The 72,089-nt window shown below is 40.1% G+C and overlaps 1 protein-coding gene across 2 annotated transcripts; it reads right to left on the bottom strand.

Moving 5' to 3' along the window:
* Positions 1–45,762: 45,762 nt before the first annotated feature.
* RND3 (Rho family GTPase 3) lies at positions 45,763–64,990 on the bottom strand. Of its 2 annotated transcripts, XM_002712156.6 has the most exons (5): positions 64,614–64,990; positions 64,070–64,157; positions 52,578–52,687; positions 49,164–49,298; positions 45,763–47,821 (listed from the first exon to the last, which is right to left on the bottom strand). In XM_002712156.6, the coding sequence occupies exons 1-5, from the start codon at positions 64,761–64,763 to the stop codon at positions 47,570–47,572; spliced, it is 735 nt and encodes a 244-aa protein (XP_002712202.1). In that variant the 5' UTR covers positions 64,764–64,990; the 3' UTR covers positions 45,763–47,569. The 2 variants fall into 2 exon arrangements, with proteins under 2 accessions (XP_002712202.1, XP_089185270.1); XM_089329144.1 differs by lacking the exon at positions 64,070–64,157.
* Between the last annotated feature and the right edge of the window lie 7,099 nt (positions 64,991–72,089).

Here is a 72,089-nt window from a genome sequence, read left to right as displayed (position 1 = left end):
GGAAACTTGAACTCTGCCTGGCTTAAAGGATGGAAATGACAAAAAATATTCAACTAACCTCTGTCACTTCTCAGTTTCTCGTGACTGTCAATTTAGCACTTTTTTATATTTTATTTATTTGAGAAGTAGAGTTACAGACAGTGAGAGGGACAGAGAGAAGGGTCTTCCTTCCGCTGGTTCACTCCCCAAATGGCCACAACAACTGGAGCTGCACCGACCTAAAGCCAGGAGCCAGGTGCTTCTCCCCAGACTCCCACATGGGTGCAGGGCCCCAAGAAGTTGGGCCATCCTCTGCTGCTTTCCCAGGCCATAGCAGAGAGCTGGATTGGAACAGGAGCAGCCAGGACTAGAACCAGCACCCATACGGAATGCCAGTGCCGCAGGCAGAGGATTAACCTACTTTGCCACAGCACTACCCCGCCCCCACTTCAGCACTTTAAAATGAACAATGCAGACTCTCATGACCTAGAAAAAAGGCAGAGTTCAGTGCTGAGAATCAAGGGAGTCTGTGAAATGCCTACTTCAAAACATGCCAACTCTTTGAGCTTTAATTCCCTCACTTGAAACTCAGCCTAAATGGTTGAAATAATGTATGTAACACACTTGACAACATGGTGGATGTTTACTGATGGTTAGACTTTTTTTAAAGATTTATTTATTTATTTGAAAGACAGAGTTACAGAGAGGCAGAGGCAGAAAGAGAAGTCTTCCATCCACTAGTTAATTCCCCAGATGGCCACAGTGGATGGTGCTGCACCGATCTGAAGCCAAGAGCCAGGAGCTTCTTCCAGGTTTCCCATGTGGGTGCACAGGCACAAGCACTTGGGCCATCTTCCACTGCCTTCCCAGGCCACAGCAGAGAGCTGGACTGGAAGCAGAGCAGCAGGGATTTGAAACGGCGCCCATATGGGTTGCAAGCACCAAAGGCAGAGGCTTTACCTGCTATGCCGGCCCCAGTTAGTCTTCATTTTCCTTTAGTTTTCCTTCCTTTGCTTCATTTATTTGAGAGGCAGGGGGAGAGAGAAAAGAGAGAGAGAGAGAGAGAGAGAGAGAGAGAGAGAGAGAGAGAGAATAACTGCTGATTCACTGCCCAAATGCTTCAATGGCCAGGGCTGAACCAGGCCAAAGCCAGGAGCTAGGAACTCAATATATGTCCCCCAAATGGGCGGCAGGGACCCAAGTGCTTGACCTATGGCCTGCTGCCTCCTAGGGTGTGCAATAGCAGAAAGCTAGAATGAGGAGCAAAATAAGGACTCAAAACCAATAAGATGAAGGTGTTTCAAGTGATATCTTTTTTTTTAACTTTTATTTAATGAATATAAATTTCCAAAGTATAGCTTATGGATTACAATGGCTTCCCCCCATAACGTCCCTCCCACCCGCAACCCTCCCCTTTCCCGCTCCCTCTCCCCTTCCATTCACATAAAGATTCATTTTCAATTCTCTTTATATACAGAAGATCAGTTTAGCATATATTAAGTAAAGATTTCAACAGTTTGCACATAGAAACACAAAGTGAAAAATACTGTTTGTGTACTAGTTATAGCATTAAATCACAATGTACAGCACATTAAGGACAGAGATCCTACATGAGGAGTAAGTGCACAGTGACTCCTGTTGTTGACTTAACAATTTGACACTCTTGTTTACGGCATCAGTAATCACCCTAGGCTCTTGTCATGAGCTGCCAAGGCTATGGAAGCCTTTTGAGTTCACCAACTCTGACCATATTTAGACAAGGTCGTAGTCAACGTGGAAGTTCTCTCCTCCCTTCAGAGAAAGGTACCTCCTTCTTTGATGACCTGTTCTTTCCACTGGGATCTCACTCGTGGAGATCTTTCATTTAGGTTTTTTTTTTTTTTTTTTTTTTTTGCCAGAGTGTCTTGGCTTTCCATGCCTGAAATACTCTCATGGGCTTTTCAGCAGGATCCGCATGCCTTAAGGGCTGATTATGAGGCCAGAGTGCTGTTTAGGACATCTGCCATTCTATGGGTCTGCTGTATATCTTGCTTCCCATGTTGGGGCGTTCTCTCCCTTTTTTATTCTATCGGTTAGTATTTGAAGACACTAGTCTTCTTTATGGGATCCCTTTGGCTCTAAGTCCTATCATTATGATCAATTGTGAACTGAAATTGATCACTTGGACTAGTGAGATGGCACTGGTGCATGCCACCTTGATGGGACTGAATTGGAATCCCCTGGGATGTTTCTAACTCTACCGTTTGGGGCAAATCAGCTTGAGCATGTCCCGAATTGCACATCTCTTCCCTCTCTTATTCCCACTCTTATATTTAACAGTAATCAATTTTCAGTTAAATTTCAACACTTAAGAATAACTGTGTATTGATTACAGTATTCAACCAAAAGTATCAAGTAGAACAAACAAAAAAATACTAAGAGGGATAATGTATTAAGTTGTTCATAAACAATCAGGGCAAGGGCTGATCAAGTCACTGTTTCTCATAGAGTTCATTTCACTTTAACAGGTCTCCTTTTTGGTGCTCGGTTAGTTGTCACCTATCAAGGAGAACAAGTGGTATTTGTCCCTTTGGGACTGGCTTATTTCACTCAGCATAATGTTTTGCAAATTCCTAACAGGGATCAATTTCAGTTAAAATTTAAACACCTAAGAATAATTGTGTGTTAATTACAGAGTTCAACCAATAGTACTAGAACAAAAAAAATACTAAAATGAATAAAGTATTATTGTACAGCAACAGTCAGGACAAGAGCTGATCAGGTCACTGTTTCTCATAGTGTCCTTTTCACTTAAACAGGTTTCCCCTTTGGTGCTCAGTTAGTTGTCGCCAATCAGGGAGAACATATGATATTTGTCCCTTTGGGACTGGCTGAATTCACTCAGCATGATGTTTTCCAGATTCCTCCATCTTGTTGCAAATGAGTGGGTTTCATTGTTTTTGACTGCTGTATAGTATTCTATAGAGTACATGTCCCATAATTTCTTTATCCAGTCTACTGTTGATGGGCATTTGGGTTGGTTCCAGGTCTTAGCTATTGTGAATTGAGCTGCAATAAACATTAATGTGCAGACAGCTTGTTTGTTTGCCAATTTCATTTCCTTTGGGTAAATTCCAAGGAGTGATGTGGCTGGGTTGTATGGTAGCGTTATATTCAGGTTTCTGAGGAATCTCCAGACTGACTTCCATAGTGGCTTAACCAGTTTGCATTCCCACCAACAGTGGGTTAGTGTTCCTTTTTCCTTACATCGTCTCCAGCATCTATTGTTGATAGATTTCTGAATGTGAGCCATTCTAACTGTGGTTTTGATTTGCATTTCCCCGATGGCTAGCGATCTTGAACATTGTTTCATGTGTCTGCTGGCCATTTGGATTTCCTCTTTTGTAAAATGTCTATTGAGGTCCTTGGCCCATCTCTTAAGTGGGTTGTTTGTTTTGATGTTGTGGAGTTTCTTGATTTCTTTGTAGATTCTGGTTATCAACCCTTTATCAGTTGCATAGTTTGTAAATATATTTTCCCATTCTGTCGGTTGCCTCTTCACTTTCCTGACTGTTTCTTTTGCAGTACAGAAACTTCTCAATTTGATGCAATCCCAAATGTTAATTTTGGCTTTGACTGCCTGTGCTTCTGGGGTGTTTTCCAAGAAGTCATTGCCGGTACCTATATCTTGCAGGGTTTTTCCAATGCTCTCTAATAACTTAATGGTGTCAGGTCATAGATTTAAGTCTTTAATCCATGTTGAGTGAATTTTTGTGTAAGGTGAAAGGTAGGGGTCTTGCTTCATGATTCTGCACGTGGAAATCCAATTTTCCCAGCACCATTTATTGAATAGACTGTCCTTACTCCAGGGATTGGTTTTGGATCCTTGATCAAATATAAGTTGGCTGTAGATGTTTGGGTTGATTTCTGGTGTTTCAATTCTGTTCCATTGGTCTATCCATCTGTTTCTGTACCAGTACCATGCTGTTTTGATAACAACTGCCCTGTAGTATGCCCTGAAATCTGGTATTGTGATGCCTCCAGCTTTGTTTTTGTTGTACAAGATTGCTTTAGCTATTCGAGGTCTCCTGTGTCTCCATATGAATTTCAGCATCATTTTTTCCAGATCTGAGAAGAAGGTCTTCGGTATCTTGATTGGTATTGCATTGAATGTATAAATTGCTTTTGGGAGAATGGACATTTTGATGATAATGGTTCTTCCAATCCATGAGCATGGAAGATTTTTCCATTTTTTGGTATCCTCTTCTATTTCTTTCTTTAAGGTTTTGTAATTTTCATTGTAGAGATCTTTAACATCCTTGGTTAAGTTTGTTCCAAGGTATTTAATTGTTTTTGTAGCTATTGTGAATGGGATTGATCTTAGAAGCTCTTTCTCAGCCATGGGATTGCCTGTGTATACAAAGGCTGTTGATTTTTGTGCATTGATTTTATATCCTGCTACTTTGCCAGACTCTTCTATGAGTTCCTATATTCTCTTAGTAGAGTTCTTTGGGTCCTCTAAATAAAAAATCATATCATCTTCAAAGAGGGATAGTTTGAGTTCTTCCTTCCCAATTTGTATCCCTTTAATTTCTTTTTCTTGCCTGATGGCACTGACTAAAACTTCCAGAACTATGTTGAAGAGCAGTGGTGAGAATGGGCATCCCTGTCTGGTACCAGACCTCAGTGGAAATGATTCCAACTTTTCCCCATTCAATAGGATGTTGGCTGTGGGTTTTTCATAGATTGCTTTGATTGTATTGAGGAATGTTCCTTCCATACCCAGTTTGCTTAGAGTTTTCATCATGAAAGGGTGTTGTATTTTATCAAATGCTTTCTCTGCATCATTGAGATAATCATATGGTTTTTGTTCTGCAGTCTGTTAATGTGGTGTATCACATTGATTGTTTTGCGCACATTAAACCATCCCTGCATACCAGGGATAAATCCCACTTGGTCTGGGTGGATGATCTTTCTGATGTGTTGTTACATTCTATTGGCGAGAATTTTATTGAGGATTTTTGCATCTATGTTCATCAGGGATATTGGTCTGTAATTCTCTTTCAATGCTGCATCTTTTTCTGGCTTAGGAATTAAGGTGATGCTGGCTTCATAGAAAGCATTTGGGAGGATTCCCTCTTTTTCAATTGTTCTGAATAGTTTGTGAAGAATTGGAGTTAGTTCTTCTTTAAATGTCTGGTAGAATTCAGCATTGAATCCATCTGGTCCTGGGCTTTTCTTTGATGGAAGGGCCTTTATTACTGTTTCAATTTCTGTCTCAGTTAAGGGTCTGTTGAGGTTTTCTATGTCTTCCTGGTTCAATTTAGGTAGGTTGCATGTGTCCAGGAATCTACCCATTTCTGACAGGTTTCCCTGGTTGCTGGCATACAAGTCCTTGCAGTAATTTCTGATGATTCTTTTTATTTCTGTGGTGTCTGTTGTTATGTTTCCTTTTTCATCTCTGATTTTCTTGATTTGGGTCTTTTCTCTTCTTTTTTTAGTTAGTTGTGCCAATGGGGTGTCAATTTTGTTTATTTTTTGCTTGGCTGATTTTTTGTAATGTTTTTTTGGATTCAATCCTGTTGATTTCTTCTCTGATTTTAATTATTTCTCTTCTCCTACTAGATTTGGGTCTGGTTTGCTGTAGGTTTTCTAGATCCTTGAGATGCAGTGAAAGCTCATCTGTTTGGTACCTTTCCAATTTCTTGATGTAGGCACCTATTGATAGAAACTTTGCTCTTAACACTGCTTTTGCTGTGTCCCATAAGTTTTGGTATGTTGCACTGTTATCCTCATTTACTTCCAGAAAATTTTTGATTTCTCTTTTAATTTCTTCTATGACCCATTGTTCATTCAGGAGCATGTTGTTCAATCTCCATGTGTTTGCATATTCTCTAGGGATTCCTGAGTTGCTAATTTCCAACTTCATTCCTTTATGGTCTGAGAAGCTGCATGGTATGATTCTAATTCTTTTGAATTTGCTGAGACTTGTTTTATGGCCTAGTATGTGGTCAATCCTAGAGAAGGTTCCATGTACTGCTGAGAAGAATGTAAATCTTTAAGTGTAGAATGAAAAGTTCTGTAGATATCTGTTAGATCCATTTGGGCTATAGTGTCATTTAAATCTACTGTCTCCTTGTTGATCTTCTGTCCTATTGATCTGTCTATTTCTGAGAGTGGAGTATTGAAGTCCCCCAGTACTATTGTATTGGGGTCTAAGTCTCCCTTTAAGTCCCATAACAAATCTTTTAAATAAACCAGTGCCCTGCAATTAGGTGCATATACATTGATAATCGTTATATCTTCCTGTTGAATTGATCCCTTAATCATTATATAGTGCCCCTCTTTGTCTCTCCTAACAGTTTTTGTGTTAAAGTTTATGTTGTCTGAAATTAAGATGGCTATGCCCGCTCCCTTTTCATTTCTGTTGGCATGGTATATCTTTTTCCAGCCTTTCACTTTCGGTCTGTATGCATCTTTGTTGGAAAGATGTGTTTCTTGTAAGCAGCAAATAGATGGGTTTTGTTCCTTAACCCGATCAGCCAATTGGTGTCTTTTAACTGGACAGTTCAGGCCATTAACGTTCAATGTGAGTATTGATAAGTAGTAACTTTGCCCTGCCATTTGCCAAAGATATTTTCTAATACATGTTTTGAACTTCCTGTGATCTTTTGCTGTGAGGTTTCCTTCCTTTACCTTCTTTCATATTGATGACCGTGTTTCTGTGTTTCTGTGTGTAACACATCTTTAAGCATCTTTTGCAGGGCTGGACGAGTGGCAACAAATTCTTTCAATTTCTGTTTGCTATGAAAGGTCTTTATTTCACTTTCATTCACAAATGAGAGCTTTGCAGGATATAATATTCTGGGCTTGCAGTTTTTCTCTCTTAGTACCTGGGCTATATCTCGCCATTCCATCCTAGCTTGTAGAGTTTCTGATGAGAAGTCAGCTGTGAGTCTGATTGGAGATCCTCTGAGAGTAATCTGACGTTTCTCTCTTGCACATTTTAGGATCTTTTCTTTATGTTTCACTGTGGTGAGTTTAATTACAATGTGTCATGGTGAGGATCTCTTTTGGTCATGTTTATTAGGGGTTCTATGAGCTTCCTGTACTAGGATGTCTCTGTCCTTCTCCAAACCCGGGAAATTTTCTGCTAGTATCTCACTAAAAAGGCCTTCTAATCCTTTCTCCCTCTCCATGCCTTAAGGAAATCCTAGAACCCAAATGTTCTGTTTTTAATTGTATCCTGTAGATTCTTGACAATATTTTTTAGATTTCTAATTTCCTCTTCTTTTCTTTGGTTTGACTGTATATTTCCTGTTCTCTTTCTTCTAAGTCCGATATTCTCTCTTCTGCTTCACCCATTCTGTTTTTAAGGCTCTCTAATGTGTTTTTCATTTGATCTATTGAATTCTTCATTTCATTATGATTTCTTATCACTATCACAGTTTCATGTTCTACTAGTTGTTTCATTTCATTTTGATTCCTTAATACTTCATTTTCACGAGAGACATGTTCTATCTTGTCCATTAAGGATTTCTGTAGTTCAAGAATTTGTTTTTGAGAATTTCTTAATGATCTTATCAATTTTTTGAGATCCGCTTCTTGCATTGTTATTTGGCATATTGGAGATTTCTTCGGTGTGGTGTTTTTTCTTGTTATGCTGTGACTCTAGATTAAGTGGACTGTCTGCTTTTGATGGATCCTTAGAGGCTGTGATAGGTGTGGCTGAGAGCTCTGTTTGGTTCTTCAGGGTTAACGGTGTCCCAAAGATGATTCACCCAGATTGTTCTCTCACTAGCTCATGCTCTCTCTCTCTCTCTCTTTTTTTTTTTTTTTTTTTGACTCAGTTGGGAAGTAATTCCACACAGCTGAGTGGAATTGAGGGTAGTTGATGTATGAAATCTGGCCCCTGTGGGTATTCGTCTGCTTACCCCTAGGACCACACAAAGAGTTTATGCATCCCTCAGTGTGGTCTCAAATTTCTCCACAGTCTCTCACCAGGTTGCCCAGGTTACCGAGTTTGTGTACTTGGTGAGTTCTCTCACCCCCCCCTCAGATTTTCACAGTCTCAGTTCGTTAGCTCCACACTTTCACTAGGTCTTAACCTCCTGTTATTTCTCCCCACCAGAGTCAGGTTTTTCTGCTTGGCTAATGGCGGGCGCCACTTTACATACATAAAATGGCGCCTGCTCTTTGTCTTGCTCGGCTTTGTAAGGTGAGTGGATGTCGCTCCCCCTCTTCGTGGAGGAACGACACTAAACCCTGCGCTGTTCTTTTGTCTGCTCGGCCCTCCCCGGGTTTGCTGCTGGTTCTTCCCGGGTTGGCTGCCGACCCTTCCACCTCCGTGGAAGGGCGGTGCCCCCTGCCACTTTCCCCACTTCCGCGGGGGAGCGGCACACCACCGGCCGGCTCTCTCGGGGGCTACTCAGATGTTCCTCAGGTGTTCCCCTTAGATGTTCCTGGTGCATGTTGTCTCTCTCCTCCTTTATAGTCCTCTTCCACCAATCCCAACTCTGCTACCCACACGCCGAGTACGCTGCTCTCCTCCAATCAGGAGTAGATCCTACAGTTTATTGGTTGAACTGGAGGCAGCTGTGTAGAAGCTGTTTCCTCCTCTCCCAGCGCCATATTGTGGGAGAGCAGATGCATAGAATAAGTCTTAATTCCAGTAACTTAGTCTAGTCCGAGTTGCTCCCCACAAGTGGAGAGAGAGGCTAATGTCCATGCTGGTTCCCCTTATTTATTCATTTTTTTCTTTCCTCTTGTCAGCCTGGTGAACTTTCCCCAGTGGGGCTTCAGGCCTCATTCCCTGTAGGCTCTTTCTGCTTTTTCCCGCAATGTCTCGGGTTATCGAGGTTTTTGTCTCACCTCCCCTTCCAGCGCTGGTGCGCAGACTCTGCGGCTTGGCTCCTGCAGCTCGGCTTCCACGTGGTGGGTGACCTTGCTCTCCTGGTAGGTCCTCCATGTCACATCCACTAGATTCGGATGAGTTTCCTCTGCAATTTCGCCTGAGCCTTTTCCTGAGGCTACAGTAACTCCACTTTTATTAAACTATCTTTTCCCGGACTATCAGTGCACGCCCTCACTATTTCGCCATCTTGTCTCCACCCCTCAAGTGATATCTTAACTGCTATGCCAAACACCTGCCTGCATATTTGATTTTTATTATATTGAAAAGTATCATGTAGATTGGAAACATAAAAGTTTTTTATAAATGTCAATAAACACTTTTCCTTTCCATGTGAGTGTGTTTGAGCAGGAAGCCATTTAGATCAATATTACACATTAAGTGGAAGCATTAACACATTTTCTCTCAGGCAGTTATAGTTGATTTGCAATGATTGGTTTAAACATTTTCCAAATACAATAATTTTTCAAAACTGTGTGTTGAAGATTTTGGAGACATTTTCACTCATTCTCATGTGAAAACTGGGAATATTTGCACCTGTAAAGGAGATCTAGTCTTGCATGCAGGTTTTCCATTTACCTGTCTCTATGATGAGGTAGATGACCAATCACACAGATACTTTTAGAATATCATTCATTTATTCATACATATATATAGACTTCAATTTAGACAACATTAATTCTTTCAGGTGAGAAAAGAACCTCAAATTGCCTGATCTAGAAGTATTCTAAAAATATTTTTTGAGAAAACTAATATTTAAAGGTTATTGTCAGTAAAACTACTATCCAAACAGTACTCTATACTTTATGTGTCTGTGTGGGTGCAATCTGTTGAAATTTTTACTTAGTATACACTAAGTTGATCTTCTGTATATAAAGATAATTGAAAATGAATTGTGACGAAAAATGAGATGGGAGAGTGAGTGAGAGATGGGATGGTTGCAGTGGGAGGGAGGTTATGGGGCTGAAAAGCCACTATAATTCAAAAGTTGTACTTTGGAAATTTATATTTATTTAATAAAAGTTAAAAAATAAAGGCTATTGTCTCAAAATTAATATTTATTTTCTCTTTGTTACACAATAAAGACATATTCTTTGAAGGAAGTATTAGAAATACAGATTTTAAAAAGTCACTCAATCTTACTATAGAAATATAATTGCTCTTAATAATGATTAGTATTAACTATAGTCTTTGGTGATTAAATATGTATGCACACATATATTGACTTTTAAAATGATATCGTGTAGTCTGTTAACTCATTTTTCTTTAAATATATGTTTCTATAGGAGTCCTCAAGTCACAAGTGATAGCTGATAGCAGATTTCTAAATCTCATGAATGATCATGGAACCTATTTAATTAGAATCTTTTATTTATTTATTTTTAATTTATTTATTTGACAGGTAGAGTTACAATGAGAGAGAGACAGAGAAAAAGGTCTTTCTTCAGTGGGTTCACTCTCCAAATGGCCGCTATGGCCGGTGCTACGCCAATCCGAAGCCAGGAGCCAGGTGCCCCCTCCTGGTCTCCGATGCGGGTTGAGGGCCCAAGCACTTGGGCCATCCTGGGCTGCCCTCCTGGGCCACAGCAGAGAGCTGGACTGGAAGAGGAGCAATGGGGACTAGAACCCGGCGCCCATATGGGATGCCAGTGCTGCGGGAGGATTAACCTAGTGCGCCACTGTGCCAGCCCTTTGAATCTTTTATGTTAGAATGAATTAATTCATGTAAACTATTCATGAAAGTTCTTAGCTTATAGTGAGCACTAAATCAAATGTGATATTATAATTGATACAATTAGGGGCTGGTGCTGTGGCACAGCAGGTTAACGCCCTGGCCTGAAGCGCTGGCATCCCAAATGTGCGCCTGTTCTAGTCCAGGCTGCTCCTCTTCCGATCCAGCTCTCTGTTATGGCCTGAGAAAGCAGTATAAGATGGCCCAATTCCTTGGAGCCCTGCACCACTGTGGGAGATCCAGAAGAAGCTCCTGGCTCCTGGCTTCGGATTGGCGCAGCTCTAGCCATTGCAGCCATATGAGGAGTGAATCAGAGGATGAAAGACCTCTCTCTCTGTCTCTACCTCTCTAACTCTATCTTTCAAATAAATAAAATAAATCTTTAAAAAATAATTGCTACAATTATAATTATTATATTATTCAAGGTCATAGTAAAGAATGTATTCCTATATATGAGGTGAAAAATCTAGCACTGTCCTCTAGTCTTATTCTATTCTTTTAAGCTTAGATTTAAAATCGGTTATTGTTGTTATGGTATTATCTTATATTTTACAACTTTTTATGAGAAAATTTTGACATTTAGTTTTTGTAACTAAATTGTAATGTTTAATATTGAGAACCAGCCTTTTTATAAAATGAACTTTCTAGTTCTTCATCTTGTCTTCTATGTCAAAATATGAATTTAATAAGTGTTTTTCAAGAGAATATATAAATGCTGTATTTTTTGTGCATACTCATATATGAATATTTGTTTCTGATTCCGTTACACATCAAGGACAAGTTGAGGAGTGGACACTGTGGGGTGGCCAGTGAAGCTGCTGCCTGAAGTGCTGGCTTCTCATCTGGGTGCTTGTTTGAGTCCTTGCTGTTCCACTTCCCTTCCAGCTCCCTGATGCAGTGCAAGATGGTCCAAGTCCCTGGGCCCCTACACCTGTGTGGGAGACCTGGAAGAAGCTCCTGGCTCCTGGTTCTGGACTGGCTCAGCTCTGTCCATTGCAGCCAATTGGAAATTGAACCAGCAAATGGAAAATCAGTCTCCCTCTAGCTTTCTCAACTTTGCCTTTCAAATAAATAAAATGTATCTTTTAAAAAAAAAAAAAAAAGGACAAATTGAGTATGAAATCCTTGACTTAAAATTGTCTCCTTTCAAAACACTGTAGATAATACTCTACTATTATTACTTCTTTTTGTTCAGGTATTGATATGGGTATTGAAACCATTTAAAATGTGCTCAAATTGTAAGTCAATTGTCTTCATTGAACCCTATATGATTTTATTTTGTACTTTCACCAATATTATTTAAGTGTAATTCTTTTTCATTAACATTGTGTAAAATGTGGTGATCCCATTCAGAATGTAACTTGGTAAGGAAAGTTTCCTTCTGTGAGATTTCTAACTAAGTATGTACTCTATTTCATTCATTCTTTTTTTTTAAATAATTAGATTCATTAATTGGGACATTTTATTTATTTATTTATTTATTTGTTATTTGACAGATAGAGTTAGGCAGTGAGAGGGAGAGATGGAGAGAAAGGTCTTCCTTCCATTGGTTCACCCCCCAAATGGCCGCTTCAGCCGGAGCTACGCAGATCCAAAGCCAGGAGCCAGGTGCTTCCTCCTGGTCTCCCATGCGGATGCAGGGACCCAAGCACTTGGGCCATCCTCCACTGCCCTCCCAGGCCACAGCAGAGAGCTGGACTGGAAGAGGGGCAACCAGGACTAGAACCCAGTGCCCATATGGGATGCCGGCGCTGGCACCTGCAGGCAGAGGATTAACCACGTGAGCCACGGCGCCAGCCCCATTCATTCTTTTGACACATGATTAGCTATATACTTGTTTTCTGTCCTTCTCCTTCCACCTCATGCAATGTGTTGAATATTCTCTATTTGCCCCACAGATCTCTTTTCCACTCTTCTCCTCTACGTCTTGAATGTGTGACCTTTATGATCATGTAACTGATTATCTTGGCCCTCTGTCTTTTAGTTGTGTATAGCTAGTGAAAAGCAACTACAGAAGACTGGAGGATGGGGAAAGTTAGGTGTATATTTGCTATTTCCTCCCTGCCGGAACAAGGCTTGTCAGTGCCTGAATTTTCCTACTTCCAGCCACAGCTCAGGAAAGCTTCTACTGCTTTTTCCTGGTTTGAGTACATGTTACCTCATCACTGCTTTTGACCTGGGGACAATAACTCATCTCCATTATTGCTAGCTGCATGTGCTTTGCCAACACATCCACTGTATCTTTCTTTAAACTCTCATTTGTTCTATTTTATTATCTATTTATTTCCTTTTCTACTAATGTAATCCATTATTTTCCTCATATTTTTATCTTTCTCTTCATTATAAGAAAATTTCTCAGTTCTGTCTGTGGATAGTGGGTTTTTAATATCTTCTGTTTGGGTACTAATTTTACTAGTTTTTTTTTTTTACTACCCTTGCATTGCCTACTTATTCCATTTATTTTTTCACTTTCATTAAATGTCTTTTATATCAACCTGTTATCTTTTAATAACTGTCAGTTCCTGCTTTGTAGAAGATGTTCCTTGCTATTTTGTTAAGTTGTCAAGTATTTAGTGAATATTTAGTGAATTTATCTTTCTTCTGTTCTTTTTTTTTAAAGATTGATGTGTTTATTTGACAGGCAGAGTTACAGAGAGAGAGACAGGGGGAGAAACCTTCCATCTGATGGCTCACTCCCCAAATGGCAGCAACAGCCAAGGCTATGCCAGGCAGAAAAAAGGAGCCCAGAGCTTCCTCATGGTCTCCCACAGGGGTGCAGAGGACCAAGCACTTGGGCATTCTTCTACTGCTTTCCCAGGCACATTAGCAAGGAGCTGGATTGGAAGTGGAGCAGCGGGACTTGAACTGGTGCCCATATAGGATACCTGCCCATCATGAGTTGGCTTAACTAGCTGCACCATGATACTGGCCCCAATTTTTCTTTCTTAAAGCTACAGGTGATCACTTTCAAAGGCAGGCTTTTATTTTAAATCATATTGCTCTTCCCGTCTTTTTTCTCAGTAGGAATTTTTTAATCTTGCCCAGGCTCAAGTTATTTCTCTATACATTGATATATCAAAAAGATTTAGTGGAAAATGGATTTCAAAAATAAGTGTATTTTGGTGCACAAAGCTTATGAAATCCATGCGTATAATGGGTATTCAAAAAGTTCATGAAAATTCATATTATGGAAGAAATTTCAAAATATGTTTAAGCCTCAATAAACTTAACTTTTAATTTAATCTTTCTGAATACTTTGTAATAACCTTATATTTCTCCCGGACCTTGGGGAAAGCTGAGTAGTCTCATTGTACCCAGGCATACTTCTTTCCTCTGTCTTCTAAGGATGATGTGTTCATTGCTGAAAGAGGCTGACGGTGAGAATGATAGAAAAGCAGCCAGGGATGAACAGCAAAGCCCACCTCGCTCTTCACTATCACACGTCCCAGGTCTTATTGTCATAGAAACATACAAGGGCACTTAAAAAAATTGTGGAAATTGTAATGAAAATAAAAGCGTATTTTAGTGCAAAAAGAAAATGAAATCCATGCATACAAAGAACTCTTCAAGTCCGTGGAAATGAGTATTGTGAAAATACTCTTCATGAAGTTCACATAGTAAACATTACAAAACTTTTTGACTCTATGACTGCGAGCTGCACCCTGGGGAAATTTTCCTTTAGTCTCACTTCCTTGTAATTAAAGTCAATTATCTAAGATCTTAGCAGTGAGTCTTTTTTCACTTATGGTTTTTGATGTTGTAAGTATTGAGTTTCTGCTTTGTCTTCCTACATACTTTCAGAAAGGCATTGAGAAGTTTGAGAATGATCTGCAGATCTTGGAATAAGCTGAACCAACAATAAGCCATGCACCTGAGCTGAACTCTTTGTATTACACTGAATTTTGGAACAACTCCTAGCCTTTTTAGATTGAGGCAGAAAAACCTGGTATTTGAAACTGAACATCACAACTTATAATTCTGGAGGTGCTTCATACTTGGGGGAAAAAAAAGTACCAGGTACATAGTTTGGAAAAAAATCAAAAGTATTCTTTTTACACCAAACATGTGGGGTTTCCACTTCAGGACTTCAACAAATAGTTCAGCCTTTTGTGGATACCAGCTGTTGTCCTACATTTTAATTCAGTTCTGACACTAACTGTCTAGACATAGCAGAGATCTCATAGACTAAGGATTCTGCCCACAAAGATTCTCCTACTTCAGACACCAGTCATAAATCCCAAGTTGTGCTCCATACTTGTGACCACCGACTATGTAAGAGGAGGCTTCAAAAAGTTTATGGAAAGCACACATTATCCTTTCACTCAGTTTTCTCACAGGCTTTCTGAAGTGCCCTCCCATTGAGGGTGCCCACTACTCCCCCCTCAGGCATGATCCTTTGCTACAGTGCCTCACAGAACTGGGGAAAGTGCTTCATCCGCTACTGCCAGATCACAACAAAAGATAGAACTCAGGAATGGCCAAACGGAAGAGAGGGATAGAGCCGGGGTGGGGATGAGGTCTGAGAAGCATTCATCAACCCAGAAGCTCTCCAAAATCTGCTGTTTGGGGTGTTCTGGAGGCTTCATTGCACAGACATGATTGATGAAATTCTTAGTTGGAGGAGACTGAAAGTCAAACCTCACTCCACTCCCCTCCCCAGAAGTCACTGAGGGTAGGGCTAGAAATCCAACAGTGTAATCACATGGCTGACTCCTTTGGAAACCAAATCCCCAGCCTTCCAGAGACACTTCATTAGCTTAAAATCAGGTATGACTGAAAAAAAGCTTATTACAGATCATGAAAGACGCTCCATTCACTTCTATTACTCTAACTATTCCAAGGATTCTGGAAGTTCTGTGCCAGGAACTCAGACAGACACCAAATGCACATTTCTTACTATGTTACATGAATATAGTTATCATGTTATTAGAGGAAGGCACACTATCAATATGTGCTTTGGCCAAACAGGTCCCTAGACAATGTGGAAACCAGGCTTCATATCCTACCAGGCTGTTTCATTCTGTTTAATACTGCTCCAATGAGACTCATGCTTTTCAGAGGAAATGATAACAGTGAAGGTTCTCCTTGCTTTGGAAACACTGAAATAAGTAAAACTTCCTTTGTCCTTTTATCCCTTTTAGTTTGCACACATATAAAATTATCAAATGAAAGGAATATAAATGAAAAGTGGGCTCTAACTAAAATTACTGATAGACATATTTTTAATTTATGTTTTTAATTTGGAACATCAAACATAGTTTTTGCTCATTTGAAGTTCCAGCATGCAGACATTAATTGTATAATAAGAAATGGAAAGTAATTTAGAGCAATATTAAAATATGAAGCAATTTAAATTAACAGTTTATCCACCAAGAATATTCACATCAATATTTATATTTGACTTTTTGAATTCAACTTTTAAATCATGACACTTCTATATATAGAGACGTTCAGTGTGAATTGGAACTCTAAAAAATTACTATCAGATGCAGCCATGTGCTGCATAGGGTTGAGCCACTGCTTGGATGCCCACACTCCACATCAGAGTGTCTGGTTCAAGTCCCAGCTCCTTCACTTCCCATTCAGCTTCCTGCTAATTGGTCTGGGAGGCAACAGATGATAGCTCAAGTTCTTGAGTCCCTGCTACGCATGTGGCAGACCCAAATAAAGTTTCTGTCTCCTGAGTTCAGCCTGATGCAGCCCTGGCTATTGCTGGCATTTGGGGAGTAAATTCACAGACATATGACCTCTCTTTCTCTGATTCTTCCTCTCTCTGTGAAACTCTCCCTTTCACATAAATAAATCTTCAAAATATATTGTATTAAGAAATGGTTAAACTATTCAATTAATATTTACTGCACTATACTAATGACTTGCATTATCATTACGGTTGTATTTTAAACAGTATAAACAATTTAAATAAGCAAAATAATTGTTCATTAATTATATAGGTTCAAAAACTACTAGGGAAATGAATTATATCTACAGTAGAAGTCCTTTATTTAAGTCATATGTTAATTATCTCATCTCTACACAAGCAGATGTGCTATCAAAAAAAAACTGATGCTAGGAAAGAGTTAGGAGGCAATGTATCTATACACCAAATCTGGCAGAACTGCCCAACGCAGAGGGTGATGTTTGGCTATAGTTTCAGTTTTATAACCTAATATGGACAACCACCCTGAGAAATACTCTTATTAGCCAGAAAATTAGCTAATCTTTGCTCCACTGTTGCTGCTGAAGTGAAAGCTCAGTGATCCTTCTCAGCCATACTTGGCTTTTAGTGATATATACCACTTGATTCTCTGCAAAGACTCAATCCAAAAGTGTACTTGGAATGTGGGTGTCTCTGTGTGTATTTTCTGTCAAGTGAAAAATATAAATATTACACTAATATTAAAGGAGGGAGAGGACCACACATGTGAATGAAAGAAACTTCAGAGGTTAAAATAAAGCTAATTGTGTATGTAGAATTATTTCTGGCAATATGCACTTTGAAGAAGATGACAGTAAAGTCAGGAACTTTCATGTGTGAGAAGCTACAAGAATTTGCATGTCTTCAGAAAAAAGTCATACATAAACCATGCTAGAAGTTCTGCCTTCAAATCAGTGGGAGAGCAGGGCTTTTTTTTTTTTTTTTTTTTTTTTGATCCGGAGGTTATCCATACAGGAAACAATAGCATTTCTGAAGATGAAAGTCTGTCAGAGGTCCTGGGAACCGGCCAAAACTCACTAACATCTCTGACAGGATGTGATGGATGATAAAAAGAAAATGTAGACTAGAGATACAATCTTCAGGGGAGTCAATTGATCTTTAAAAAAAAGATTTAAAATCTACATAAGCACATAAAAATGTGGGCATTCTAACATGTAAGAATAGAGAAATTTTTCCCATTGGTGTTCATTATTTACCTAATCAGAGAGCAATAGGAATCAATCAAAAATAATTATCTTTAAAGTGATGTGTTAAAATAAGAGGTGACAAATTGCAAGTACAATTCTAAAATATTCTGTAGTATTTTGTTAGAATAGAGTCCCATTTAGTCATTTATACTATTTTCAGATGTATTTTAGTAATTGAGTTGCATAACTTGTATAAAAACAGAAATTCCAGTTTTCTATCTGTTGTTATTTTACAAAAATCCTTCTCTATAAATTTTGTAAAAATAGAAATTCCTACTTTCTGTGTTTCATAATTTTGGAAATCATCTTTCTATAATTCAGTGTCAACAACTAAAAACACCAAGTAATAGACATTTACAATTTCTTCTCTTTCTCCATATTTACTATGTCTTTGAATACCCTAACACTGATAATTCATTGCTGTTTTAAAGTACTCATTTTATGCTGCCTCTAATCAAACTGTATTTCTCTTTTCCCACTGAAAACAACGTTACCTTTTCTTTTTATTGTGGCAAAATACACATAACATAAACTTTACCATTTCAACCATTTAAAAAAAAAGATTTTATTTATTTATTTGAGAGGTAGAGTTACAGACAGTGAGAAGGAGAGACAGAGAGAGGTCTTCCATCTGCTGGTTCACTCCCCAAATGGCTACAACAGCCAGAGCTGAGCCAATACGAAACCAGGAACCAGGAACTTCTTACAGGTCTCCCACGTGTGTGCAGGGACCCAATGCTTGGGCCATCTTCTACTGCTTTCCCATGCCATAGCACAGAGCTGGATCAGAAGAGCTGGGAATCAAACCAGTGCCCATAAAGGATGCTGGTGCTGCAAGCAGAGAATTAACCTACTGTGCCATGGCGCCAGCCCCCAACCATTTTTAAATGTACAATTCAGTGGTCAACAATGTGGTGCAACCATCATCACTATCCTAGAATTTTTTTCTATTCTAGAATTTCTACTATAATCTACTATAATTTCTTTTTATAATCCCAAACAGAAACTCTGCACCATTAAAAAAAAAAAAATAATTGGCCGGTGCCATGGCTCAATAGGCTAATCCTCGCCTGCAGCGCCAGCACCTGGGGTTCTAGTCCCGGTCGGGGCGCCGGATTCTGTCCTGGTTGCTCCTCTTCCTGTCCAGCTCTCTGCTGTGGCCTGGGAAGGCGGTGGAGGATGGCCCAAGTCCTTGGGCCCTGCACCCACATGGGAGACCAGGAGAAGCACCTGGCTCCTGGCTTCAGATCAGCGCGCTGCGCCGGCCGCAGTGGCCATTGGGGGGTGAACCAATGGAAAAGGAAGACCTTTCTCTCTGTCTCTCTCTCTCTCACTGTCCACTCTGTCTGTCAAAAAAAAAAAAAGTAAAATAAATTAAAAAATAATAATACTTTCCATGTCACCCAGTCACTTGGAAATTCCTAGTCTCCTTTCAGTCTCTCTGAATTTGACTAATCTAGATGCCTAATATAAGGAGAATCACAGGTTCTAGCACTGACTGCTCCTCTTCCAATCCAGCTCTCTGCTATGGCCTGGGAAAGCAGTAGAAGATGGCCCAAATGCTTGGACCTGCACCCACATGGGAGACCAGGAAGAAGCACCTACCTCCTGGCTTTGAATAGGCACAGCTCCGACCATTGCGGCCATTTGGGGGTGAACCAATGGAAGGAAGAACTTTCTCTCTATCTCTCTCTCTCACTGCCTAACTATCTGTCAAATTAAAAAAAAATAAAATCTCTCTCTCTCTCTCACTGTCTATAACTCTACCTTCCAAATAGATGAGTAAATAAAAGAAAAAAAGGAGAATCACACAATATCCTTGGCTTTGTATCTGGCTTACCTTAATTAGGAAGATTAAAATTTCATCATATTTTAACATATATCAGAACTTCTATTTTTTTCAAGTTTGAATAATATTCAATAGTATGTATACAATGTGTATAATATACAATAATACACTGTTTTTTGCTTACTCATTTATCATTTTATGGTCAATTAAGTTTTTTCCATCTTTTGATTATTGTGAATAATGTTGTTACAAACAATGATGTTCAAGTATCTGAGCAACTGCTGTAGGTGTATAACTATATGTGAATTGTTGATCATATAGTAATTCTATATTCTAATTCTATATTCTTAACATTTTGAGGAATCGCCAAAAAAATTTCCATAGAGGCTATATCCCTTTGCATTTTAACCAGCAAAGTGGCACAGGGTTCACATTTCTCTACATTCTTGTCAATACCTGCTCTGCTTCTTTTCCTTCTTCCCTCCCTTCCTTCCAACTTCATTCTTCCTTCCCTCCTTCCTTTTTGCCTTCCCTCTCTCCTATATGCTGCCCTCATTCTCTAGTTCTGAATTTTTAAAATAATAGCCATTGTAGTAAGTGTATAGTAGCATCTCATTATGGTTTTGACTCGCATTTTGCTAATGGGTAATATTATTGAACATGTTTTTATGTGCTGCTGACCATTTGTTATCCTCTTTGGGAAAATGTCTGTTCAAACGCTTTGCACATTTTTGAACTAGGCCATCTTATTTTGTTGTTGTATTCCAGGACTCTTGAAAAGTTCTGGATATTAATCTCTTACCACATATATATTTGCAAATATTTCCTCCCATTCCGTGGGTTGTCTCCTGACTCTCTTGATAATATTCTTTGATGCACAGAAATGTTAGCATTTGACTAAAATTAAATTGATCCATTTTTTTATTTGTTATTTGTGCTTCTGCTGTCATATACAAGCCATCACTGCCAAATTTAAGGTTATAAAGATTTCCTCCTATGTTATTTCTAAGAGTTTTAGCTTAACCTTTATGTTAAGTCTTGAGTAATTTTTCTATATGCTTCAAAGTAAAAATCCAACTTCGTTTTTTGCATGTGAATATACAGTTTTATGTTAAATGTATCCAGGTTTCTGTTCTCATCTTCGAGTTACTTTTTGTACATAGTATAAAGCTGGGACAGAAATTGGTGTCCATATGGGATGCCAGTGCTGCAGGTGGCAACTTTACCCCCTACACCATAACGCCAGCTCCAATTCATTGTCAATGAACAATGGAAAATGAAATAAAAATTCCATTTGCAATAGCATCAGAAAGATTAAAATTGTTTTTGTTGTTATAGCTATGTAGCGAATTTTGAAACTATAAATAAGGAGTCCTCCAACTGTCTTCTCCCCAACACTGTTTTGACTAGCTGTGGTCTAATGACATTCAGTATGAATTTTCAGATGAGTTTCCATATTTCTGCTGCTCCACTTGTGATTCAGCTCCCTGATAATGGCCTGGGAAAAGGAGCAGAATATGGCCCAAGTACTTGGGTCACTGCCACCAATGTGGAAGACCTGGAAGAAGACCCTGGTTCCTGACTGTGGCCTGATGCAGCACTGGCCACTGTCACTATCTGGGGAGTGAACCAGAGGGTGGAATATCTCTGTTTGTGTGTGTTTGTCTCACTCTGTGTAACTTTGATTTTCAAAGAAATAAATTTTTTATTAAAAAAAGAATGACCCAGCTGAGTTTTATGTATTTTGCATCTTAAAACTTTGCTGAATTTATGTATGAGCTCTAGGCATGTGTGTGTATTCATAATCTTTTGAGATGTTTTTACATATAATGAGTGAGCAAAGTGAAATGAGAAAAAGAGGCAAAACAAAATCTTGGACAAGGGTGGATGAGACTGTGTTACAGAGGATTTTTCTCCATATCTTAATTTCCTAAAAGAAGAATAAATTTAATAATAACCTATGTAGCTATTTCTATGGCAGATGCCTACAGAGCAAGCTCTGTGACTAGGATTTCTATGTCCCAAAAGTTCAAGTGTATCACTGTTGTTGCATAAATAGCACTCAACTAAGAGTCCAAAACTCATTTTCTCTAGGATTTCCAGGGAATTTTAAATCTTACACTAAGCATCATCCATTTTCAAAGCTATATTCATTTAAAATCTCCTAGTGAAGACACTAACTAGGTTTCCTGAAAAGAAATCTTGAAAAAAGTTGACCTAAGAAGTTTAGTGTTGGGTCCAGTGCTGTGACATAATGCATAAAGCCGTTGCCTGCAGTGCCAGCATCCCATATGTGTGCCCGTTCAGGTCACGCTGCTCCACTTCCAATCCAGCTCTCTGCTGTAGCCTGGGAAAGCAGTAGAAGATGGCCCACGTCCTTGGACCCCTGCACCCACATGGGAGACCCGAAAGAAGCTCCTGGCTTCGGATCAGCACAGCTCTGGCCATTGCTGCCAATTGGGAAGTGAACCAGTGGATGGAAGACCTCTCTCTCTCTCTCTCTCTCTTTCTGCCTCTCCTTCTTTTTCTGTGTAACTGACTTTCAAATAAATAAATAAATCTTTAAAAAATAAAGATTTTAGTTTTAAGTTTAAATTTTGACAGAATCTGTAATAACAGGAATATTGTTAAAGACCATGTGTTACTAACCCAAAAGAGTTCTTTCAAAATCAGAAAACAAGAGATTTTCTTACTAGTTTGAAACAAAGGAAACTTGAATTTCAAGCAAATACTGCTTATAGACTAATTTTATTGTTTAGTTTTATTCAAAGTCATGCATCATTTGTGAGCAGAGTTAATTTTACTTCTTCCTTTGCAATTTAGATGCATTTTATTTCTATTTCCTTGCACAATTATCCTAACTAGAACTTCCAATAGTATATTAGATAGAAATATTGAAAAAAAATGACAGTCTTTGTCATGTTTCTAATGTTAGGGGAAAATCTTTTACCATTGAGTATGATATTAATTGTGCCAATCCTACTTAATTAATAGGTTCTACTAAGGGACTGAGAAATCAATTTGATTTAAATCAAATATATAAGTATAGTTTCAGTTGTGGGTTTTTTAATGTACTTTTTTTCGGTGAAAGAAACAAAGTGGCCCATGACATCCAGCAGCTAGCCTGGTACTCAGTAAGGTCTTGATGTTCTGTTACAGAACGGCAACGTAAGACAAGGCCCTTCTGTGATATATCAAGATAAAAATAAGATTATTCTATAATCATGTCTGAACACGGAAAATACATGAACATTGTCCAGTCACAATATACCAAATACCCACTTTGGCCAACTAGTATGTATGAATATTTAGGCAAATATTTGCTCATCTACCTATATACCAATAACAACTTTAGTGTCCTTCCATTCTTCTTTTTAATTAATTAATTAATTAATTTTTAAGGAATACAAATTTCATAAGTACAACTTTAGGAATAAAGTTATTCTTCCCACCATACCTGCCCTCCCACCCATACTCCTACCCCCTCCTCCTCCTTCTCTGCTTGCCAGTCCCATTCTCCATTAAAATTCATTTTCAATTAACTTTGTACACAGAAGACCAACTCTATGCTAAGTAGATTTCAACAATTTGCACACACACACACAACTGTTCAAGAGCTAGTTTTTCAGTTAACTCTCTACACAACTCACTGAGGACATAGGTCCTGCATAGGGAGTTAGTGCACAGTGGCTTCTATTGTTAATTTAACAATTAACAATCTTATGTATGATGTTAGTGACCACATGAGGCTCTTGACATGAGCTGCCTAGGTTATAGAAGTCTTTTGAATCCACGAACTCTGTCAGTATTTAGACAAGGCCATAAGCAAAGTGGAAGTTCTCTCCTCCTTTTAGAGAAAAGTACATCCTTCTTTGGTGGTCACATCTTCCCACTGGGGTCTCACTCACAGATATCCTTCATTTAGAACAATTTTTACCACAGTGTCTTGTCTTTCCATGGCTGAAATGCTATCATGGGCTTTTCAGCCAGACCAGGAAGGAGACTTAAGGGCTGAATCTGAGGTCAGAGTGTTACTTAAAGCGATTGTCAATCTATGAGTTTGCTGTGTGCACTATTTCCCATGTTGAAACATTTTCTCTTTTTAATTCTATCTATTATTATTATCAGACACTTGATCCTATTTATATGATCAATTTAACACTTGATCATATCTATATGTTCACATTAACACTTAATATAATCACTTTAACACTTTATATGGCATTTTTACCACCCAACTTAAAGGGATTTGGGATCCCATGACAAGTTTTTAAGTTGTACCTTAGAAGTAAGTCTGTAGTGATGTATGCAGAACTATACAGAAATATAACTTTACATTTACAAACTTACTCCTCCCTCTCTTATTCCAACTCTTATCTTTAGTACAACCCATCTTCGATTGATTTTATTCACATATGATTAACTCTGTGTTAAGTAAAGAGTTCAATGGGGCCAGCGCTGTGGCACATCAGGTTAAAGACCTGGCCTGAAGAGCCAGCATCCCATATGGGCACCAATTCAAGACCTGGCTGCTCCACTTCCCATCTAGCACTCTGCTATGGCCTGGGAAAGCAGGCCCAAGTGCTTGGGCCCCTGCACCCGCATGGGAGACCTGGAAGAAGCTCCTGACTCCTGACTTTGGATCAGCACAGCTCTGGCCGTTGAGGCCAATTGGGGAGTGAACCATCGGATGATAGAACTCCCCCCCCCACCTCTCTCTCTCTGCCTCTCCTCTCTCTGTGTAATTCTGACTTTGGAGGTCAACAAATATATGAAGGAAACAATGAAAAAATTTAAAAAAACAAAACTGTTCCTCAACAGTCAAGTCAAGGGCAGCTCAAGTCAACTCTTCTTGGAGTGTCAATTTCACTTCTACAGATTTTGTTTTAGGTGCTCTATTAGTTCTCACAGATCAAGGAGAACATATGGTATTTGGCCCTTTGGGACTTGCTTACTTCACTAAGTATGATGTTTTCCAGATTCATCGATTTTGTTGCAAATGACTGGATTTCATATTTCTTTTTACTGCTGAGTAGCAGTTCATAGTGAAATATCCCATAATTTCTTTATCCAGTCTTTGGTTGATGGGCATATAGGTTGATTCCATGTCTTAGCTATCTTGAATTGAGCTTCAATAAACATGGAGGTGCAGATAACTCTTTATTTACTGATTTCATTTTCCTTGGTAAATTCCGAGGAGTGGGATGGCTGGGTCATTCGGTAGGACTATACTCACATTTTTGAGGTATCTCCATACTGTCTTCCATAGTGGCTTTACCAGATTACATTCCCACCAACAGTGGATCAGGGTTCACCTTTCCCTACATCCTCACCAACATTTGTTCTTTGTTGATTTCTGTATAAGAGCCATTCTAGCTGGGGTGAAGTGAAACTTCATTGTGGTTCTGATCTACATTTCTATAATGGCTACTGATCCTGAACACTTTTTTCATTATGTCTGTTGGCCATTTGGACTTCCTCTTTTGAAAAATGTCTGTTTAAGTCCTTGGTCCATCTCTTACCTGGGTTGTTTGCTTGTTGTGGGGTTTCTTGAGATCTTTGTATAGTCTTCTTATTAATCCTTTACCAGTTCCATAGTTTGCAAATAATTTCTCCCATTCTGTCCATTGCATCCTCATTTTCTTGAGTGTTTCTTTTGCAGTACAGGAACATCTCAATTTAATATAATCTCATTTGTTAATGTTGGCTTTGACTGCCTGTGCCCCTAGTGTCTATTCCAAGAACTCTTTTCTGGTGCCAATGTCTTGCAGGGTTTCTCCAATTCTCTAATAATTTGATAATGTTGGGTCATAGATTTAGATCTTTAATCCATTTTGAGTGGATTTTTGTGTAAGGTGTAAGGTAGGGGTCTTGTTTCATACTTCTACTTGTGGAAATCCAGTTTTCCCAGCACCATTTGTTGAAGAGACTGCCCTTGCTCCAGGGATTGGTTTTAGTTACTTGGTCAAATACAAGTTGCTTGTAGATGCTTGGATTGATTTCTGGAATTTCTGTTCTGTTCCACTTGTCTCTCCATCTGTCTTTGTACCAGTACCAGGCTGTCTTGACTATCATTGCCATGTAGGATGTCTTGAAATCTGGTATTATGAGGCTGCTAGTCCTGGCCTTGTTGTTTAAGATTGCTTCAGTTACTCGAGGTCTCCTGCTTTTCCACATGAATCTCAGCATTGTTTCTTCTGCATCTCAGAGGAATGTCCTTGGACTTCTGATTGGCATCAGATTGAATCTGCAAATTGCCTTTGGAAGAATGGACATTGTGATGGTATTGATTCTTCCAATCCATGAACAAGGAAGGTCCCTCCATTTTTGGTATCTGCTTTTATTTCTTTCTTCAGTATTCTGTAATTCTCATCATAGAGATCTTTGACATCCTTGGTACAATTTATTCCAATGCATTTGATTTTTTTTTTGTAGACATTGTGAATGGGATTTATCCAAGAAGCTCAATCTCAGCCTTGGCATTGTATGGATATACAAAGGCTTTCTACTGCATTTTTTATTTGTTTTATTGAATTCTTCATTTCATTTTGATTTCTTTTTAAGATCTCAATTTAGTAGGAGAAATTTTCTTTCTTTTCTTGTATGGATTTCAGTAGTTTGTGCATTTGCTTCTGATTACTTCTATGTAATCTTATCAATTTTTTGAATTGCATTTCTGGCATTTCTTCAATCTCATCATCTTCACAATCTAGTATCGAAGTATTGTGTTCTTTTGGGGGTGTCATGTTGTCTTCCTTATTGTTGTTTCTTAAATTGGTGCATTTGTTATTCATTATTTGTGGTAGCACTCATTGATTTCTTCTTTGCTTTTTTGTTGTGGTGAATTTATCTTTGCATCTCTGTAGATAAGTGGAGTGTCTGCTTTCAGTGAATATCTAGAAATATGTGATGGGTGTAGGAACTCTGTTCAGTTAGTTCTCCAGGATGGAGGGACTGTCTAAGGTGAGACACCCAGGTGTGGCCTGGTAAATCTCACCTGTTTTTATTTATTTATTATTTTATTACCAGAAGAGAGCTTTATTCTGCTCAACTGAGCTCTTTCCTCAAAGGAGACCAGCGCCTAAGTGGGTATATATTCATATATATATATATATATATATATATATATATATAGCCTGTGGGTATATATTCATCTGATCTGTCCCAAAGACCACACAAAGGATCTGTGCAGTCCTCAATCTAGGCTCAGATTCTCCAGCAATGTCCCTCACCAGGTAACTGGGAAGCCCTGATTGTGTGGAGTCTCCCACAGTGACTGCCCAAAGTCCCAGCCACACTGTGAGTCCTCCCTCATAGCCTGTTTTTTTTTTTTTTCACAGTTCCAGCACACAAGCCTCCCCCAGTCATGAGTACCCAGCCCCCGTTAGTTCTCCCCAGCAGAGTTAGGAGTCTCCACTCAGCTGGTTGCTACTCGCAGACAAGAACTGGCATGGCTCTTATATATGTTCAAAATGGCACCCACTCTATCAGCTTATTACAGGATGCCATTGTAAGATGACGGGGAGAGAGAAATATGTCCCTCCTTTTTTTTTCCTCCTCTAGTTTGGCAGGTACACTATCCCCCACTAGGCTCCAAGCTAGGTTCCCTCTAGGCTGTTTCTGCAGCTTTATCACCAGTGGCTTGGACTGCTGCAGTCTGGTCTCTCCTCACTCTCCAACACTGGTGCATAGGCTCTGAGCTGCTAGGATCCTGAGTTGTGGGTATCCATGCCCTCCATGTAGGTCCACTGTATCCCCTAATTTTGTAGAGTTTCCTCTGTTGTTTTCTTCCTAACTCTTCTCAGAGACTGCACTCTCTACACTTTTTAAAAACTATTTTCTCCTAAACTAGAGCAGTAAACTCCCTCACTTCTCTGCCATCTTGGAAATTCCTGGAGTATATACCCCATTCTTCCTTTTTTAAAAATTAAAATAATCCAAACATAGGATTAATCCTATTTTCCTGATAGCACTCAATCCAAAATGAATATCCCCTGATCTCTTCCTCAAAATGCCTAATGTGAACCCAAATCTTAAAATTAATCATTGCTAATGACACCTTTTGAGATACTTTATTATTCTTTCATTGCAATGAGAAATAAACTCATTTCTTTGATTATAGGTGTGTCCCTGATGGTATTTTTTGTGGAGAACATTAATACTAAATGATATAGTTTGGAAGTACAAAGCAAAGTTTAGTTGTAGAAGATCCAATGTAGACACAAACAATGACAACTTTAAAATAAGTGGGCAATGCTGAGACCCCTTGTTGAGGTCAGCTTTTCTCTCTAGATAGAGTTTTTCCAGGTTCATTTTGATTTATTCAGTTAGTCAATCAGTCATACACCCTTACATTTAATAAATATTTATAGAGTATACACAGTGTGTCAAGCATTATGTTGCTTTCATTGATTTTTCAGGTTAGGTTGGACATTAATTTGGTATTTATCTACCAATGTAAAGAAAAAAAATATGATTCTTGTCTTATGTCTTGGGACATTTCCTCTGTTAATGAAAAATAAAAATTGTTATAATCAGATGAGTATCTCTGTTTTGTGCCAATTACTCAGTGCATAGAGAATAAGAACTTTATATACACTTCTCCATTAAAGGATCTAAGAGAAAAGTTTTTCATCACTGCAACTGAGATTATGGAATAAACACTAAACATTGTAATTCAATATACAATCTATAAAGCCTCTGATTTAATTATCTATGTCTTACATAAGAGCTTAAGTTATTTTCCTCCTTAGAGAAAAGCAAAGTGGATCATACCTATATTTATTCTTTAAAAATTGGTCTGGATTAATGCCATAACACTCCTCTGAAGAGTGAATGATAATATTGTTTCTTTGTGAGAATGAGGGAGAATTTTCCTAGCCAATATTATAGATCACCAAGAGGTCAGGCTCTTAGTCATTTATGGGCCAAGTACATGATTTACATGATTTACTCGTGCATGTATTCCTTCAATCAATTATTCAGCCATTCAACCAAAGTTTATTGGGGATCTACTAGGTTTTTGGCCCTTTGACAAGTATCAGACATATACAGTAATTAAAGAACCACTGATTCAAATGTAAGGTTATGGAAGTAATAAGTGCTAAGAAGGAAGGGGAGGGTGCTATGAGAGTATCTGATGGGAAAAGTGACACTGTCAAATGAGTTAGGAAAAGTTTTCCTGAGATGGAGCTCACCATTCTAAGATCTAAAGGAATCTATGTTGCTGTTGGTAACAGATAGACTCTTAAAAAAGAGAATTCAGAATTTTCCTCTCTAGCAATGGAGAAGTAGATGAGTCAGGATTTGAACTTGCATCTATATGATTTTTACAATTCAATGTGTATTCATCACATTGAGTGACTCTTCTATTAACTTATTCTTTCTCTGCTGGCATTGTGTATAAATGTATCTCCAATTAAACTGAGATGTCCTAATGGGTAGGAGCTAAACACACAGGGGACACATTTCCAGGTATGAATATGTAAGTGTCACTCTTCAAAAGCTGGAGTGGGCATCTGGCCTGGTGGTTAAAAAGCCACTTAGAATACCCTGTACTGGAGTGCCTCAGCAGAATCTAGGCTAGGCTCCCAATTCCAGCTCCCTGCACATCCTGAAGGTCACAGTGATACCTCAAGTAGTCAGATCTTTGCCATGTATGTGCGAGATCTAGACTGAATTCTTGGCTCCTGGCTTCAGCCTGCTCAGCCCCAGTGATTGTGGGTATTTGCAAAATGAACCAGCAGACAGGAGATCAGTATGCCTGTCTATATGTTCCTTCTTCAAATAAATAAACCTTTTTTAAAAGTTGACTAGGTGATAAAACATCAACATATTTCTTGAAATCTTTTTAATTTCAAGAGACTTTTTTTTAGATGAAGGGAAATACAGAGTACTTTGTATCTTAAAGCAAAATGTTCCTGAAAGTTTGAACTGATGCCTTTTCTTCTCTTTTCATTCAAATTATAGAAGTATTTATATAGAAATCATTCAACTGAAACTAGAACACACTTATCATTGTATTATTCTTTTAAAATGCCTTTTGTGGTCCTAGCTACTTAAAGGCATCCATATTTGTTTGATTTACTAAGAAAATGAAGGGAACAATTTTGGTTTATCTTAAATAAATTGCAGTTTTGTGTGAAATAAGCCTTTATTGTATTGCCATTTTTCATTTTTCTTTGTATGTTTATTATCTTGTTTTGTACATGTCTTACCTCTAATCTTCCTTGGAATATAGCAAGATATAAATGAGTAACTGATATATTAGAAGGCCTACAAAAGAACTCAGATTTAAAAAAAATAATCTTCCATAAATCTTGGTCCATAAATACTCTTTTGTTTCTGTTGTAAGTTTAATAATCTTATTTGAGAAAATTAAGGAAAACTCTTCAACTGAAGATAATACAAAACTATACCAGAATGGCTGTAGAAACGGTTAAAGCATTGTATTTTGATGATGATGATGATGGTGGTGGTGGTGGTGGTGGTGATGATGAAGGTGGTTTATGGGGTAAGTGTGAAATTATATTCTACAAGACCTTTGTACCACCAGTAAATGGTTCTGTCATCTGTTTCTTGATTCACTGCCAACAACCAAAATTGAATGGGTAAAATAAGGTAATAAAAAATGAAGTATATTTGTATTAAGCCTGTTGAATGATCAAAGTAGGGAAAAGAAGCAAAGATGAAAGAGAAGATGGGCATTAGATAAGATAGGTGTTACAGAGGATGTGTTTTCTCTCTCTTATTTTCCAAAACATAGAAAACATTTATGGAGCCCCTATGTCATTAATTTATTTCTAGTTCAGATACCTACAGAGAAAAGATTGACCAGGATCTCTGCAACTCAAAACATACTCTGCATCATTCTTGTTATGTGACACAGTCTACTAAGAAGACAAGACTTATTTTCTCTAAACTTCCCCATAAATTTTAAAAATATTACAGTTTCCAAACTGTGCTAATTCACTGTCTCTTGGTAGAGTAGCATAACTCAATATTATAAAAGCAAATAAAACCTGGATAAAAAGTTGAACTCAGGTTGATTTTTAATGCAGTTACTGGATTTGTGCAGACTTCACCACATGGGAAGATTTTAATAGACTATGTACTGTTAACACAAAGGAATCCTCTTAGAATCAGCAAATGCTAGATAGAGATCTACTGATTTGAAGAGAGAAGAGAACTTGGGTTTCATGCAGATATTGCTTCTAGACTAATTTCACTGTCAGATATTATAAGAAGATAAAGATATATGAGAAGAAGAAAATGTCAAGACTTTCTTCAGTAGTATTTCACCTTACTGTAGGAGTGAAAAATCCCCATTCCATGGAAATTTGGTTTGAATTTTAACAAGACAAATCAGCCTATTCTTTTAACAGGGAAATGGGAGTCAACAATTTCTTCTACCAAATCAAATGGCTCATAAAAACAGAATTATCAAGGTGGTCAGAGAGAAAATTTGGTAAAATTTTTAAAGATGTATTTATTTACTTGAGAGGAAGAGTTAGAGAGAGAGAGACAGAGAAGTCCTTCATCTTCTGGTTTACTCCCCAGATGGCCACAACATCAGGAGCTGGGCCGATCCAAAGCCAGGACCAAGGAGCTTCTTCCAGGTCTCCCATGCAGATGCAGGGGCTCAAGCTCTTGGGCCATCTTCTGCTGCTTTCCCAGGCCATCAGCAGAGAGCTGGATAGGAAGTGACATAGCCAGGACTTGAATAGGCTCCCAAATGGGATGCTGGCACCATAGGCAGATGCTTAACCTACTTTGCCACAGCGCTGTCCCCAAGTTAGGTAAATTAAGTCAGGAAAATTCCTCTGCACCATTTATTCACTTAGGAGTAAACCGGTATTTATTGAACAGGCATAAATGATGCTGTGGAAGAACACAAAGTATCAGTCCCCACAATGTGAAGGAAGGGCACAGTCCTTGCTTTCAGGCTCTGCAATCAGCGCTTCAGGCACTGATTTTAGCAGTGACCTGAACATGTTTATTAATGATTTAAATCCCTTATGATTGCTACATATTTACTTATATTCTTAGGAAGCTTTTTTTTTTCTTATGTGGCTTTGTTTGTTTATTGTTTTTTGCCTATCTGGGCTACTGTTTACTTTGGACACCATGAGAAACTAGGACTTGAAATCTTCAGAATGCCTTTTCATCTCTAACATAATATATACATTATAGTTTATCATAGTATACCACAATATAATTCAATGATTCTTGTCTATACAGAGTACCAAGTTTAATTCTATCCAAGAATACTTTATTGCTAAAACATACTTTGTGTAAATATGGCCCTTGTATATAATAATATTTCATTGTTTCTTCAACAATTTCCTATTGGATAATCATTGCACCCTAGATCCTATTTAAGTGTTATGATATCACTAGGCTCATTGACCTTAGAATTCAGTGACCTCTATTACAGTAACATGCATAAGTTTTAGAAGATCTCACACAGGAATCCAGGCATCATCTATTTCCAGTCTTATTTTTAAAACAATTCACCTTTTTAATTTTTTTTAAAATGAACTCACGATTTTTTGCCCCAGAGTAACATGCTAAGGCACCATGAGACTCTTATGAGGATAAGTGAAACTCCGAAGCATCTTACATAGCAACAGAAGCAATTCCACTGGGTTAAAAAGAACAAGGGCCATGAGACAGTGAGAAAAAAAGCAAGGAGGATGAAAAATTATAGATAAGCTAGCCAGAGAAAAAAGTCACTACCGTGTAATTATCTGTTCCTAAGGATGTGGTCCCTGGGGTTTCGGAGAGACTTGTTTGAGGCATGTTTGTCTGCGGGATTGGCTGAAGTTGTAGGTGGGGATGGGAGGACAAAGAAAGATAAATCTCTTTTGGGAACAAACTCAGGGAAAACTGCTCTGTGAAATCTTCCAGCTCCTGAACACTTCTAATTGTCTACTGGCGTATATTGCTGGCAGCTAGAGAATTTACATACATCTTTGAAGAAGCAAGCAAGCAAATAAACCAACCAAGTCCTGTTGATATTTTCCCATGAGAACAATAGGAGAGGGTTATGGCCAAGATACAATTTCACCTATGAGCCGGAAGGGACCCTGCTTCAAGAAAGTTTCAAGGCCGGCGCCGCAGCTCACTAGGCTAATCCTCTGCCTTGTGGCGCCGGCACACCGGGTTCTAGTCCCAGTCAGGGCGCCGGATTCTGTCCCGGTTGCCCCTCTTCCAGGCCAGCTCTCTGCTGTGGCCAGGGAATGCAGTGGAGGATGGCCCAAGTCCTTGGGCCCTGCACCCCATGGGAGACCAGGAGAAATACCTGGCTCCTGCCATCGGATCAGCGCGCTGCGCCAGCCGCAGCGCGCTGGCCGCGGCGGCCATAGGAGGGTGAACCAACGGCAAAGGAAGACCTTTCTCTCTGTCTCTCTCTCTCACTGTTCACTCTGCCTGTCAAAAAAAAAAAAAAAAAAAAAAAAGTTTCATCAACCTCACCTCAAGACAAGTGGGAATCTATTCTTATACTCTAACATTTCCCTCCATGCCTTGCTCTTGCCCCTTGGCAAATTCTATACAGCCTGTTGTATTTTAATTACATTTTCTGTTAGTTTCCATTATTGATTTCCCAATAAGAAATGGAAAATGTTGACTATACTCTCATGGTTGAACAATGATAATAGAGAAATATAGCTAAATTCCTGAAAAACGAGTCCTGTTACTTTTTTTTCATTCTGAAGTTACCCAGATGATTTAAAGGCACTAATGAGACAACACCTTGTATTTAACCTAAACTATTTCTATAAAGAGGTTCAGTGAATTCTTCCAATCCCTTTTTGCTTGGAAGGCCTGAGTCAGGCTCTGAAAATTTAGTGGTTGGCCAAGTCCAGCTTTCCTGAAGACTTTCTTCCTTACTGCCACTCCCACTGCAAGACCAAGCATATTTTCTTTAAGGTAATTGCTTACTTTCCTCATGTATTCACTTGGGATCATATTAAAAATGCCCTAGATTCTTTCTTATTTTCTGAAATATATCTAATTATGCTCCATATTCTATTTTCGTGGTTTTCCATACCCTTCCCTCCCTCCCCAGTTCTGTATTTAACTAGCACAACTTGTTACTACATATCTTGGTTTTAGATGAACATAGTCATGGTTAGATTTCTTTCTTTCTGCTAGAGTGGACTGGTGTTGGTAGGGAGAATGAAAGAGAAATATTAACTTCAGTGCCTATTTAATAAGCACAAATTTATTGAAGGCCTAGTATGAGCCAGAGACCAGGCCAGTTACACAGTTATATGGCAAAGAAGGCAGATATGGACCCTTACATAACAGTGATATATCCCATCACATGGGAAGTCCTGTAGATTTAAATAACAGGAATACCTAACTCAACTTACAGGGTCAGAGGGAAAAAAATCTGGTTTGGTGAGATCTAAGTTGAAATCTGAAAGATTAGAATGAGTTTCCCAGGTAACTATGGCCGGCCATAGAAAGAGGAGTATTTATGGAAGAAGGAACAGCAGAAGTGCGAGTCAGGAGATTAGAACCCAGTGACATGGCTCCACTTTTTTTCTGCCTTATTTTTCATGCGAACTGAAGAATCTGGGAGAATATACGCCAATACCCATTATTTTATTAGGAAGGGAAATATCCTTCTATGTAATATATAAATGATGTCCCCAAGTTAGAGGATAATTCCCTGTGAATTTTGGGATCAAATTACAACCATTTTGGAGGGACTAATGGTCAAAGGACCACAACAACTATCGATTCAGGAAAATTCAACAAAGCTCCTAAGACAGAGACTGAAAAAGAGTAGGTGGGACCAGTGGGTGGGGAAAAAACTCAACTGGTGAGCAAGGGGTTGATCAGCTGGAATGTACAAACCATGTGAAGATATTTGAATATGATGTTAAGAAGAACAAGAAGGCAGAGTTTTATGGTGCCTTATGTTGCCTCATCTGGAAAAGTGCAAGAGTTGCTCTCCATCATCTCCCCCTCCTCCCTCCTCCTCTTTCTCCCCATTCTTCATCCTCCTACTCATCTTCCTCCTTTTTCTTCCTCCTCCTTCTCTTCTTCTGTAAAGATTTATTTGCTTGAAGAGCAGAGTGAAAGAAAGGAAAGGAGTGATACACACAAATATAGAGTTTTCCCACACACTGACTAACTACACAAATGCTGGCAGCAGCCAGAGCTGAGCTAAGACAAAGTCAGGAGCCAGGAACTCCACCCAAATCTCCCACACGGATGGCAGGAACTCAAGTACTTGAGCCATCATGTCCTGCCTTTTAGGCAGGTTAGCAGGAAGCTGGATTGAAAAGGTGGGACCCAGGCACTTTGGTATGGGATGCATGTATCCTAAACTGTTGCTTCACCTACTGCACAATACCCACTCCACCATACCTTTTGCTTTCCACTACATACTTTTGATCTCCACCACACTGAGAATAATAATAATAATAATAAAAAAACTCTATTGAAATGAAGTAGCACAATACTCTGCCTTAGTCCAGTATTTATTTGTTTGTTTGTTTATTTTTCCCAGAAAACTTTTATTTAAGTAATACAAAGTTCATGCATCTCCTAAGTACAATTTTAGCAACATAATGATTCTTCTCACTCTACCCTCCCTCTTATCCACACTCCCACCCTTCTTCCTCCTCCATCTCCTATTCCCATTCTTATTTTTCACTAAGACCTTTTTTTTCAATTAACTTTATACACATAAGATTAAACCTACACTAAGTACAGAGTTCAACAAATAGTATTATAAAAAACTCTAGCCCAGTTTTATGAGAAATAATCCCACGAACAATTCTAGCTTGCCTTGATTAGGACAAAAGCACATTTAAATTATCATCAAAATATTTTCTCAGCATGTAACTGTGGGCAGTGCTTAAGGGAGTATCACACAGGAAAAAAAAATAGTCCCCTGGGATCCACTGTGAAAACTTATTTCCTATTCTGCTCATGATCTTTTAGAAATTGCCTTAATTCCTCTGTCTTTTCCAACCTACGTTCTCTGCTTGGGAACTGGAAATCCAACTTAATTTCTCTTTTGAATGGTATCAAGAGATGCCAAAGGAAGGTGTTGCAACATCCCAGCTGAAAGCCATTTTCTTCTCACCTCAACAGGACCCCAGGGTATGAAGTAATTATGATCTGAAAGGGACAACTAGAGGACTTGGTTTCTCTTGGATAATAACTTCTTTTCAGGACTCTACTTTGCCAACCACATCCAGACTTATGCATCCAGAAGACTGCCTTAGATAAGTCTGGATATCTCTTTAAGAGACAATATAACCCTTTTTGTTGAGGCACCAATTTCTTTATAATTAAGTCAGCATTAAAGAGATTTCTCACCATTTTCCCTCTAAAGCTGCAGAGGGGATGACTAAGTTTTGCCTGAAGTAGGTTCAGCAGACTCAGGGGTGAGCATGAGGACAGTATCCCACAGAAAATGGTCTGGTATGAGAAGGAAAGAAAGACATCACTCCCACGGTCCCCCTTACAGAATTAAGGGCCTGGACTTGAATTTCTGAATTCTGTTCCTTAGGACAGCTCAGATGTTACTGTTATTTTGTCTTGGTTGCTAATTGGTCCTAAAATATGTATTGTCCTCTCTCCTCCTCCCCCAAGGCACTCTCAATGCAGTAGTGTTCATGTCTTGATTGACTCCTTTTCTTATTGATAAGATAAAGTAATCCTTATCTGTTCCTGTGCATGACAACAGCCTTTTCCCTTTTAGTCCCAGGAAAAATATGATTGAATTGAAGAAAAAAAGAAAGATTTTATTTCTAAGACAAATTAGGACTCTAATAGTCTCCTTTTATTTGTGCTTTAATTTTATGTGGTTTGGGTTGCTCATGGTCAAACAAAATAGAAACTATCAAATGAGGAGCCAGTATTGTGGTGTAGCTAATAAAGCCACTGCCTATGATGCTGGTATCCCATATGGGTACTTGTTCGTGTCCTGGCTGATCCACTTCTGATGCAGCTTCCTGCCAATTGCCTGGAAAAATAGCAGAAGATGGCTAAAGTGTTTGGGCCCCTGCCACTCATGTTGGAGACCTTAATGAAACTCCTGGCTCTGGGCTTCGGCCTGGCCCAGGGTTGGTCACTGTGGCCATCTGGGGAATGAACCAGCTAATAAAACACATCTCTGTCTCTTCCAATCTCTCCGTAACTCTGATTTTCTAAACAAATAAATAAATCTTCAAAAATATATTAAATAAAAATTGGAGAGATTAGCAATTCATAGGGTTTTTTAATTTTTTTTAACTTTTATTTAATGAATATACATACCTCTCTGAATAGTGTCATGACATTTGTGAGCATTCTGCTGTCTTATTCAGGACATGTATCCACCCTGCATATGCTGCCTATCTGCTAGTCAATGAGAAGACATCTCGGTTATCAGACTATCATAAAATTGCAATGGTTATGTCCAAGCAAGTCCTGTTTTACTTAATCATGGTCCCAAAGCAAAAGAGTAATGATAGTGGAAATTTTGTTACGATATATTGGGTTTTTTTCTTTTACTTTACTTTTTTTTTTTTTTTTATTTGACAGGTAGAGTTATAGACAGTTAGAGAGAGAGACAGAGAGAAAGGTCTTCCTTCTGTTGGTTCACTCCCCAAATGGCTACTACAAGCCGGCGCTGCGCCAATCCGAAGCCAGGAACCAGGTGCTTCTTCCTGGTCTCCCGTGTGGGTGCAGGGGCCCAAGCACCTGGGCCATCCTCCACTGCCTTCCCAGGCCACAGCAGAGAGCTGGACTAGAAGAGGAGCAAACGGGACTAGAACCTGGCACCCACGTGGGATGCTGGTGCTGCAGGCAGAGGATTAACCAAGTGAGCCACGGCACCGGCCCCACAATATATTGTTAAAACTGTTCTATTTTACATTTCTTGTTGTTAATTTCTTACTGTCCTTAATTTATAAGTTAAGCTTTTTCATATGTATATATTTATATATATCATTAATCATATCATATATATGAGAGAACATTATCTATATAGGGCTCAATACTATCCATAGTTTCAGAGATTCATTAGGAGGTCTTAGGACATATCCTTTACAGATAAGAACAATCATAATTTTTTATAGAACTATACAGATGGAAAATATATTAACTAAGTGCAATATGGTCTCATATTATCTGTCATCTAATCCTTCCAAAAATTTGTCTTTGAGATTTTGGACATGTGCAGAGACCATCAACAATCATAAAAACAAGACAGGAGAGGACTCCCTATCTGTATTTCTCCACCATGACTTGTCACTCTAAATTGTGATTTGCTTTGAATTTGTCTTTCTAACCCATTAGATAGGCTTCTATAAGGACAGAGCTGAGATCAAATTCTTGCCCTTTATACCCTGCACAAAATTCAGTGTCTGGCACATAGAAAGTACTCAAAAATATGTGTTGGATACACACATGACTGGATACCAAAAAACAAAAGGCATTACTCAAAACAACTGTTTTCAGTGTGTCATTTTCCATTTCAGAAAAGTTCCACTGCCTTTGCCTGCAGTGTCACAACTGAGCTTGGCAGAAACTATACACTCTAGTCCTAACAAATGGCAGAGACAGTGATGAAGAAGAGCCTCTTTATGCAACAGCCTGCTCACTGTCTGAGAGAACAGCTGTCCAGGAAAGGGCAGGATGAGATTTTGTCTCTATTACTAGCTTAGTGACCTTGGGCAAGTCCCTGAATATAACCATCTTCAATTGTCTTTTTGTAAGAGAAGAGCTGGACAAAGGGATTCCTAATCGGGGGATAATATATTCAGATTCACAGATGAATATCAAGGCAAGTTTGTGAACTTCCTGAAGTTGTATGAAAAAAAAGTTATGTTATGGCTGTAAGACTGTGTGTATTTATGCTTTTCTTTTGAGAATAAAAGGTTTGTCTCTTCCATTAAGTTCTTGGAAAGGGAAAGTTAAGAAATGCTTAAAAACATAAATTTGGTGGCTTTGCCTTCTATAAAATGTCTGCACTTCTAAGAAAATTTCTCAAAATGTGCTAGCTCACAACATTTTCTTTTTTCTCTGAGTTTTCATTTTCCCCCCTGATCATTCACTATATTCTGACACTTTAAATATCTATGTGCCTGAGTTAAACCTTATCCACATTATCTGAATCTAAAGTTAGGTCTCTCACTTCTCTAAATGCCACACAGGAATTGTTATATTCAGGCTCACAGTAAATATTTAATGGATATTATTTGTACATTTACTTTATCCCAGACCATTGGCTATTTTCCTTCAAATACTCTGTGCCTCCCAGGACCAGGGCCATAAATAAAATCTACTGCAAAGGTGCTCAGGAGGGACAGTAGAGGGAATGTTTGATAAGAATGTCCACATAAGGGCCAACAGGGGAAGATGATAGTCCAGGCATTTTCAGATATTGAGTGACAAGAAAGGGGCATGTAGTCCTTTCTCAAAAGCAACTGCATGAATCTGCAGTAGTAGCTCCATGAACAAAGGCCATTGGCTCAGACTCTAAAGAAGTCAAACATAAGGAGTGAAGGAAGAATTTGTTTTGCACACCTGTAGTATTTCCCATTTCTATTGTAACACATTACACAAACCTAGTGGCTTAAAGCAATATAAATTTATTATTGTACGGTGCATGATATCAGAGATCTAAGATAGATCTACAGAGCTGTGTTTCCTATGTAGGCCCCAGGGGAAAAGCCCTTTCATTGACTTTCCCAGCTTCTGGAGTTCAACTACATCATTTGGCTCCAGGCCCTCTTCTTCCATCATCAATGCCAGCAGCATAGCAGCTTCGAATCTCTTTCTGTCTGTCCTGCATGAGCCCCTGTCATCACCCTGACACTGTCTGACCCTGACACTTTCTGCATATCACATATAAGCATTTGTGATCACATGGGGCCCATATGGATATTCCAGAGCAGGCTCTAACTCAAGATCTTTACCATGGTCACATCTGCAGGGTCCATTTCATCATATGAGGCAACATTCACAGTTACTGGGATAAGGAGATAGACATATTTTAGAAGTCATTTTTCAGCCCAGGCTACCTCACACTTGATTATATTTATTTGTTTATGTTAACATAATTTGGTGGAAAAAGTCAAGTCACAGATACTATGTGCAGGGAAAGAGACAGCAGGAAGGGAATTTATGCAGTAATGTATATGAATAAGTTATAAGAAAAGAGGGAAGAAATATCTACCTGTATCTGAGGGGAACATCAAGTTTTTAACAAGCCACCACTTGCTCCTGAGAGGCATAAGAAAAAAAGAGTCACCTCTCCCTAGTAGTTTATCATTTCTACACTATTTATGCAAAAGCATGTATAATTAGAAGGCTTTTCAAAAACTAACACAAGATTTTCTTATACTATAGCACATACTGATTGTAAATATAATAATAATACAATAGCTTTGCATTAGAGCTAAGCCAAATGAGAACTGTCTGCAATCGCCATTCTCGTATTCCATTTGTGGCGCTATACCATAATACATGAGATTGGGTCATAAAGAATAGAAATTTATTCCTCACAGTAATGGAGGCTCAAAAACCCAAGATCAAAGTGCTAGCATCTGGTGCAGGCCTTCTGACTGCATCCACTCGTGGGAGCAGGCAACAAATTCTCTGTCCTCACCTTTTCAGAGAAAGCCATATCTATGTCTGCAAGTTCATCTTTTTAATAAAAAAAATTATGTACTTATTTTTTATTTGAAGAAGACAGAGAGTTAGAGATATCTTCCATATGCTGGTTCACTCCTCAAATGTCCACAAAAGCTGGGGTTGGGCCCAGCTGAAGCTGGGAGCCCTGCCAACAGGGACCCAACCACTGAGCCATCACCTGCTGCTTCCCAGGGTCTGAGAAGCACTGCTGGGGCTCAAACTCAGGCACACAGATGTGACATGTTTTGCCCAGTGTGCCAAGCACCCACCTGTTATAAGTTCTTTTTTTTTTTTTTTTTTGACAGGCAGAGTGGACAGTGAGAGAGAGAGAAGAGAGAAAGGTCTTCCTATGCAGTTGGTTCACCCTCCAATGGCCACCACGGCTGGCGCGCTGCGGTCAGCGCACCGCCCTGATCCGAAGGCAGGAGCCAGATGCTTCTCCTGGTCTCCCATGGGGTGCAGGGCCCAAGCACTTGGGCCATCCTCCACTGCCTTCCCGGGCCACAGCAGAGAGCTGGCCTGGAAGAGTGGAAGAGGGGCAACCGGGACAGAATCCAGTGCCCCGACCGGGACTAGAACCCGGTGTGCTGGCGCCGCTAGGTGGAGGATTAGCCTATTGAGCTGCGGCGCCGGCCTATAAGTTCTTTTAATAACAGCATTAATCTGTTCATGAAGCTTCCAAACTCATGACCAAAACACCTCCCAGAAGTCCCACACACTTACTCTGCCACACTAAGAGATCAAGTTTCCAATACATGAATTTTGGTAGACACATTCAGACCACCATAGATACTGATAATTTCCTGGGACAGGAATGTGTACTGTGCCAAAGGGGGCAAAGTGTGAAGTGGGGAGAAGGTGGGTCAAGTGTATACTAGATGGCCAAAGGGACATGTATGCTTCCTGTGTGCTTTGGCTTCCCCTTAAAGCAATGCTGGGCCCAGTAAGCTTGCTGGAGGCTATTGAGATGAATTCTGCTTAATCCAGAGAGTGAAAGATGACTCAAGTCAGGCCTTAACAAACTAAACATCCTTCCTTCTAGTATTGTATTATATCATTCCTTAATTAACTCGTTAATTAACCTACTACCCACCGTTGGACAGGAATAAATTGGCCTAGATCAGCCCCAGCACTTAATAATGCATTGGTCCAAATTGGGCCTCTGTGTATAGTGAGCTACAACCCAGTTTAGTGGGCAAGAGGGTTGTAATCACATCTCAGAGTATATTCTTGTGGCTAGGCAGCTGAGCCTCAACCAATCACAGGCTGAAAGCTGCCAAAATATGCCCAAATGAACCAAACACCAAGCTAACACCATTAGGTAATCTCTGTATGTCATATCCTGTCTTTCTGGTTATAAAAGTTATATGAGTTATAAAAGTCGCTTACCACATTGGTTGGTTTGGCACCATCTTTGGTCTGGAATACTGTCCAGTTCTAGAAACTTTTCTTTTTCTTGCTCAAATAAACTTCATGAAATTTAACTGATCTTAGTTTTTCTTTTAATTACTGTGCAAGGTTACAGGTATACATTGGTGAGTGAGTCATAGTTTCTTCCTTGTAGATACCTTGGAGGTTCTGTTACTGAGAAAGGTGGGACCTTGATGTCCACACTCAAAGTGACAAAGTTTATATTTTTGAGGCTTTAGGAAGATGTTAAAAAGACCATAGAAATTAGATCAGCCAATTATTTTTGGCCTTCTTTCTATAGGATATGTTTGAAGAAAAATGTACAAATGATTGGAAATGATCACTTGGTTCAGTTGGACAGTGACAGGATAAAGGGCAGAGGTTGAGCAACGTGGTGCTAGATAAGCAAGAGCAATGCAGCATGTTTTCATTGTAGAAGTGCATAACAACACTTCAAGAAGAGAGAACTCTTATGGGCACTCGGCCTAGCCATTAGCACACCCACATCCCACACCGGAATCCATGGGTTCCATTCCCAGCTCCAACTCCTGATTCCAGTGATGGCGCAGGTAATTGTTTTCCTGCCTCCCAGGTGGGAGTCCTGGAACGAGTTCTCAGCTCTCAAGTTTCAGTCTTGCTGGAGGGCCACGGTGAGCTTTTGGGGAGTGAACTAGCAGATGTGAGCATGCTCTCTCAAAAACTTTTTTTGAAAAGATTAAAGAAAAAAAAAAAAACAACAGAAAATCCTATCATACAAACCTGATGACGGGTTGTATGTAGCACATCTCACAACTCTGTCGACAGTCAAATCACTGTGATGATCAGCAGTTAGATGAGAACCATGGCATTGTTTGAACTGAGTCAAGATTCCCGTGTCCTTCCTTGTTCTCTGGGACGGTGTCAGCCCCTGTGAAGGAATGTAAATCTCAGACACTCTTCAGCACCTTAAACAGCAATTTATTTAGGGTGTGCCTTGGGGAAACTAAAAGTGAACAAAGTAGCCTTCTCTTCTGTCTTTTTGAAAGTTAAGGAACCTGCAATCAGGAGAATGTGGTTTATGTAGCTGACTTATGTCCTCATCGTTTGTATATGTTATTCACAGAAGGATCAGACGCAGCTCAGGAGCTGTCTGGCTCCTGGAAACAGCTCTCAGGAGCTCTTTCCTTTCTGCTGTTTATTTCTCAGACCTAGCATTGATAGCACCCATTTTAGGATGAAGGATTCTAGAGTGATGGCTGTGGAAACTCTTAGGTCTAGAAAAGTTAAAGAAGCCTTAGTTGGTTGACAAAAGTCAACTCTCCAGGGCCCTTTAGTATTTCCCTCATACTGCTACTGCCAGCTAAGAAGGAGAGCAAACACAGGGGTGGAGGTGGAGGAGAAACAGGGCAGGAGAGTGATGGGAGCCAGGAAGGAGTCAGCAGCATGGGAAGATTCATGAGAATGCAGATATCGGGAGAGGAGGGTGGATGTGGCTACACAGCCATGGCATGCTCTGCCTTCATGTGCTTGGGACACCACACCATACACATAAAGTATTTGTCCACACCAAGGTGCTGTTGTGAGGAGGGAGAGCCAGCCTGCCTGCTTGAGTTCTCCTCCCTGATCTCAGAGAAGAAACTTGGAGCCCCAGTCTAAAATAAGGAATTTGGCCATACTTAACTGACTGTACAGGTTTCCTGTGGGGGAATAAGTTAAGAATACGGCCCATTTAAAACAGTGCTTCGCACACAACTTTTGCAATATCAGTGTTAGTTATTACTTTGACAGCAGAGTTGACCATATACTGATATTTTTATTTTTTATGGTGCTCCATGATATTCAGTTGTTTTAAAATAGAGATCAACTGCTGGGGGTCTCAGTATTCATGGAAGAAAGGTAATAAAGGTTCCCTTCAAAAGAAATAAAATTCAAAATAAAACCCCAACAAGTGAAATGGTTTTACCATTCCCGCAAATTTTTATTTTGGGGTTCACTAGAATTTGTTTCCTTTGTTTCTAGGGGAGGAGAGATGGGAGGCCTTAAAATTCAGTTAGTTAATAATTTTCAAAAATTATTTTAGACTGCCACAAAAATATATTTTTAACATTAGATAGAGTGGGTTCTACATCTTCAACCAGAATGTGCTTATAATTACTTCGGATTTTCTTGTGTTGTATGGATAATTGATTCCATTGTTATAATTCAATTTTATTTCATTTATATACAACTTTATTTCAAGTCCTCTGCCCATGTTCTCATTAACTGAAGATTTTGCAAGAGAAAGTACAAATCTACAGCAAAGCCAGCACATTTTATAACAAACAGATGACTTGGAGCTGTTTGTGGTCATTTGTGAAGGAATATTTTCCCCTACTGGACTTCTAACCAGCCACAAAAATCTATGCTCATTTCACAAACATTACAATGAAGATAAGCAACACCATTATTCACATTGCTCTTCCAGTCACCACAAGTGGATCTCAGCCATTAGGATGCACTCAGAAGTTCCTCTTCCCCATATCAGAGCAGCATAAATGTGGCTATTGCACCAGTGTGCCTGGCTACATTTGGGAATATTTACAGCAAATCAGATTATCTCTGATTCAGTTGGTGTTAATGGAGATAACAGCCAGATCTGATGCATCGTGGTTTATTTGTGACTGTCCTTCTCTACCAGATGATAAACTACCTTACTCAGAGATGGTGTTTCATTCATGATTGTGTGCCAAGCCTAGAAAAGAGCCAGTCATGTAACAGGCATGCAACAAGTATTTGATGAATGGAAAAACCACCAAAATAAAAACTACAACTTTAAGAACAGAATGCTCATGTTAAAATAACACATCAAAAAGAAGGAAAGCAACTGTAAGAGTTTCATGAGTCTTAGTGGATGAGGTCATTTTAAAAAATTCCTTCTAATAAAAATAATTCCCTGGGTTATTTCTAAGTTTAAAACACATTCCCTGTAACACTAGACTGTTCTAAGCAACTATTCCTGGAAAAGATTAATAGAGGCTAGAGAGACACAGTCAAATTCTTTCTTGGAATTTGAAAACCACCTTTTAGTATTTAAGGAGGCATTCATCATGATCACTAATCAGTAGAAAGGAATCAGAATGCTTGGAAGGAGTGTTTACTAAGGCAAAATGTCACAGAAGAGAAGGCATACCTGCCCAAGGCTGAAGAAACACTTCTTTTTGTTTCTAGAAAAATACCATTGACCAGAGGAGACCATTACTGTACAAGCTATAAATACTGACAAGGTCAGCAGAACTTCAGGTTTTTGTTTTTGTTGTTGTTTGGGTTTTATTTTTTTTATTTATTTTGTGTGTGTGTGTGTGTGTGTGTTGATTGCTGAGAAAGGAGTAGTTGTGAAAGGCTAAAAGTTACTCAACACCAAGGACCAGGAAAGTGCTTTATTTCCTTTATTTTCGATGACAACAGGAATAAGTTACAAACATTTGTAGCAAATCCCCATGTTTCTAACATTTTTTATTGGGCTATCCCATCATGTCAATGCTCTTTCATTTGTTCAGTCATGCTGAACCCTGTGGTGTTCACTTTGCTTTTTTGCTTCTGAGACTTATTTCAAAAAAAGCAACTATGCCTCAAACATTCCTAAAGCCATTTTAGAAACGCCACAGGGATGCAGTTTTATACGATGTGACTCAGCTGTGTAGAAAGGACTGCTGAGTTTTAGAGTCCCACATAGAGCATCTTTGGACATTTATAAGAAACTTAGTATGTACAAAAATTTTAACTGAAGAATGAGAATCAACTGTGTTGTGGGACCCTAAACCCAGTTGAAAATAGCCCTTTCTCTATGCTAAGCTATTACGTGTTGACATGACATCTGTCAGGTCTCTGGGGAAGCCTGTAGCATTATTGTATTGTTGCCCTGTGGTATTTAAAGATAGTATTACCATAAACAAGACTATTTTTGTTTTCCTTTTTTTCCCCCTGCCCCTATTTGGTGAAATAGCTGAGCCCTGTGTCATCTATGAGAATAGCTTCCACAAACAAGAACATGCCTTGCAAGGTGAATGTCTGGGTTAGGGACCAAGGCTCTGGACAGGGTAGACAAGCAGGCTAGACTCACATTAGAATGAAACCTGTATCAGTATTAAAGGCTTCAAGAAATTTTCACCTTTTCTACAAGCTAATACTAGGGAGAATCATGGCTCTTTTTGTATATGGTGAGCTCATTTCATCTAATTGTTTTCCATTTGCTTGTTGTAATCTGAAATCATCATGAAGACTTCTCTATATGTCAACTGATTTTTCCCTAAGAAACTACTGCTACTAAGAGAATGAGAAATGTACCAAAGCTTACTTGTTCAGGAAGTGATGGACCAGATTCTATCATCATCTCTGTGAAAGAACAAAGCTAAATAGCTAAATATGAAAGTAGATAATAAAACACAACGCACATTTAGACAACGACATGGTTACTTTTTTATTTGAAGGGAAACAAAAGTATGTTTTAATAAATACTGCCGAAACATTGACCAAACAAACATACAAAGTGACTTCAACAATTTAAAAAAACGCAATGAAAGTTCTGCTTTATAACAGTTATAACTTATTTTTTTACATTATTTAAATACAGAAAGCACTTGCCAACTATTTTGTAATACTGCCCAAAGCAAGATGCTGAGTCAATCAAAGCATATTATGTTGGTAAAATGTCAGTATTTCATGGGAAATGACTGGAATGGTATTTTCTTGCAGAGACAAAACAAAGTGCTTGTAAGACATAGAACTGAGTGTTGTAATTACCTTAATCTCCTCTCCTGCCACAATGTAATGGGAGCACAGCTTCAACACTTCAAAAATGAAGCATTATCATTGGAAAGAAAGCTCGTTTTCAACAAGCGCCGACAATAAACAGGTCTGATCTGGTTTCTTCTCTGACATGATCTGGTCAAAAATATCTGTAAACTATTCAAATGTGGTTGTTTTATGCAACAACAACAATCAAGTGTTGAACGTGGACCTTGGCTGAATCTGGGTTAATTGAGGTTTAGCAATCACATTCTAGAAATGCCCTAGTATTGTGTCGAGACTGACATATAATTTTCCTCTGGGGATTCTCTAAAGCTTGGGCAGGTGGATCCTTCTTTTTACGGTATGCACTTAAAGAAAGTCAAGCAAACCAACACATCATCAGATGCTGCCAATCTTGAGAGGCTTACCACCAAATAACAGTCTTTGTGTTTTGCATTTTTGGTAACTTAATTCCAGATAGTTTTACTCACAAACTGTGCTTTCTGCTCCTATTCCTTCATTCATTACCTCTTCTGGTGAAAGTAGTACCTACGTTTTACCCCCCTGAATCACTCTATAACATCAAACCAAGACACCTTTTATTTGACTGCATTTTTATCAACGATGGCCAAAAAAACCACACACCCTCTTTTCTAAACAGCGCACAAAAATATCACATTGAGCAATTTACCACTTTTTAATGACAATCACAATGATGAACAAAACCATCAGACTAAATAAAAATCAACACCGTTTTTCTATTTGATCTATGCGATCTTTGTAGTGCTGGTCTACACAGCTTGCAAGACTGCAAACACCTTCCCTTAGAACCATCTTGCTCAGCTATCTTCAGGAAGGCAAAAATTCAGAGCCTCATAAAGTTTTCCTCTGGGTATCCCATGGGTCCTGATACAATTTCCATTTTAATGACGAGCTAGGAGGAAATTAGATCACATCCTCTAGAAAACTAAATGCTAAGGTCACAGTGCCAGTTCCCCAATGAGGACCGTATATTAATATATACTTTTTGCAAAGGAGATTAAAACATTTAAAAAATTAAGTCAAAGTAGAGATCCATGAAGAGATTGTAACCATAACAAAAAGGAAACACGCAAGCACCGTTCAGAGTGTGATTTTTCTTCTCGGAGGTACTCGCCTTCCTCCTCTTCCCACCTCTATCCCATTTGTATCTCTCTTTTTTTGGCATATGTTTCAAGTCACACTTCAAAACTCTTCAATGTTTTCACTTCTCGTCACTCGGTCTACATGCCGAACCTAAGGACAGGTTTCCAAAAAGATGGGTCTCCTTGAAAATGCCTCCTAAGCCTCCAGGCGCGACTTCGGCTGTGCACTTCATTCAGACTTCACCTTTGTTCTTTGATTTTTGTGGATTTTTTTTGTTTTTGTTTTTTTTTGCTGTTGTTGCTTTTTACACTAGATTCCCTTGTCCTCATGACAGATAACACAAGATTCACATCACAGTGCAGCTCTTCGCTTTGTCCTTCCGTAAGTCCGTAGCAACTGCAGAAAGTTCTGGTCTGCTGGGCATGTGTGAAATCCGCTTTGTGGCCCTCTGTGATTTGTTCCGCTTAACGTTTTTGTTTGTCTTATTTACACATGCCAAGGTGGCAACATGAAAAATGTCTCTGACGCTATTTTCTGACTGTAAGGCTGAACATTCAATGTAAGTAGCTGCTCCAATCTGTTTGGCCATATTTGCTCCCTGAGAAGTAAATGAAGGGATTTTAATCAACAAATAAGACTCTGCAAGAAATTTATAATGTACACTCTAATACCACAAAGAAACTTCATTGCAAAATGCTTCCTAACTGAATTTTCCAAGTATCACCACAAAAAAAAGGTTTTCAATCTGAACTGCTTTATTACTTTAGACATACTTGCAATCAAGACCCAGTCCTAAGGTGCCCAATTATCATTACTTAGCACGGCTGCAGTTCCCCAGGGGTGCCAAACGCTGAGCTAACATCACTGTGTCATAATAAGCGAGGGACCTGATCATCCGATCCGATCCTCAGGATGAGGTGACTTTCAAAAAAGGAGGAGAGGAGCTAAGGAGGTGATTCATCTCCACTATCAAGTGTAACCAAGATAAACTTACTCAGGTCTTCCAGGCTCACAGCCAAGCACAGAATTACCCAGAGACTCATACTGCTGGATTAAGTCAGGCAATGATTACGTACACAAGCTCTGTATTTACTACAGAGCTCTGGTAAGGGCAATTTGACCTCTAGAGTCTATTTCCTCATGGGGCACTCACTTTTTCTTTTCTTCACTATAACCAATATTCAAAACTACCCAATAGATGGTAAAAAAAAAAAAAATAGGACAATGAGTGGAATTTAAAATCAACTTTGAAATTTATATGACTGTGTCTTAGAACCAAAATAAATTGAGAAAAACAATACTGTTATGCCATCTGTTGCTCCATGAAGAACAACACTACCAGGACACACAATAATAAGCATAGATGTATCAATCAAAGCAATTTAAGTGACCATAGTGTTAATAGTTAGAAATCATAGATGAAAGAGACTGAGTATTCTAAATGACTAAATACTAGCTATCTGAACATGAATCTCGTTGTAGGTTTTGAGATAATGAACTTCTGAAACATTTTCCTTTATAAATACTTGAGGGAAATGCCAGTAGAAATGAGGAATCTGTGAAAGATGGTTTCATGGAGAGTTCAGCTTTACTAGCAACAGCCATTTCTAGTATTTTATTACGCTGCTGAGTGTAAAACAAGATTATTTAAAGAGTATTAGTGATTTTTAGCACATTCTCTCTCTACTTTTTATGAATTTCAACCCAGTGGGAATTGCAGAGACATATATATGGGTGGCACATGATCAACTATTTGTTTATGCTTGCGAATAACACATGGTTACACTGCTGAATGACAGAAGCTTTCACGTGTCATCATTGAGCACCCACTAAGCCTCTAAAAATGAGTAATTCTTATTTTATTATTATGAGTAATATCCCACACTGGCCCCTCTTTCACTTTTTTAAAACCCAGTTTTCCAACCTGACATCATACATACCTGGTCATATGACACTGGAGTCTGCCTGTGATTTGAGAGTTCTACTAATGTACTAACATCTGTCCGAAGATCAGACTTGCAGCCGACTAAGAGCATTTTGGTATTGGGACAAAACTCCTGGATTTCACCCTTCCACTATGAGAAAAAAAAAATCAAAAATTAACAAAGCACTGGTATTCATATAATGAAAACAATTTGTCCACTCATAGACAATGGAAATGAAACTCCAAATGAACTTTAAACTCAGAGTGTCACTTCAGACAAAGAGGCTGACTTGCTTTTTTCTCCTAACTAGACATTGTTTTACTGCTTATTGAAGTGGATCTGTTAGGGAATGCTCATATCTATTATTGTCAATTCTTCCCTCTCTGTGATTCATCTGTTCCTGCTGCATGAGACTTATTGGCTGAAGTCAGAAGGTAGCTTCAACAATTTCTTAATTATTGGGGTCTCTGAAAGATAAAAGTGCCTTAAGAGTAATTATACATCATAACGAGTGACTACATCCTCAGATATGTTGGGCTAGTGCTTCTCAGGCAGAAGGCTGGGAGGAACACAGAGTCAACAGCAGCCCAAGGATTCATTCACTAGTTCTATCAAGAAAGACTGAAGCCGGCTGGAATGGTGACCCAGTAGGTTAAGCCTCTGTTTGCAACAACAGCGTCCCATACTGGAGCACAGGTTTGAGTCTTAGCTATCTATTTATGACCTAGCGCCTTGCTAATGCACTTGGGAAAACAGCAGATGATGGCCCAAGTGCTCGGGCCCTAGCCACCCATGTCAGAGACTAGCATGGAGTTACTGACCCCTGGCTTTGTCCTAGTCCAGCTCTGGCTTTTGCCACCATTTGGGGAGTAAATCAGTAGATGGAAGATCTCTCTGCCTCTCTTTCTGTCTCTGTTCTCTGCTTTTCTAACAAATAAATAAATCTTAAAAAAAAAAAGATAAAGATTGAAGCATGCCACCACGTTCTGGGGGCTCTATTTAGGCATCTAAAGAGAAGGAATCAAACAGATTGTTCTGCTTTCAAGGGGTATCCATTGAAGTGGCTGAATCAATACAGATCATAACATTTGCAAAGGATTACTCTTGGGCTACCAGGGCAGCATCTGGTGCAGCAGTTCATACACCTTTGCATTAGTTTTTAAGTTACATAACTTGTTATATGTCAATTTAGATCCATTTTACTAGTCATTTCGTGACCCACAAAGCACTACTAGAACCTCCAGATATGCCAGCTAGGGAATTCCAATAGTCCCCTGAAGAGTAAATAGAAGCCCTTTTCCTGTTTCATTTCCTCCAGTTTGAGCTTTCCTTACAGAATGGGAGTAGATGGGAATCTGGGTTCCCAAGAGAGCTCTGGCTCTTAGGGAAGAGGAATTAGAGGTGCTGAGATGGGGAATTGGTGACTGACCTTCCTCACCCACATTCACAAATACGTACTAAATATTCTGCTGAGTATTGCAGTGATGACAAAGATGATTAAGTCATAGCTGTGTCTCCCGGAAAGGAATTCACAGAGTAGCAGAGGTGATGAAATCATGAATATAAGTGTAAATACTAGGTAAGAGAAACACTCTACAAGAGCAACTTAAAAGACTACGCGGAGACACCTCCAGAGCTAGAGGTGCACTTTGGGCAATAAACTTGAGTCCAAAGTACACTGAAGGGAGTAATACACTTTCTTTAACAGCCTGATTTGTTCAGTGATTCATTGATCACTCCCTCTCTGCCTCACTTCCTTCCCTCATTCTTTCTCCTACCAGAATTATTTAGGTGTCTTCACCATGTGCTAGGTGCTCTGGAGTGAGAACAGGGGATGGATTGAAAATAAAGTAAGAAACCTTTAATGATTTAAGTCACTCTAACCTCTTTGATTTTCAAGGACTTAAAGGACTCAATTAATCAAGATGAATCAGCAGGGGTTATCAGGAGCCTTAAACCTCACACAAATGTAAAACACACTCATTAATAACTATAAGCCTAAAGTCACTAGTCATTTGGTCTTAGAAGACAAAAGCAAAATAACACAGGAGAAAGGCTTTTCATCATAAATTATGCATAACCTGATACTACATCAAGTGAAAATTCCAGCAAATAAGCAACCTCTTTTATCTACAGACAGACCGAGACATGTTGTTATGTTGTTCTTCAGCTGTGTAATGACTTTGGCTTCTCCGTGCATGTCTGGCAATTGTTTACATGCATTAAAGACAGGAAAGGTGTATTCCTGCCTGAATTTGACAAACATTAGCCTTACTTGTGTTTGATATCATTACGAGAAATTGAAAGGAGTTAAAAAGTGAAAGGGAGCCTTTGATCTATTAAGAAACTCAAATTTCATTGAACTTGGTCTGTTATATTCAGTAAAGATGGGGAAATGGTTATACCTCAAACTCTAATTTTATAATGACACAAGCCAAGCAATCAAAATAAATAGAGAGCTATTAACTAACACACATTCTATTAAAAATGAAATTCTCTCCCCTCTCCCTAAAAAGACAACCCTGGACAACTATACGAGAGTTTCTCTTTCTCAGTTTCTACACAATCTTATTGGGCCCTCTGGGTTGCCACTTGGGGGTGCTTTGCTCTAAATCATATTCTGCATCTAAGCCACTGTGCATGAAGAAGAAGGTGCTGCCCCAAGGGTCTGATTCTGAAACACCAGAGCTCACAAGCCAGGGCTGAAAGTGGAGCTCGTGCCTAACAAATGCTCCTCCATGAACTAACACACATCTTCCCTAACTTCCTGGGCTGCCAGAGGCCACAGAATATTCCTCCCTCCCACTGACTTCTCTGGGATCTGTGACCCGTCTCTAGATGGTCCCTTTTCTCTTAACCTGCCCCTGATTACTTCTGCCCAGAGCTTCCCCAAGTCCCTTCTGTACCTGTAGAACCTGTCTTACTTTTGTTCCCAGAAACCAGATATTTGTGACCACACATTTACAACTACTTATTTATTAGTATTTGATGTACACCTGATCAAAACTCACACTGTCTAATGTCTATTCCTCCAGTTCTGTTTTTCATAAATCAGAACTGAGAGTTGCTTTGTTAAAATAGTTACTATTTCATTCATTTCAATATTTGAATAGTGGTCAGCTATAAATCTGTAAAGTAAGGTGTAACCTATCGGGTAAATCAAATAAGTCATCAAATACAACTTCACATTAAAAAAAAATACAACTTCACACCATTTCTTCCCAAAGGACATACAGGCATACAGGTTCTTTAAAAAAGATGTTTATTTTTTTGGAACTTCAGAAAATAAAATTTCCAGCAGATTGATGGTCAAAACTAGGGCCACATGTGTATGGAAATGCTGTTTGTGTGTGAGAGTATCCTTTCTATGTTTTGTTACAAAGCATAAGGCGGGGATTTAACTGGCGTCCGTGAGCCCCCAGCACTTGCCTTTTTTAGGACACTGTCCAGAGTCTCAGGTCTACTGACATCAAAGCAAATCAGCACAGCATCCGAATCCGGGTAAGAGAGGGGGCGGACATTGTCATAGTAAGGAGAACCTGGGAAGAAACAGAGACAAATTTCAGATAAAATCCCCTTCATCTGTGATGCATTAACTCTGCCCTTTTGAACTTAATCCCTTGCTATCATGTCTCAGCCCTCCTCCCACTTCCCTAGTTCTTGGAAAAGAATGTAAGCACACAAAAGCTGGGTTAATGATATATTCATTTTTACAAGAAGACACAGGAAGTCCCATAGGGACATATATATATGTATTTATTTGAAAGAGCTACAAAGAGAGAAGAAGAGACAGAGAGATCTTTAATCCACTGATTCACTCCCTAGATGGCCACAACGGCCAGGGAGTGGACCAGACCAAAGCCAGGAACTAGAAGCTGCTTCTGGGTTTTCCCCACATGTATGGCAGGGCCAAAACACTTAGGCCATCCTGCTGCTTTCCCAGGCCATTAGCAGGCAGCTGGATCCAAAGTGGAGCAGCTGGGACTCAAATCTGTGCTCCGGCAAGGGATGCTGTTGTTACAAGCAGCAACTTAACCTGCTGTACCAAAATGAATCCTTTCGGTGTCTCAGGTGGAATGCCACATGCAGCCCAAGGGCCGGGATCCTAAAGGTGAAATCTACATGGTTCAAATTCTAGAGTTCCAAGGCACTTTCATGAACTAAGGAAGTGCCTGGGGTCAGGTGACTTTGCATGCAATGCTGCCTCAACTACTAACCGGGTAGAGAACAAGGCAGTTTTATGCATGCCTCTGTACTTCTGATTTTCCACTCATAAAATGAAGATGTCGATGACATAGCTGCCTGGGATTAAATAAATGTCCATAGTGCCTGGCATTCAGTAAGGGATCATTAAGTGTTACCTAGGCTTAAAAATTAGAGTTATGATGGTTACACTGTCAGTATCGTTAAAATGCTGAGTGGTAACAAGCAGGATGAATTGAGATACTTCTTTGGAAAGAGACCAAACCTCAAGATCAGACTGGTAGTAGGAGAGGGGTGAATGAGGAAACGGGGAAGATGGTAAGTTCAAGTAGGGCAAGAGAATTACAGTGAAACATGTCAGTGTCGCCCTGTCTCCAAGTTACAAGTTTGGGTAAGCAATTGACCTTTGAGCTTGCATAGTTAAACTCAGACTCTCTTCCTGCAATAACCAAGAATGTAATAAATGCCATATTGGATCATGTCGCTTTTTACACGGTTCCATCTTTGAGAGTAACAGCAAGGCATGATCCAAGGATCTTAGCTTAAGCTAAATTTAGGATACCCTGACGGTTTAAAGCTCCAGCCAGTTAATGTAACCACTGAACCCTCTAGTTATTTAGAAGTTTCTTATATTCCTTTAAGAATTCCAGAGGATGCCCAATTACGAGGCCAACAATTATAAAGCGGTTTGACTATAAAATTAAATACAGCTTGCCAACTGCTTCTTTTTTAAGAAGTCATTTCCAGTATACTGACATTCCACAAGCACAACATGAAAATCCCCTTACTAGGCAAATGCACATACACACATATATTTCACTTGAGTAGAGAAAGAAAATTTAAACAATCAGAGTCTTTTTAAAATTCTCTTTCATTTTGACATCACTTTCCATTTCCAGTAGAAAAACATGACATGCTATCCCCTGATAAATCAAAACCTTGATAGTCAAAGTCAGGAGGAGAGAGAGACTAACAAGAAGCTCATAAAACCATCTTTTATATTTCTATCAAAACAAGGATTTTCAGGAGCCTTTTATTGTAACGCACAAGTTAGCGCAGTCAGGATCCATCACCTGTATTCACAGTGAATTCTGGGTCTCCTGCATTCTCTCTGACAACCAGCGCTACGCTGTGACTTTTCACTAGCTGCTGTAGGGATGCTGAGTGACAACTTCAGGACAGGTGTGGCTGCTGAACAAGGAAGCAGAGCAGGGAATGTGCTCAGAATCAGTAAGAAGGTATGAATAAGTAAAGACAACCTCAGCCAGAATTGTTTGTGGGCTGCCACAGCTCCTTACCACATCTAGAATCAGAATCCTAAGGTGGCAGAAGGCAACAACTGAAAGATGTCTTCCAAAAGTTGTAAGAGTTTAGATATTAAGATATACAAGAATGTGGTTGTTTCTGAAATGAAAAACTGTGGCTGTCTTTTCAACCACTTAAAGAAATCTGAGGTTAAAAGGATAATTCACAAATAGGTCACTCATTTACATTTCTTTGGGAGGCATCAGAATAAGATGGCTTAAAACTTTAACTGGATATACAGTACTGGAATTCCTGTATTAGTGTGGTGAAGTTCACAAGTTCTCAGTTATAAATGTCCCTGTTTCTGTGTCCAAAGTCTACCTTTGACATAGCTCCTTCTGTAAATATTTGGGCACTCAGAAAATTCCAGATCAGAAGGTAGAAATCCAAACTCTGTACATAGGCACAAGAGTTTCCTCTGCCCTTCATTGTGTGTGAGAGAGGACATGGCCCCAGACCAGACAGGATCATCAGAAACCTGACCAGGCTTCAGAAATCTCCTTTCCTGGAAATCACTCCTATTGGGAAAGACAACCCTTTCACTGTGAGTACTTTCCAATATCGAGCAGACCTGAGCTTCAGGAGATGGGCTTCCCAGATACCTTCTCCTCCATCCCAGGGTGTCCTAGGATTACAGAGTGCCATTGATCATTGCACATTTATGGTAAGTCTACCTGACCACAGGGAGACCATCTTTCCATAACACAAAAAGTACAAAGACAGCATGGGCTGAAATAGTTAATTAACATTGGGACTACCAGGAAAATCCAGAGGAACACTTCCAGCATTCTGGTCACCACGTGGCTACAGAGAATGCCCCTCCCTTTGTGGTCTGTGTTTCCCCTCCCCCATCCATTTCATCACCACAAAGTGGATCTGGCTTTGTGCTATGCCTGTCACTGACTGGACACTTCTGCTTCTTGAAATCAAGTGAGCCAGCTTTTGGGCTGAATGGGATCAAAACGGTGCAAACTTTAGACTGTCTGTCTTGATTTGACAATGAGACAGATTTCTCAAGTAATTCTCAGGCAGGTTTCTCTCTGTTTTTGTTTTTATTTGGTTTAACAGCTTGAATGCAAATACATACGTAATATAAAGTTTCATGAAAAATAAATCACCATGCCTGGGGAAGTAAAGAGGTGGTTTTGAAGAGCATTTATAAGACCTAATTATAAAAAACACTTTGATGCTGTCCTATTAATTCTGCTAATGAATAGCCCTGCTTTTAGATCAACAAGTGTCCAAAGGTTCTAAACAATCTCCATGTTTATTAGTTGTAAGCATAATTTGATCATCAATGCTGAGTTAACTTGCCATCAAAAATAACAAGACCACTTATTCATTAAATTTTTGATAAGGCTAAAACTTTTTTTTAGGAAAAGTCTACTATCTCTACTTTTTTCATAGTAAAAACAACTGATATAGAATTGTAAAAGAACAGTACTATCAGGAAAAATCTAACATTTTGTCAGCTAAGCAGGACAATCTGGAACAAAATATCATGTGTAACTTTGCAGTGTTTAAGCACTCTGAATTCTTCCCTAAAAAGTCCAAGTGATTGCACAAAGGAAGCAAGGCAAGCAAAGCTGCGGACAGCAGGGTATAATCACAGGCATGTGTGGGATACCTCACAAGTCAAGAAAGAAGGAAGAGGAATTTCAGGAATGCCCTTGTGAAGTAAGAAGCAACCCTGGGCAGCAGAAGTGGCACCAAAGGGAGGAGCTGAAAGCCCATCAAGCGGGAACCATACCTGCCCTGACTCCTACATCCCTACAGAGAAGTTTTAAAACACCTTGCAAAACCAAACATCAAAAAGATTAACTTCAATAGATTTTAAAGATGCACATGAAAAGCTTCCAGGATGCTTCCTGTAGAACTAAATACAGCACAAGAAAGATAGCTGCACGTGATCTATTATTTATGCAAGTATTAAACTTGAACTGCAGTCCAGAGTGGATACTGAAGTGGACAGTGGGTACACTAGTACTCAATAATGTGTTGCAGTTTAAGTCCATAAATCTGAGTACTAAGCTTCGTCTGTCAAATAAAACTTTCTTAGCATGTGGAGTAAGCTTCATGCATTATGGAAATTCTCAGCCACAGCATTTCACTTACACTATATGAAACTTAAAGCTCAGAGCACCATCCAAGACCCTTTCCAAGCAACTGACCAAACCAAACACTACACTACACATGCAAAACCCGGGTCCCCCTCAAATACAGTTGGGGAGCTCTGCTCAAGTATAGCTTAGGATAAGTGTACATTAGGGGTTTTCTGCGTTGCTCAAGTATGGCCAACGTCAGCAAAAAGTTTGAAAAGGCTTTTGAAATTCCGAGTCTACCCATCTTTGTCTCCAAGATCATTAATTCTGGGTGAGAGCAAAATTTCCAGCCCAAGAATAGTCACAGAGTGCCTCACCCAGAAACTAATTCTTTAGACACATACCTGCTTGCTGAAGTCAGACTTTCGCAAAGATAGAACGCACCATATATGTACATAATTAAATGTATATGGAAGGAGATTCATGCCCAAAAAGAAGGCTTTATGGAACCCTCTGCAAAACCAGTTTAACACTGTGAGCCTTCAGAGGATTCTAGGACCTGAAAATTCTTCTTGCTGAATATTTTCAAAATACAACTTCTTTTACTTGAACTTTAATTTGAAAAATTCCTCCTTCCCCCTTAAGAAACTCCTACCAAGAACAGTTGAGGAAAATCGCATGTTTTTTGTAGGGAAAATATATTAACTGTTGGTATTTTTTAAACTACCACCAAGAGCATTTCTGCATCAATTGCAGCCAGCATGTGAGACTGCGTGATCTGCCCCATTACTGCCAGGCTGTACTTCCTCATGCCACCTTTAATCAGAGGGAAAGCTCTGAGTCTGCAGCAATTTCAAGAATGTGAATCAAGTCTGGGCAGAAGTTTTGGATCTGGCGCAGTGTAAGCCCCTGCTTAACTCTTCTTCCAACTAGCCTGTACCACAAATACCAGGCCCATGACAAGGCCACAAACACTCCTAGGAGGGATCGTTTGTTTGTTTCGTCTACTAATTCAGCTGAATAGGAATTAAGAACAGATCTTACCAAAGTTTATGAGTATTTACATGTTGCTCTAAAAAGAGACTCAATATTTTTCTATTTCTGAGTGCCATGGAGATATTCAGTTGAACAGAGAGTCAGACAGGTAGAAAAAGATTGTTATTTGAATAGTTTAAACAAAGCTTTTGATTTAAATTTGTCTTACTGAGGTATTTAGACTATATAAGAAAATATTTTACTGACAGTAAAATCATGGCAAGTCATGAAGCTGTAGGGAGCAAGAGAGCATAAATATAATTTTTTTAAAAAATACATTATCATTCAGCAACAGATGGAAGCTTTTATGTTTCATATGACACTTAAGTTACAGTCTTTGGAGAACAGTCCCAAGAGTGAATTCCCCATCCCACATGCCATGTCATCGGGCTCATTTTTCAAAATGAATGTGTGCAACACCTGGTCAAACTTTTGACACAGTTTACATTCCACGTCAATAACATTTCTGTTTGCCAGAGGGGACTCTGAGAAAGTTGCCAAAATGTAGTCACTGAGTACACATTTCAAGGACATCAAAAAACGACTGAGGCACAACTAATTCGTTTGGCACAGTTCACCAGGCACCATGCACTAACTGGAGAGACTATTGGTCCTTGGTGTCATATTTGCATGCAAAGGAACTGGATTAATGAGGAAACATCTGGTTATTTCAGGTGGTATCAGAATGACCAATCTGGACACCTCACTGAAATATGCAACTCAGCAAGACACCAGATTGGAAGAAAACCAGCAGTAAATGCAGTTAAAAAAATCTAAAAGGCAGATGTGGACTTAGAAAGGGAATTCAAATCTGCTCTCTTTGTAAAGAGGGTTTCGTGATTTAAATGGAAATTGTTGCATGGTGGCCACATCTCCAGATGAAGTTTTAAGTATGGTTTTTGGAAATCATCATCCAATCTGTCTGTTTTACCTTAACCCATGTCTCTTATAGAATTTCAGTGTGAAAACTCAAGAGTTGAATCTGGTTTTGAAACCCTAAGCTCCTAGGGATCACTACTACCTTATGAAATCTGTTTTTCTACAATCTTGCCCTTGATATTCACATCACAGGCACATACACTTCATTGACTCCCTTGTAAACCTTTACCCTATGCCTTTCTCTAAGAAGGTGAATTGGAGTTAGAATCCTCAACTTTCAGAACCTAGTTCTCCGTGGAAGCATGCTTCCAAGTGGGAGTGAGGTTAAGACTTCTTAAGAACTGAGTTAACTCCTGGAGAAGGAAATATGGCGATGTGCGTATGAAGAACTCTTCTCCCAATGACCTTGTTCAAGTTCAAGTCCACAGGCATTATCTCACATCTAAACCCCTGCCAATCTGGCCTGCTCATTTGACTCCTTATGTTACACTGGGAAAGCCTGAATACTTTGTTTTAGTGTCTCCTACATTTTCATGACTTTGTCTCGTCACCCTGACTAGACAGAGTATCTGAGGGCAGAAGCTGCTCATGTCCAGTGAGTATCATCCCCTTGCTGCTCCCCCAGCATCTAGCAAAGTATATACATATGGCATGTCTTAAATGTGCTTACTGCTTTATCACCCTTTCTATATGTGTTGCCCTGATGTCTTCATTTATGGGCTAAGTCAAACACACACAAAATGGGACCAGTCACCTCTGTAAGCTAGGTTAACTTATACTCATCTCCAAAACTGCTGAAATGTTTCTATTTCTGCTAAGAAATTATTTCATTACAACACTTGTCACCAATTCTTCAAACTTGGTGCACAAACTGTAAATATAACAGTATAGCTTTTTCTTTTCTCATCTTACCTTTAAGTATAAAAGTTAACAATACTACATTCTCTGTTAATAATGCCAAAAACTAATAGTGGAAGTGGTGACTTCAGCACAAAACTTAGATCAGGACAAGATTCAAAAGAATGTTCATGAGGCAATAGCAGTTATGGTGGGGAATTTTAGCAGCTGAACTGAATATTATAAAACTAATAATATGCCTTAAATAAAATGTGTATTAACTTGCTTTGGTTAAGAGCTGGCATGAATGATTATTACTCCCTAAATCACATGTGCTAAAATTACACTGCAATCAAATCTCTTAGGAAAAGATATGGTGATCCTTAAATGACTACATTTCTATTATTAGGAGGCATTTGGCTTCATGCTACAAATTGCTTCTATGCTTGGCAAATGTGGCAGATTTTGAAGCATAAGATACTAGAACTACATTGGTCTCACTTATCACTTTAAAAGGTTGAAAATATTATCCACTGTTTTGTAGAAACTCATTGGTGAACTGGAAACCATTAGGAGCACTTCTGCAACTATGAATAAGAATGCTCATTTTATAATGAAAAGGGAATATTTCTTGGTAAAATAAGAAATTTTGGACCTGTATGCACAGACTACCTTAAAAAGTCCTTTTAGATGACTCCCTGGCACTTTCTAAAAGGCTGTATTTTACTTTTGGGGAGAGGAAATACTTTAAGTCTCCCTAAGAAATCAAGTGGCCAAGTGCCATTTATGGTTTCTGTAACTGGTATATATGTGGTGGGAGCTGTTTCCTACCTGAAGAGGACCTACAGGATCTGTAAACTCTAAGGAAAAATAAGCTCAGGGAAATCCACTGAAACCAAGAGGAAGGAGCACTTGGTTTCAAGAACCTGTCAACATTGGGCTCATCCTAGGTTCATAAAGAGCTACCCTAAGAAGGAGTTTCTTTCTCCCATTGTCCCATCCAGACTTCGTGTTTCTTAGGGGCAGGACCATGTTTTCACTGACATTGCATCTCTAAGGCCTAACACAGGGCCTGCTCAGAACAAATGCAAACAGGAGAAACAGAAGGAAGAAGATGGGGGCAAAGGAAGGGAATGTAAAGTACTGTGTTGCCAAAAGTGGGAGATGAATGGCCTCCCTTCCTCCAGCTGTGGAGCCCCCATATATCCTACTTGCACTTGATGTTCTTTCTCACATCCAAACTGACAGAGCTCTGCTTTTGCAAGATCATCTGACTGGTGGGTGGAACAGCAGACCACACAGGAGAAGCTGTCCAAGAACAGAGACCAGGTAAAGGAAGAACTACTTCCGTCTCACAAATAGGTTCCCTGAGCCAGAAGGCTGAACTGGACAGGGACTGCCATTCAAAGGTCACTGCCACATCATTTCATCATCTCTTTCCCTATGCAAGAAAACTTAGGCACACCCAAGTTTTCCTATACAAATCTCTTCCACGAAGTTCCAGGGAGGAAAATAAAATCTGACATTTAGATCATTAAAGACTTGGCTTGAATCTTCTCTGCAGAGTTAAATGAACTGCATTTGGAAAAAAAAGTATCAAAAGGCATAAGGCATATGCAATTATTTTCACAACCTGAACTAAACAAACGTCTTAGTGGGCAAAGAAAACGTCAAACATTTGTCAAAAAATAATTATGTTCAGAAATTTGCCATGGAAGGCTTTGGGTAAAATACAAAATGCTGAAAATACTTGAAATGACTTGTTTCAGATGCAGTGGTTCTACTAAATGTGTTTTATTCACGTATGACAAACCACTTTTGGTGGAAATGGGTGATTCTTAGAATTTAAGCACTGCTTGATAACTCTGGCTAATTAACTAACATTTCACCTCAGGAACAACATAATGGAACTAAATAATTCCCTTATGCCTCTTTCTCCATTGGTAAAAATTTAAATTATAACTATGATTGCATTACATTACTAACAGTATAATATTTTCTTAATCACAGTTTCCAAACCTTAATATATTGGCTAAATTTGCATAGCTTTTTGTTTCATTAAATATAAATGATTATTTCACTATAGACTTCATTTCAAGTGATTATTTTTAATTCACAGGAAGGCAGTGTTTATCAAGTTGTCATTCTTCCTGCACAGGTAATTCAATGGTTATGTCAGGGAGCCTCATCTCCTTGGAAACTGTGCATATCATTATTCATTGGTTCATCCTCCAGATTTTCTTGGGTGACTACTGTATGCAAAAGCATTCTGCTGTGTCTGCAGAGATTATGAATAAGAGTTTTGATTAAATATTTGAAAATGCCTAGGTGAAATTTATCTGCACCTTCGGACAGCCTCCAAATATAAACTGTGCACACTGTATTTGTTTGATTTTTCTAGTCCTTGGAAAATAATGTGCCTTTATATCTCCTTATTAAAAAAAAAAAGTCAATTTAGGCCTTTAGGCTCATAAGCTAAAATCTCTGTTGGTGGTCCTGGGGCTCTGGAAGCCTGAGACAGGGGATGCATAACTCAGCATTCCTGTAAGCCCACCCCTCCCCCTCCCCACCCACAGGGTCTCCTTCCTAAATCCACCAGGAAGCCTGGCCCTGCCAGAACCTGGCTTGCTTTGTAGGCTGTGAAAACTCCAGCACAGGATGCCAGGTCCACTGGGACTAAGAGCTGAAGCCAGCCAACATCCTGGGAAACAAAAAGATCTGCCTGCCTGGCGTGCTACAGCCAAGCAGTGCGTAGCTGGGAGAGAGACTGCGCATTATCTAACTCAGTGTCCTCTTTTTACACATGATGAAAATGAGACCCAGGGAGGTAGAGGATTTGCACACATAAATCCGTGGTAACCAGAAGCTAAGATCAAAACACAGCTTTGTATCAAGGACTGGATCAGATCCCCACTGCCCCACCCCATGCCTAAACAATTCTTATTATGCATTGGGTCCAAACCTAATGGGGGCAGGGGAGAGTGCTGGTGCTAATCATTGGTACCACACCAGCTGTCCTGACCACCAGGCTTAATAAATACCAAGATATATCTGGGAATTAGAGCAAATTACATACTAGACTGTGTAATAATTCTGATGGGAACTACTGAAAAGCCAGAGCACCAGAATTCAGTCTATCAACACCTTCTGTACAGTGGTGAATGCGTGCGTGCAATCCCCCACCAAAAAAACACGGTGAGGTCTTGGTTCTGCTACCCTGGGCACAGATCCAGGGCAGAGTCGGCCTCTGGAGGAAACAAAATCTACCCCTCTCTGCAGCAGCCTGGAGCATCTGGCACCGACCGTGAGAGGCGCTCGTGCGAAACTTTTCCCTCGCCTTTGTGCAGGGACTGCCTCTGGCGACCCTGCCGGTCTAGTCCTTTCCTCCTGCTGTCTAATCGCCCGCGGCCCTCGGGGGCACCAGGGGTTCAAGACCAAGTTGCCGGCAGCTCACGGAAGCACCTCCACAAGGCCACTCCCACCTCGGGGCCCTCCCGCCTGACGCACACCTGCGAGTTGGCACTTGGGCGCTTCTCCTCGCTAGTTTCACCTCGGATTGTCTCTGCTCACCAGCAGCCCAGCACCCTGCTAAACTTACAGCCCTTCCGCCGGCTCCTGGTCGTCCAGGGGGAAGGGAAGAGGAGGTAGACAACCTTCTTGGACTTGGCACTGGTGCCTTGCTTCCAGCCCTAGAGTCTAAATAGTGAGCCCACCATCCCCCATCGTCCTTGAAAAGGCCCAAACCCTAACTCAGCCCAAGACTGAAAGCCACCTCACCCCTGGGGCTCCTGATCCTCCCTACCACCGCGCGATAGGCAGGGGGGTGGGCGCATGGGAAGGTGCTACCCCGGCCTTGAACCGCAGACCCTTGAAAATAACCCACCACGGCGCCAATAATTCAAGCAGACGGGAAGGTCAAAGGCGAATGGTGCTGCCCGCGGCCCTACAGGCAGCCGCAGGCTGATGCAATAGGGGTCAGGCGGGCCGGCGTGGGCAGGGGGGTAACAGCGTGATCAATGCGCAGGGCGGGCCCTAGAGGAAGGTCGGGGCAGGTGGGCTGAGGCGGCGCGGGCTGCCCGCGTGGCCAGAGCATTCCTGGCGGTAGGCGTCATGCGCGCCGCGGCTGCCTGCGTTCGCGTTACTCTTCCCCCCAGCGCGGAATCTGCACGCAATCGCGTGGCTCAGGGGATTTTCTCCCACCTCCCACCACCCGCGCCGTGCTTCCCGCCTCCTTGCCAGCCCGCCGGTTGCATCCAGGAGGGGCGCCCGCCGCGAGACGGGCGGTTCCTCTGGGCGCACGCACAACCTCGGCATCAGGCCGCCTTGGCCGCCCCGCGAGCAGACCACGCCAGGCCACCCGGCGACCAGCGGCTCGCACCGCGGGGTCACCCTGCGGGCGCGCAGCGTCCTCCTGTCCCCACCGCCAACCCTTTCCCCACTGTCGCCCCCCGCCCCCACCCAAAAAAGCGGAGACCGTGGGAACTCCTTGGAGGGGGCCAAGGTACCGGACGGGTGCAGCGGGTTTAGGGCGTGCGGGGCCCCGAGACCCGCCGCGCACCCCCACCCCGCCCCAGCGGCTGGAAGCCCGCCCCAAGCGCCACGCGGTCTGGCGACTCTTACCAGAAGTGTCCCATAGGCTCAACTCTATTCTTTGTGTGTCGATTTCAAAACTGGCTGTGTAATTCTCAAACACCGTGGGCACATAATTCTGAACAAAAAAAAAAAAAAGAGAGAGAGATGGTAGGAAAGAGGGCAAAGAGGTTACCTTCAAACGCATGGCACTCATTGAACACCCTCTGGAAATCACTCCCCGCTCCCCAATTTAAAATAAAAATAAAAACACCTGGCACACATCAGACTACAACGCGCGGACGCTTCCCGGACCCCTGCCCGACTGCCCACTTGGCCGCACCCGGCTCTCAGAGACGCTCCGACCCGGAGCTCCGGCACGCAGAAACCAACAAGTTTCGGGAGCGAACGGCCCCGTGTGCGGCCGCGTCCGGACCCTAAACGCTTCCAGCGCACTTTCCCTTTCCGAACACTCTCACCAGGATTAAGTAGTAAGGGGCGAGGAAGACGACTTTCAAAGGGAAAAACGCGCGGAGGGAAGAAGCGAAGGGAAGCCCGCCTGGAGACCGGGGTCCCGGGGACCGGCGCCACTCACCTCGGGGAAGCAGTCCTTGGCAAAGACGTGCAGCAGCGCGGTTTTCCCACACTGGCTGTCTCCCACCACTACTATCTTGCATTTCACGTTCTGATTAGGATCCATGATAGATTTACTAGATAATTTCTGGCTAGCTCTTCTCTCCTTCATTGATGTTGCCTTATTTTCTCTTGGAACAGAAATTTTCTCTTAAGAAGAAAAAATATATATTTCTCTTTATATAAAAGGCAGATATAAAAATAAATCGCAAGGCCAGTGGGAGCCCCTGAAGCGCAGCGCAGCCACGGAGAGCGAGAGGGGCAGGCTCCTTGCTCCCCTCCAACAAGTTTTATGCCTGACTCCACACCGCGCCTCCCAAGTCCAATTCCGATCCGACTGCTTTGTTTCACGCTCTCTGCGCGGCTTTATACGCCCGGCCTTCCAATCCCCTTCTTTCTCAATGGGAGAAGGAAACCGATCCGCCTCCTCCCCTTTTATGGAGCCTGGGAGCGAGCGCCGGCGCGCTGCTTGTGGAAAATGTTAGTAGTGCGCCCTCTAGGGTGACGGTGCGGGACCTCTTTGCAAACAAGGCTGGGGCAGGCAGCGAGGACGTCTTGCTGAGGGGTGTAGGGGCAGGATAAAGCCAGGAGGAGGTGGGCAGCTGAGCCTATTGATTTGTATTAGAATGCCTTTCAGATTGTTTCCACGGAGGCTGATCCGCAGCGCCCTCAGGAACATTTGTGAAAACACGCATCGTATTTCCCGCCGAGTCCAAGCATCCTTAGAAAGCATGGGAAGCAAATACTTGGGTGGGCAAGGGTTAAGTTTTTTTCTTTTTCTGCCTTTTTTTTTTTTAAGTTTGTATCAGGGACACAGGCTATAGAACAATAGCCGTGCCAGGTTATTTCTTGCCCGCCTCACAATAAGAGACTGGTGTTTGAAACTTGTCCCTTTCAGTCGTTCAGGCGGAGGCAGGAAGGTTTAGAGGAGGTAGGAGGGGAAAGGGAAGAGAAGTGAAAGATAGCTGAGAGTGACAAACTCAACGCACTGTACTGGGGACCCAAACACACAACACTGGGCCAATTGCACCTCCCACTGGTCCTCCTACCCTTGCAGAGAGGATACTGGGGTGGTGGGGAAGGGGGTTTTAATACTGCCTTTCAACTCCTTTATCTTAGGCTCCCCCTCCCTGGACAAGAAAGCACTCCTGGCTGAACTCTGAAGGGGCAAATATCCTCAGCTGAAGACAGCTAGCAAAATCCCCCTCGACCTGTCTGTCCTTCCCCCAACCATGTGGATCCATGCCCCCAGCCCTTTCCTGCTCCCTCCCCCGAACAGGAGCCTTACAAAGGACCAGAAAGAGCCTACATGTTTCTTTTTCTTATGCCAACTTTCCTATAAGAAGTCATTCTTCTTTTCTTCATCTCCTTTAGTCCAAATGGTCAGGGAATTTCAATTACTAAATTGTCGTGAAGAGGCAGGCATTGTGGCAGCAAAGGGTTAAGCTGCGGCTTGGGCGCTCACATACCATATCAGAGCATTTGGGACAAATTCCCACTGCACTTTCAATCTGACTTCCTGCTAATGTGCCTAGGAGGCAGCAGATGAGGACCCAAATATTTGGGTCCCTGCCAACCCACATGGGAGACCAAGATGGAGTCCCAGGTTCATGCCTTGTTCCTGGCCCAGTCCTTGCTGTCACAGGCATTTAAGGAGTGAAACAATGGAGGATGGAAGATATCTCTCCTTTCTCTGTCACTCTGTCTTAAAGTAAATAAATCAATAAATGTTATTTAAAAAATTATACTGAGGATATTGACCAAAAATAATTGATACATCCCTCTATGGACACTTCTAGGCTTGCAAATGGGAAGAAGGTGAGGTAAAAAGAAAAACATTAAAAAAAAAAAAAAAAACAGGAAGTTCACACTGTGAAAATGCACAATGAAGAGTGACATAAGTAGTGGGCAACTGGGATCAGGAAGACCAGATGGTCCTCAGATGGTCCTCAGATGGTCTCATCTTCCTTTCAGAATTGAGAAAATTGGAGCTTCCATGTGTGACTCAGACATAATGTGTGGGTCTATGTTGACAATGATGGAGGGCAGTCCTATGGAGAAGAGGGTGGCTGACCCTGCTGAGGTTCCTAGAGAAACTCTCGCCAAAGGTTATCCTGCAAAGCTTTAGGGTCCTGAGACAGAGTATGCCGTATCCTAGATGGTGAGTGAGATATTGTGCCCATATCATCCTTGAAGATTGACCAAGAACTTTGATACATGACAGACACTGAAAAGTTCTATAGAAGGTAGCCTGCATAGCATAGTTCAGTCTAGCATTTCCCAAAACTACTGAAGCACAAGAACCTTTGTGTATGATTATTTTCCAGGTTTTTTTCTCACTTGTTTGAGAAGCAATGAGGAATGGTTGGAGGAGATCGCAGAGGTATATTTTGGTCCTGAACTTCACGTTTTCCAGCTGTGTGAACTTGGATGATTTATTTAACCTCTCTGAGCCTTAATTCACCACCTGTAAAATAGGAGAATTTATGAGGCTATAAAATTTTCAGAACTGATTCTGAGATTAAAAAAAAAGAAGCCTTGCTCTATATGAAATTTTGCATGTAACTCGTACACATACTTCTGGCTTCATTAGCTGACTCATTAATTGGAACTGAGTCCATCCTGTCTTTTTTCAGATTTTTAGCTTATAAAGGTACCCCTTTCTAGAGATAGAATTTTACCTTCTGTATTTCTGATTGATACAGCTGATATGGTTAAGCCACACTAGATGGCAACACTTGTGAATTATCTGATAAACAAATAGGATAATTATATAATTTAACATCTCACTGGGAATATGTTTGAGAACAAAAGAGGGCACTCCCAGTGATTATAGCTGAACAACAGGTAGAAACAAGGTTTGTCCCAGGCACAGCAAGATGTGTGATCACTTCGTCAATGAATAATCTGGAATCATATGAGATGGCTGTTTTTTGAATTCAGGCAGCCTGAATCACTAGGAATCTGCCAGGTGCAGAGTGAAATTTAATGAGTGTATAATAGAGTGAAAAAACCAACTGACTGAAGTTATCAGCTTTGAGTTTTTCTAGGTCATTAATTCTTCCTTTTCCTTGTTTGAATCTCTAGTATTCAGTGAGTTGTGGCTATTCAATATATTTTTAAACACATCTAACGTCTAGCTTAACAATTATGAAGGAAACACCTGCTAAAATGGCAAGCAGTGTTCAGAGAATTGCAGATATAGCAATGAACACGCCAGCCCTGTTTGCTGCTCTCACAGAATATACATCTAATACAACAAATATTGGGGGAACAACAAATAAAGAAGCAAGTGCCTTAATAAGAGCAAATGTGCTAAACCCTAATAGGCAATAATAGGGTGGCTTGATGCAGAAAAGTAGGGTGGGGATTAGACCTGTTGGCCTGGCAATGCCTTGCTAAGGAGATGGAGTTCAATGATGATGGCAAAATCAACCGTGAGAAGGACCAGCAGAAGGATGCTCCAGGCAGGGAACAGACAGTGGAAAGGTCGTGAGAGGGGAGAGCTTGGCAGCTGTGAGCAACAGAAGGATGGGCAGGATGACCGAGGCCCACTGACGGAAGGAGTGTGTGGGTGGGAGAGCAGGAGGACGCAAGCCAGGCCTAAATTGTTGATCCTAAAATTTAACTTTGATTCTATGGGCCACATGAAGTCAGTTACAGGAGGGCTTGGAGCAGGTTGAAGCATGATTACATGAATAATGAATGAATGAATGAATGAATGAATCTGTTTCCAAGTATGCACCAGTTACCTACGAACAATAAAAGCCTGTGGAAACTAGTCATCTTCAATGAGAAAATGGCATCTAGATATGCTCTAAGCCTAGAAGAGACTGCAAGTTTAGATGGCAGTGAAAGGTTTTCCAAGAAATATGTTCATTTGGAAGATATGAAACCCCACCAAGGAGGACAATATCATACCTAATGTCCTTCCTTTGGGCATTCCTGCTGTGTATCCTCCTTTGTCTTTCTATTATTCTCTCTTTCCTCTGTTTTACCTCTAAAATCAAGAGAAGCAAAAACAATAGTAAGCATTTCTGTATGATTTTATTAATAGTGCTAATTAAGTTGCCCTTAAAGGTAAAAGCTTAAAAATTTATTCTTTTAGGGTTAGCTCCTTACTTGTTAGGGGAAATTTGTTTTCAATAGAAAATGTATACCATTTTTCCCATAAAGGACTGGTACAGGACTGATAAACAATAGTTCTGGGGCCAATGCTGTGGTACAATGGGTTAAACTGCTGCCGGCAATGCAGGCATCCCATATGGGTGCCAGATTGAGTCCCGGCTGCTCCACTTCTGATCCAGCTCTCTGCCATGGCCTGCGATAGCAGAAGAAGATGGCCCAGTGTTTGGGTCCCTACACCCGCGTGGTACACCCTGAAAAAGCTCCTGGCTTCTGTCCTCAGAGCAGCCCAGCTCTACCCATTATGCCCACTGGGGAGTGAAGCAATGGATGGATAACCTCTCTCTCTCTCTCCCTGCCTCTGCCTCTGCCTCTGCTTCTCTGTAACTGCCTTTCAAATAAATACATCTTTTAAAAAAAATAGTTGTGGATTCTGTCTCTGAGCACTGGACTACAAATAAGAAACTTGGCTTTTTGTTCAGACTAAACCAGTGCACTCTCTGAATTATTTTCCCCAGTCTCACCCTTACAGGAGTATGGTAATATCTGCCTTTAAGTGTCACAGTAGGACTGCTTAGATCACATGCACTGTACTTTTGAACATTCTTCATTAGAAATACACCACAGACACCTCCCTTTTCAGGTTCAGTGTACTAATGGAGATCTCAGCTCACAGTGGAATACTTCAAGCATCATCTTAATTGTTTATCCGTGGCTGCCTGCCTCCCTTCAGCAGAAGTGTTTGAAGGAATAAGTACATGATAAAGAGAAAGCACAGGGCTCTTACAAGCATCATCAGTGGAATGAAAGGAGATTGATACAAAAAAAAAAAGAACAACAAGAAAATGTGCAGAATGCCTGCATAGACATTATGTCAGAGAATACGGATATGAGTCATAAGCATTCTCTTTGAGAATTTAATAAAGTGATGGATATGAAGTAGTTTCAAAATATGAAGTTCATTATATGATGAACAGTAAGTCTATCAACTTTCAGATTGTACTGAAAAGTGACAATTTCACAGTTGTCTCTCTTTAGGGTGGTTGAAAACTAATAATTCATCTGGCCTTATTTGACATAAACAAAATAGGAGTCACTATTTTTGGAGGAAGAGGAATTGAGGGAAGAAGTTTTCATAAAGTTCAATGGACTGAAGTTATTATTTGAGTACAATTTGTTCTCATGAAAGGAATCCATTCTCATTCTTTCTTAAAATTATACTGGTCTGCCCTGCTAAGGGCAATGCAATATGTTGTCTAGGCTGCATGCTAACAGTCCTGCAGTCTGAGCTGAAGTATTTGGTCTTGCTTTTCCTCATTATTACTGACTGCTAATATGATTTACTCCTGCTGTGTGGACTTAGCCCTCACTCTGGAGCCAACAGGAAATGACACAGCTGTGTGAATGCTAAATAATAAGCCATTGCCCCATTGATCATCCTTTTCTCTGTTTAGAACAGGTTTGACAAAGAATTTGTTCTGTTCTGTGAGACTCAGACCACATGATTTTAGTTCTGTGTATTACAGGATATGTATAACCCTTTCCAACTGCCCGTCACAAATGTCAGTGTCTTGGATTGCTGAAGTTATCTCTTTATACGTCAGTATTTCCCAGGAGAAGAAAACAAAGAATTAATGCAGGTTTTCAGATTCAAATTGATTACTTAATCTAGTAAATGCCCAAGTATACTTCATATCAATTTGTCAATGTAATATGAAACAATATTTAAGAAATTACCCTAAGAAAAAAATTTTAATGAATTTATTATGAATTTTTTTGTAAAGCAAATTGCGTATTCCAAAGATATACCTTTGCCCGTGTTTTAGGAGTAGACAAAGGAAAGCAAAGATTTCTACTGAGCACAAATTAGGCTATCTTTCAAAGAGAGCTAGAACTTCCTTGCTGATCTGATGAAGTTTCTATTTACATTGTCAAGTGGCATTCAAGATCTTAGTCGCAAACTGAATAGATGGAGTCAGAGAAACCCTATCAAATTTCTCAAAATGTTCTTTTTTGGAATTCTGGTCCTTATGCAGAATTCAACTAAAGGATATGTGAAAATGTAGTTGAAGCCGATGTTTGCTTAATGAAATGGCAGTAATTGTTAGATCAAATTTATAAAAACAAAGCACTAAATCACCTCTATTTCATTATTCTTGAATTCAAAATGAGGGAAAGAGAAGAATTGAGTAAGATAACTTGAAAAGTCATATGCTTCTGAGAAGGCAAATGCAAGACACATAATACAATTTAAACCATCATACCTTAGCTTGCTCATCAGACCAGTAGCTTGCAAAGTTATCTGGGCTAAGGGCTACTACTTTGGCAAACAAGCCTAACCAACTAACAATGAAAAAATACTCCGATGTTCCCTGGAGGAGGGCTCCCATTATAAGAGGGCAAGTTGTAATAATTTGGGTGGCAAGTCTATAAAGAGATGTCTAAGTCTTGTACTCTGTTTATAATATTTATTTAAAAGTGCTTTAGACAAGGTGATACTAGGATATTGATATTGAATCTTGAGGGGCCAGCGTTGTGGCACAGTAGGTTAATCCTTGCCTGCAGTGCCAGCATCCCATATTGGCACCAGTTGTAATCCCAGCTTCTCTTCTTCCAGAAGCAGATCTGGCTCTCAGCTACGGCCTGGGAAAGTAGTAGAAGATGGCCCAAGTGCTTAGGCCCCTGCACCCACGTGGGAGACTGGGAAGAAGCTTCTGTCTCCTGGCTTCGGATGGGCACAGCTCCAGCCCTTGTGGCCATTTGGGGAGTGAACCAGTAGATGGAAGACCTTTCTCTCTGTCTCTCCCTCTCACTGTGTGTAACTCTACCTGTCAAATAAATAAATAAAATCTTTAAAAAAATTGAATCTTGAATGGCCATGAATAAAGGTTCTAATGGCTTACTTGTCTTTCCTAGCCTAGAATTTGAAAACCACTGCTCTCAACCAGTTTTTCTGGGGTGAAAATGTGTTCTTTTGATATAGCAGATTCAACTTCATCAGAACTGATTCAGTACTGTGATCTGCAAAGATAGCAACTAACTACACCTACCCAAGAATTCATAGATTACATAATAACAACAATAGAAAATAAGACAATACTGATTTTTTCATTTTGGCACAGAACTTTGAGCAAATTAATTTCATTTGTTTTTGTTTGATTATTCAAATGACTTTATTTCTATTGCTATCCTAAAGGAGACTTCCAGTTAAGTATTCTTTATGTCAGGATAAAAGCTAAAATCATGAATCTTATGCTTTCCTTTGAAGCACACCAGCTTGAGGTAAGATGGTATCATGTAAAATATACTAACA

The sequence above is a fragment of the Oryctolagus cuniculus genome, chromosome 3 (assembly GCF_051225735.1).
Source record: "Oryctolagus cuniculus isolate XC-2025 breed Fujian yellow rabbit chromosome 3, ASM5122573v1, whole genome shotgun sequence".
Lineage (NCBI taxonomy): Eukaryota > Metazoa > Chordata > Mammalia > Lagomorpha > Leporidae > Oryctolagus > Oryctolagus cuniculus.
Note: the sequence above shows the minus strand (reverse complement) of the source record. Positions and strands in the feature narration are given on the sequence as shown.

Excerpts from the sequence above, each read along its gene's own strand:
- RND3 (XM_002712156.6), bottom strand. The coding sequence starts at position 64,763 with ATGAAGGAGAGAAGAGCTAGCCAGAAATTATCTAGTAAATCTATCATG. Across the intron at positions 49,299-52,577 it reads TGGACAGTGTCCTAAAAAAG|TGGAAGGGTGAAATCCAGGA; the intron begins GCAAGTGCTGGG and ends TTTTTCTCATAG. Across the intron at positions 47,822-49,163 it reads CTCCAGTGTCATATGACCAG|GGAGCAAATATGGCCAAACA; the intron begins GTATGTATGATG and ends TTTACTTCTCAG.